Here is a 70,673-nt window from a genome sequence, read left to right as displayed (position 1 = left end):
ATGCATATTTAAGACTCAATTATATTTCATTTATATTCAATGTTCTGTAATTTTGGTTTCAATCTAATAAGAAATCGAAACTCTTAAGTACTCCGTACAATATAAGGAACTTTTGATTGAATGTATTTTGTTTCAGATGTTATATTCTACTTCAAATGCATGTTAATTTTGTTTCCTTATGTTTGTACTATAGTTTTTTCTAATGTATAATATGGAGTATAAGTTATTATTTCTTTAAAAATAAAGTACAAAGTAATTGTTCTTTGGTTTGTGATTTATGTTTTGGAATGATTATATTTGAGTATACTTTGCGGCTATTAGCAAAGCAAATGGTTCATTTTTGTTTTTTGCTTTTTTGATGAAAAGGGGAATGGTTCATCTAAAAAATAAATTCAAGAAAATACAAATTACTTACATTATAGTTAAAAATATATATATATATATATATATATATATATATATATATATATATATATATATATATATATATATATATATATATATATATATATATATATATAAAACCCAAAAAATTTGGTTCACTATATATTACGGAGTAAAAAAAAAAACCCAAACAAACTAGTTTAATGTTTTATTTTTACTCAAAATAGTCATTTTGGTGAATAAATAGTAGCTAGTTTGGGAAATAGAATTCAAAAGTAGCCATTTTGGTAAATAAAATTGTAAAAGTAGTCAATTTGGTAAAAGGTCCCCTTTTTTCTTGGTTAAAGGGTACATGAAGAAATTAGTACGTTGTGGAGTATTTACAATCTGCGAGGCAAGATCTTATGTAAACCCATCCAATAATCTTTGATTTTCCCCGACCTAATCATGACATCGATTCTCATGCCGGGACTGAATCTGATACGAGCATAAGAATCTCCTTTAAAAACATATGCTTGATGAGAAACGTGAGAAGCAAAAGAAGCATCAATTCCATGTTCACATATGTGACCTCTGTCAAGCAATTGTTCAACTTGACAACAAGCTTAAGTTAACATTGTGGGTTTTTTGAGAGGTCAAGCACCACTTGACAGCAAGCACAAGTCAACCATGTATGTGCTCTTAGGACGAATGATTTTTTAAAAGAAAAGGTGGCAAAGAAGAAAAAAAAAAGTGAGATACTCCCTCTGTTTCTAAATGTCTTTCCTATTTTCCTTGGCACATTTTCCAATGTACATGTTACGTCGTTAATATCTCTAATTGTGTGTTATTAAAAATTATATAATTTTCATATTGTTAAAATACGTATTGAGACGAATCAAACAAGACCCCACATGACTATGTATTGTTTTAGATATTGGAAATAATTCAAAAGATTCTCTTCCATTGTAAATAGTGTCAACATTCTAAATGGGAAAAACATTAAGGTGATGTTTGGTTGCACTTAGGAAGTTATATTTCCCTTATATTTTCATTTCTCATGTGTTTTAACTTCCTAGGAATTAAGTGTTATAGTTTGGTTGAGCATAGGAAGTAAGCAACTTCCTCCATTCTGGGGGGAATTAGAACTTCCTAGAAAGTTTCACTTCCCATGCTCATGTCAACCAAACAATTACTTTGCTCTTCACTTCCTAGGAAATGAGACTTCCCATGCATAAGAATGTCAACCAAACTAGTCCTAAGAAACGGAGGAGTAGAACTTACCCTATTCCTCGACGTTTGGTCAAACTTACGGCGTAGACCAACCCCTTACCGGGCACTTGCCATTACAAAAACTTCGCTTGAAAAAATTGTCACAAAGGATCATTTAAAATAAAAATTAAAAATTATCTTATAAAATTGCATTTTTGCGAAAAAATACCTTATAAAAAATGTTGTGATTAACTAACTTATAAAAAAAATTATGTTGTAAGATAATACTTCCTCCGTATTTTAAAATGAGATACACTTTGACCGGCACGTAGTTTTAGGAGAATGAGTTGAAATTTATTAAAATAAGATGAAAATGAGGCAATGGGTAAATTATACTCCCTCCGTCTCTTTTTGTTTTTTACATTTGGTATTTTTCACGCGTTTTAACGAATAATTAATTTGCATTGAAATTCCTCAATTTTTTTATTTAAACGAGATAAATTACGTTTATTTATAATGTTTTCACTTTTATCAAGATTCTGATATTGGGAAATGAGAAAAATTTAATGTCCCAATGGAAAAGTGTGAGAAATTAAATGACCCAATGAATTTGATTGGTTAAAATAACAATTGGACACAAATTTTGATAGAATACTAAGTCATTTATGTGATAGTATAAAAGGAAATGTAAAGAACATTTTGAAATACCCAAAAAGGAAAACGTAAAAAACAAAAAGAGACGGAGGGAGTATTATTTATTATAGTAAAAAGATGATGTGAGTAAGTTTGAGGAACACAAGAAACAGAGAAATATTAATATAATTGGAAGTAGGAACCAATACATGTTAAAAAAGGTAAGTGTATATGTTATGAAAATACGGTCATTTATAAGGAAGGTGTATCTCTTTTTAAGATACAGAGAGAATACCTTTTTCTAAAATCTGAAGGTTGACTCAAAATTTTGGGATTGACTTTACCGTATGCATCTTGTGTGCCATTTAATTACCTTTTTCCCGTTAGATACCACGTGAGATAGCTATACTACATCTAGTAAAGTCAATCTCGAAATCTTGAATCAATGTTCATAATCCTACCAAATGTAGTATCTTAAAACATAAAAGTTTTATAAGATAGTTACTTACAACATATTTTTACGAGGTAGTTTTTAATAAAAAATTAATTTTATAAGGTAGTTTTTATTAATTTTATAAGGTAAAGTCAAGGCATGATTGTTAATAGTCTGAATATTTTTACGAGGTAGTTTTTAACAAAAAATTAATTTTATAAGCCACATCCACTATTTCTTCCATTTTAAATATTCGAACCGATAGATTGCAATTTCCCATTTCATCCTAACACACTCATGGATCGTTATTTTCAAGGCATGATTGTTAATAGTCTGTATATGTTGTTTTTTGTATTACAAAAGCATGTTCTTTTTCTTCCTTTCGTATGTTCATTTTAAAGGATTATTGTTAGCTAGTGTTCTATTATCTAAATCTTTACTCTGTATGTTCTATTTATTCGCTTTGTATGTTCATTCACTTCATTGTGAATCAATTAGTTGTTATTTTCATTTTTCCAACTTTATCGATGTTCTTTGGGTTACTGAATCGTGTTCTCTTATTAATATATGTATGTTCTTTTCCTTCTGCAATGGCTACTCAACCACTAAAGGAAATTCAAGGTTTTCTTTTTATTTATTTTGTTTTTCTTATTTTTGGCGTAAGATCGATTAGTTAGGGGGGGGAGTGAGTATAGCAGTGTTGTTGCTAATCCTGCGAAATATTAGGCTATTGCGTTAAACATTTTTTTTTTAAAAAAAATACTTGTCTTTAATATCCGTGGAATATAATTTCCCCTAAAGAAACAAAATTGGGCTGCATTTTATTTGAATTAGGTTGTCGTTTGGGGAAGGTGTACGTACGGTGCTCTACATGCACTTGTGTCCACCTTCCACAAAAAAAAAAACTATCATTTGGTTCCTTTAATTTTATTTCATGCTTTTAATTCCTTTAAATTAACATAAATAATTTATATAGTCATTCCGACCGATTTGGCCGGAAGGTTAACTTAGGTAGCAATAACAATCCTGTGAAGTACGGCCCAAATTCTTATATGAGACTGTCCTCACCATCAACTGATGGGTCCCACAAAACGGAATTTTTGACGGAAGTTCAAATTTGGTGGTGATTTCCTTAACGGAGTAAATTTAAGGTGGTTATTTAAAAAAAAACTTATAAGGTGGTTATTTCAAAAGTGTCAACTTTAAAAGGTGGTTTTATCCAAAAAATCCTTGTTTTTTTCCCATTTTATTCTTGGGTTTTTTTACGTAGATTTTCTAGGTTCTTGATTCTTATCCATGGATGCAAATTTTATTTTTAGGGTTACTATAATTGAGAAGGTGATCTGGATTTATATGGGTTTAGAGTTTACCATCAACTCGTTGATCGGAACCATTCTTGAGCAGATTGCGAAGAACTCTACTTGGAAAGATGCGAAAACATTCAAAATCACTGTTCGCGTCAAAGTTAAAAGCGGTGGAGTACGTGATGTGCTTTAGGATGCAGACTAGTGGTGTGATTATAACAATTATGTGTTTTTTTTTACTCCCTCTATTCCTTTTTGATCTTCCTATTTGGTGTTTGTGGTGGAAAATAAGAAAATAGAATCTTGTAATGATTGGGTGTAAGAGTAATGATTGGATGTAAGAGAAAATAATAAATAAATGAAGAAAAGTAATAAAGAAATGAAGGAGAGAGAAGATATGGTAATAAAAAATGATAAAAGTGGGTTGGGTGGGTGGATGGGGAAATGTGAATGAATTAAATAAAGGATGGTGGAGAAATTTATGGTAAAAAGTAATGTCCAAAAATAGAAAGAGGAAGATCAAATAGGAACGACATTTATAGAAATAGGAAGATAAAAAAGGAATGGAGGGAGTACATCTTTAGTATGCATATCTATTTTATCATTGTAGATGTAATATGTCTAACTAGTCTTATATGCACGCTATGCGTGAGAGATTATATAAAAATTAAAAAATGGGTTACGGCAAATAATCACAATAAAGAAAATATGCTAGAAAAATTGTTCAAAAAGTTCATATGAAGAAAACTTAGATATAATCTCCAGTTAAAAGCATTTACATAGTTAAACAAATGTAATACACATATTATATGACGAAAAATCTAAATTGTATTACTAAAGTAAAGAAAATTTACATATAAATAGTGTGTTTCTTAGAGAAATCGGAAAAAATGATTTCGAAAAATAGGTTTTGATAGCGAGTAGAGAAAGAATGTCGTTGAGCTAGTGGATTATTTGGACTGCAGCATAGTTTTTTTTCTTTTTTTCTTTTGTGAATTTAAGTGGAGAGAATTAAGGGGTTATAAATAAAAATGGAGAGGATTAAGGGGTTATGAATAAAAATTGAGAGAAATAAGGGATTTTGTTATCTTTTCCCAAGTTATTAGCAATTTAAATTAATAAACATGCATAAGATCGAAAAAAGGCCGCTCCTTTTTTTTTTTTTTTTTCTCTCTTTTCTCTTTACTCTCTTCCTCTTTCAAAACCCTAATTTTTCTAGGGGCTACCAGCCTACCACCAACCATTAGGTTGATGGCAAGCCCCTATTTTCTTGTTTTTTCTAGCTTTTGATTTCATGTTCGGAATAAAAAAATTCCATTCTCTCCCTACTGGAGAGTCTTTTTACCCATTTATAGGGTTATCTCTACCCATTTATTGGGTTCTATCTCTCTCCTTGTGAGAGCTTGGGGCTATGATTTTAATTTCGTAGGAAAAATTGATTTATTGATGAAGATTTGCGCGGCGTTACAGCAGATGTCAGTCCTACGTCTACAATCAATTGAATCGAATTTAATTCAATCTCAAAGCTACAACATATCGAAAGACCACTCGTAGAAGGCTGTATCAAACAGCGATGTGAAAGAGGGTATTCATCATTGTCAGATCTCATCTACAACGATCGTGGTTTTGCCGGATTAGAATTTTGTTTGATCCAAATTATTTTGTATTTGGTAATTTTGATTTCTATTGTAGATGTCGTATGACCTTTTATTAATGAACTAATTTTACCTTTCAATTTTTTTAATAAACATGCATTATGAAGGAGAAAATTACGGGGTAATTGATTGATTTTTTGATTTTTTTATTATTATTATTTTTGTGTCATTGCGGTGGGTTAGTTTGCTGTGATTAAGTATTTGGTAAAAAAAAATCGTTTTTTAATTCCTGGACCTAATTTTGGTGCTTTAATTAGTTGTAATTAAGTACTTGGTAAAAAAAATTCCTTTTTTAATTTTGACTGTTTGCCAGTTGTTACTTGTTGTTTTGTTAGTGTAGTATTTTGTGGTTGGGCATACGTAATCTTTACTATGATTAAGTTATTTTTTTTGTAGTTTTCCTTATTTATTTACGACTTTTTCCCTTTATGACATTATTTATTGTGGCTATTGACTGATTTTTTTTTCCTTTTTATTGTATCTAATATTTATTGTTAATATAATTTATGGTTAGTAGGACATGTTAGTCTTTTCGATAAGGGAACCCCAAAACTTTATTTACTAAAATAATATCAGGATTCCCTCATAGAATAAAGATTATTAACGATATTGTTCTTACTCGTCACAAAAAACAATTTTTTTGCCAGCAATAAATTAAAAAATGAAAAAGGAAAGAAAAACACAAAATGAGTTTTCTCTGTCCTCTCAAACTTCAACTCACACCTGCTCTTCATCTCCTTCCTCCGGAATTGTTATTCCTCCTCCTCTTAAAAGTTAAAACCCTAACTACTCTCCTCCAACAAAACCACCAGCTGCTTGTTAATCACCACCACTAGTCGGCTGCGCCACCTTCCATCGTGGGTTGTAATTTGGGGACTTCCGAGTTCCGACCACCTCTCCTCTTCCGTTGCTATTCTTGGTGTTGACGACAGTGTATAGCTTCTTTTCCTCGTCCATTTTCTCCATTTTACCATTTTATTGTTTGATTTTTGTTTTTTTTTTGAAATTTCTGTTGATTTCATTTTTATTTCTGTAATTTTATAGATCCAAAAAGTGTTTAAATGCATTCCTTTGCCTGCTATGATGTTTCAATTGTTGAATTTGGTTGTTCAATAAATTATGTTGGGTTTTTTGTTGCGTTTCTTTTGGTGGTGTTTTCTGTGTAGTTACAGTAATAGTCTATACTCTATACCCACTTCATAATTTTACATGAAAATCATATTACTTGTGCCCATTTGTTTATACAGGAGCTTATTTGAACATATATAAACTTACTAGAACTTATTGTAGTTGTGAGTTGAACTTGGGTACCCCAAGCTGTAACTTATCGGAACTTATTGGAACTAGCCGAAGTTTACTTAGCTGGAGTTGAAGTTTTTTCTTTAGCTGGGCTTTTGCACTTGATAGAGGCAAGAAATAGTGTCAATGGTGCATATTGGTTGTAGAATGATTTCGCCAACTACGCACACCACGTTTTGTAAATAGCAATGAATTACTGGAAGTAGCAATGAAGCACTTTCTTCGGTCTTCAAAATTGCAACACTTCCCTTTTCTTGCAAGTTGCAAAAGATTTGCAATACTTAGTATTACCTTATTTGGCTAATGTGTTTTTTCTATCTATCTTCTCAGTTCTCATCTGGTCCCTTGTCATATCACTCTTCCCCCCGTATTACATTTTTGTAGAATCGGGGATTTTAACTTGGATTACCTCCATTGAAGCATAAAAATGTCCAGGCAGCATTGCCATTACGGCATTACATATAGCCATGTGATTTATATTTACTCAAGTTAGTTAGGGATTACAGTCATGTATCTCTATTTCTTTCAGAGAATATTATAGTTATGTTGAGTATATCTGTAGATTATGCTCCTTAATTTTGGTGCACCTTTATCGGTATTTGTCCCACAAACTCATTCCCTTACAGAGTTAGTTGCTACATAACTTTTTTTGGCAGTGGTTAAATGCAGTCCCATCTCCTATGATTATAATCTGCTGTCAGTTATAGTCTTGAGAGAAGACTATCCTAATTTCTGTTCACTTTTCTTCATAAAAAAATAAAAATAAATAATCTGCTGTCAGTAGATGTTGGCGACGATATAAATTTGTGTTATAAATAATACACTTACTCTCTATTGGTGCCAGGTTTTTAGATATCACAAACTAAGATATGCTTCACTAGAATCACTACTGACATAATGTGAAATAGATAATAATGTCTTTACCTTCACCTGTGATTGACTCTTGTCCTTTACAGAGAAACTTAAATACCTGACGTGTGAGGTTGTTGGGACTTGGGAACACGTATTGCTTGACCATGGTGGAAAGTCAAGGAAGATCTTTTCACTCAATGTGTACGGTAGAGCAAAACATTTTCGTAATGATACTAGGTGAACTGGCTATTAATTTGGACGGACTAAAATGAAAAGAGTGACATGTGTTTGAAGAGAAAAGGTTTTCTACCTTGACAGGATGAAATCATTTCTCAGGCTATGAAGCTATCTGTGGTCAACTGGTCATATAGTAGCCTGATTTTCCTTGCATGGCTTGCGGTTAACACAGTGTTTTGACCTTTATTTTATCTTGGCTGTTTGGAAGATATAATTTTGCTCAGATTAGCATCTTTAGTGCTGTATCGGGGGCGGGTATGTTGGTTTTAAGCATTCCCAGAGTTGATTTAGAAGTAGAGATTCCTAAAATGAAAATAAATGTGGGAGTATATATTCACTTTGTAATGCTAATTTGAAAGGCGCTAAATTATAATTTCTATGGTTCCACCTCTGCATTTTTCAATTGTTGTACATTTATGAAATTCACCTATTTGATTTTGAACTTGTTGCTATTGTTTGGTATATACAGCATTTCAAAGGTATGCTGAATGAGGCTTATTCAATCAATTTTACTTACTCTTCACGGACAAAAGCTTCTAAACTAAGTTGACATAGTAAGTTCTGCAAATGGAATGGCCCAGTGGCCCTGCAACCAGTCCCTGCGTTCCTGCTGCAAGGAAAAAGAGAAGTAACTTCCATCGAAGACCTCATCCTGATCCAAAGACGATTGCCAGTTTCCTTAATGTTTTCACTGTCCCTAGCTCACCTGCAGAGTATGAAGCTATTAGCTTACATTGCTCAAATGTCAACTTAAGGATTGGGACTAGTTCTGAAAGCTACTGTTCTCCTAGTGATCACAACAGGTCTGATATAAACAAGCTGAAAAAAGTGAAACTAAAGCTTGGTGGTATCACCCATACAATTCACACAAAACCCACAACAGAGATTGCATTTGATTCTCGTGATGTCTCTGGTGCTCATCTAAAACAGGTATCTCAGTGCCTTGTGTGAAGTTTTTTTTAGATTACGGCTGAGACTTTCTAACCATATTGTTATACACGACTCTGCTTGTTGATAACCTTTTGGATCTGATTAGTTTTTATTTTTTATTTTTTGTAAAAGAAACAGGGAGATCTGATTACTATCCTAGCTCACTAAGTTGGATTTGGTGCTTTGCTTCTTTTTGCAGCCCTGACCATCCTCTTAGTTGTGTTATTATATTTTTCTGGGCTGTCACTTGGTTAGGTCAAATATATTAGGTCTCGATATTTGTCGAATAACTCTCTTTTAACTAACCTTTGTCATTAATGTCATTAAGATGTTTTTGATACATTTTTATAAATGTTTCTAGTAGTTAGGTTTAAATGTCATTAAGAGGTTTTTGATACATTTTTATAAATGTTTCTCTTTGTCTTTAGATATCAGTAACCAAGTGATTTCACAATTCACACACCAGGTGTTTTGTTATAAATGTGTGAGTTTTTCACTGACTTTGGTTTGCAGGACTTCCCCGAGAACAGTGTTCTTGATGTAAAAGAGAACTTTTCAAGGAGGCACGTGGATCATAAGAGCAAGCGAGCTACCAAGAAATTTGATTTGGATGAGGGATTCGATGATGACGATGATGAGGAAATTCGTTACCTAAAGAAACTCAGAGCTTCTAAGGCTTCTTCTGGCTATGTAGACAGGCAAGAGGAGAATGGCAAGAAAAGTAAAGGGATTGTCACTCTTATGGGTCTTGATTATAGTGATACAAAAGATGGTAAAAGGAAGTCAAGAATTAAAGAGGATAATGATTTCGAAATGGAGTTGACATCCGACGATGAACTCAAAAGCAAGAGGAAAAGGCTTACAGGAGATTTAGTTGATCCTACCGGCCGAGAGTTGACCATAAAAACACGTAAACGAGCGCTTGAGTGCCCTGAATCTGGCGGCCTGGTGGAGTACCCAAATGGTTTACCCAGTGCCCCATCCAAAAGTAATCATAATATCTCTATCTTCATCCCTTTAGTAATAATATCTTTTGAGATTTTTCACAAATAAAACATCAAACAGTGTTTAAGGCTCCACTTGTGGTTAGATTTACACAGCCTTACATTGATATTGCTAATGGTCTCTCTGACAAAATCTTGACTAAAATACAATTACCAGATAATTAAGTGTGGCACTTAATATGTCTCATCATGTTTTATCTATGGTCTGAGCAATTTTGACCTGCTAGTTGATCATGCCAGAGCAACAGCTGTCTGAAGTGGAGCAACAAGTGAGGAAGGCTGAGGTTGCACAAAGACGGCGTGTCCAGGCTGAGAAGGCAGCTAAAGAAGCTGAGGTTCACTATTTGCTCTTTTAGGCCTTTAACTGTTCTTTTTTTTACCTTTCTTCCTTATACACATTATATTTGACATGTCATAGGCTGAAGCAATCAGAAGAATTCTTGGGCAAGACTCTAATCGGAAGAAGGGAGAGAAGCTGAAGAAGCAACAGGATGAACTGGCTCAGGTTATCTAAGTTTTATATTCATGCTGTCTGTTTACACTTGTGTAGGATCATGTTATAAAAAGTCTATCTATACAGGAGAGGCTTGGTAAGGTTTCAGAACTTGGACCAAACACAATTAGATGGATCATGGGTCCACATGGTACAGTGGTTACTTTCTCTGAAGATATGGGGCTACCAAAGATACTGGATCCCCTGCCTTGCAGGTATGAGCCTATGCAGCTCTTTCTTTGGCAAACTCCCTTTTTATATTGTGGTTCAGAAAATCTGATTTCGCGATATTTTTCCTTTGCCTTGTTGGGAAATCTAATGTTAATAACTAACCTGAAATTTTGCAGATATCCTCCACCGCGTGAGAAATGTGTAGGACCAAATTGTACTAATGAATACAAGTATCGGGATTCAAAGTCGAAACTCCCTCTGTGCAGCTTGCATTGCTACAAAGCAGTGAGAGGGAATGTGGACCTTCTGCCTGCTTGCTGATCTTAACACTGTTAGCGCCCTTTTTGTCCAGGATGACCTCATTTTACTGTAAATGATGTTCATAGTAATCTGACCTCGGTAGTCTTCCCGGAAGCAACAACTTCGGAAATTAATTATGTATCTAGAATTCTAGATTAGCTTAGATTAGAACTTGTGGCAAGATGGTGTAGGAGCTAGAAATCAGGAAGATGATTTTTGGCCAGTGTAACCTGAAATTCTATTGCATTGTAACCAGTTAACTGCCTGCTGTATCAAGTGACTTTAGCTTTGTGTAAGTTGTCTATTAGCTGAAATGAAATGAGAATGTGTATTTCAGACTAACTTGAGTACGTAATTACATAGTGTTTTCGCTTATACGGAGTACTACTTATGGCTTTGCCTCACCGGGTAAAGACGTAAAATCTAATCTGCTATCCTACATTCCTACGGAGTACTATACCCGAATACGCAACTATTTATATTAAAAGGTGCTTTTAAGAGAGTTTATGTGCATGTAACGTTGTGCTTATGAGGCCTTCACTCCATTCCTACGGAGTACTATACCCGAATACGTAATACGTAACTATTTATATTAAAAGGTGCTTTTAAGAGAGTTTATGTGCATGTAACGTTGTGCTTATGAGTCCTTCACTCCTAATATTCAAAATAAATAAATAAATCTGAATATACATAAAAAAAAATGTTAAATATGGGCGTAAGGTTTGAACCTCCGACTTTCAGTTTAAAAATAAAATATTTACCACTTTCTTTGCAAAAACAAAATAAAGTAAATGTGATTGTTATTAACACAGTAACCCTGGGCAGCGGGATTTTGCCCGGTTCAAAAACTATTTAAATGAAAATGAAAAGAATTAGAAATTTTGTCCAAAGTCAAAATTGAAAGAAAAAGTCAATAACGCTTTCCTCGGCTCAGTCCCTCTGTTCTAACTCTTCTAAGTCGTCGTAAACAATGTCATAATTAGAATGAGAAATCACCATGCAAGTACATGCTTAAGACTTTGCTGCAAAAGAATTGGTATTCAATCTTCCTCTTTATCAACTTTATCTTCCGAAATAATCTTTAAAACCCATTTCATTTCTTCTCGGAAACTCCAAATTGCTCGGCGAAAATATGTCCATATTTTACAATTGCCAAACTTTTCAGAGAAACCCGTTTTTTACTATAAGCAAATTCATGGCCATCTTCTTGTTTCTGGTCTTGGGTATGACGTATTTCTGGGAAATATTCTCATGCATTGGTACTCCAAACTTGGTTGTATTCAGTATGTCCGAAATCTGTTTGATAAAATGCCTAAAAGAAACTTGATTTCTTGGTCAACTATGGTTACTGCGTATGCGCAGCATGGTTTTTCTGAAGAGGGTTTAAGGGTCTTCTCAGAATGTAGGAGGAGTTGTGTTGAGAATCCTAATGAGTATGTATTGGCGAGCGTAATACGTGCTTGTGTGCAGTTGGGTGGTTTTGCACAAGGTGCCCAAGTGCATGGTTTTGTTATTAGGAGTGGTTTGAGTGACAATGTGTATGTGGGTACTTCTTTGACGGAATTTTATGTGAAATTAGGCCACATTGTTGATGCTAGGATGGTTTTTGATGAGCTGAAAGAGAAAAGTTTGTTTACTTGGACTGTAATGATGACAGGATATGTTAGGAGTGGAAGAAGTGATGTTTCATTGATGTTGTTCTATCAGTTAATGAGGGATTCCAATGTTGTCCCTGATAGATATGTTCTTTCTAGCGTACTGAATGCGTGCTCAATGCTTCAGTATCTTGGGGGGGGGAAGCAGATTCATGCTTATGTATTCAAAAAAGGAATGGAATTGGATGTTTCTGTAATGAATGTGTTGGTAGATTTTTATGTGAAATGTGGTAGTGTGATAAGTGGTAGGAAACTATTTCACCAGATTAATGCAAAAGATGTCATTTCATGGACCACGATGATTGCTGGATATATGCAGAATTCATTTCATGACGAAGCCCTACTATTGTTTCAGGAAATGAACAGATTTGGTAGAAAGCTTGATGAGTTTGTGTGCTCAAGTATTCTAAATTCATGTGGTTCACTTGAAGCTCTTTTCCCAGGACAACAGGTTCATGCTTATATTATTAAAGTAAATCTCGAGTCTGATGAATATGTGAGAAATGGATTGATTGATATGTATTCCAAGTGTAGTTCTCTTGTTGATGCAAGAAGGGCTTTTGATTCAGTGAATCAGAACAATGTGGTATCTTATAATGCAATGATTGAGGGATACTCAAATTTGGGAAAGATCTCTGAAGCATTATATTTGTTTCATGAGATGAGGATTAATCTGTTAAATCCCAATCTCTTAACATTCGTTAGCATTCTTGGGGTAGCAGCATCACTTTGTTTTTTGGAATTGAGCAAGCAAATTCATGGCCTTATCATCAAGTTAGGTGTGTCAATCAACTTGTTTGCTAGCAGTGCCTTGATAGATGTCTATTGTAAATGCAATTTTCTCGAGGAGGCAAGACTGGTGTTCAATGAGATCAATGAGAAGGATGTGGTGGTGTGGAATGCTTTGCTCTTTGGCTATACTCAACAGATGGAAAATGAAGAGGCTCTTAACCTTTACAGTCATTTACAAGTGTCAGGAAATAAAGCTAACGAGTTCACTTTTGTTGCAATGCTCACTGCAGCAAGTAATCTTGCAAGTCTCCGCCATGGACAACAGTTTCATAATCAGCTGATAAAATCAGCCTTTGACACTGATGCTTTTGTCACAAACTCCCTGTTAGATATGTATGCTAAGTGTGGATGCTTACAAGATGCTAACAAGTTGTTTAACACCACAAAATGGAGAGATGTTGCCTGTTGGAATTCTATGATTTCCACTTATGCAAATCATGGAGTAGCTGAAAAAGCTGTTTTCTTGTATGAGAAGATGCTCCAAGATGGTTTGCAGCCAAACTATGTGACTTTTATAGGGCTCCTCTCAGCATGCAGCCATGCAGGGCTGATAAAATCCGGGCTTAAACATTTTGACACGATGCTCAACTACGGAATTGAGCCAGGGATGGAGCATTATGCTTGCATGGTTTCTCTCTTTGGACGAGCTGGTAGACTGAATGATGCAAAAGAATTTATTGAGAAAATGCCGGTTAAACCTGCTGCTATAGTATGGAGAAGTTTGCTCAGTTCCTGTCGAGCCACTGGGGATTATGAATTGGGTGCTTATGCAGCAGAGATGGCTATATCCTCTGACCCAAGAGATAGTGGATCATACATTTTGCTTTCAAATATCTATGCCTCAAAAGGTATGTGGACTGAGGTGAAGAAGACTCGGGAAAGAATGGAATCAAATCTAGTAGTTAAAGAGACAGGCTGCAGTTGGATTGAAATAAATGATAAAGTGAATACCTTTGTGTCAAGAAACTTATCACACTGCAGAGCTGATGTAATCTTCTCAGTCTTGGATATTTTGATCAAAGAGATGAAAGGAGTAAGTCATGAAGCTGAAACTGCTCCAACTCTAATAGATGGTTGATGAAGAAACTGAATGGTGATTGTGCTATTAGCAGAATTCAGATGAATCTTAAGGTTATCCACTCATCTGATACTCAATATTTGCCAATTGCTCGGGTGCGCAAATTCTTCAATTTTGTAGTGCAATTATTAGCGATAGATCTTTAGAATACTGGAACTCCTGATTCAAAGTCCAATTTTAATACAAGTAACTAAATTCTTAGTGCTAAAATTATTTTCCAGGTGGTGACCTTGTCTTTGGCTAATGACATTGCTCTAATGAATACTATTCAGATGGGTTGAGCTGTTGAGGGATCTATTATTTGAACGGCATCCTGTAAGAAAGCTGGAAAGAAGTAGCAGTCAAGATTGCTGTCACACACGCATGCCACCCGTTAGAGATTGGATTAGCGAAAGGACAATGGAGCGCAGAACATACAGAAAACAGCAGGGTTTGGATGGATGTTGTCTTTGGCGGAGAGAGAGTTTTCAACATATGATATCCTGTGAGGATTCTATTCTATGTATGTGTTGCTATCGTACTTTCTTTATCCTGGTCCATTTAGGTTGGTTTAACTGCTTCATTTCTGAAAGAGGGAAGGAGGAAGGGACTAGTGAGGCTATTGCTTCAATGACAGTTTTTTTTTTTTTTTTTTTTTTTTTGCCAGTCTTCAGGGACATTGCAGAGAACAGGGTGATTGATGCTAAACACAGTTTTTCATGACAAGAATCATGAATCAAGAATAGGGTTTTAAAGACAAACGACCATGTTATGTAGGGGAAATTCTAGATTCTACTGCTGGCTACAGCGACAACAATGCAGCAGAAAAAGAATTTACGGATCTTCTGGACAATCATTGCCACCGCTCTACTTAAGACTGCAAGACGTCTGGATTGGATATTGAGTAGTAACTGTGTAGTTGAGCTGAATCAATTAACGAGCTGAAGGGACTTAAGGAAAACACTTCAACTAGAATTCTTCAGAAGGTCATATGTATTTGAGTTGGAGATGATCGTGACAAGTGACAAGTTGACAACCAGGATCTTGAATGTGAGGAATCTGGTTGAGCTCTACTTTCCCAAGAGGCTCTCTTCTTGACCCTTACAACAGCAAACATCCTCGAGTAAGGCTCCGGGCTGTGAAATTCACAGGAACTTCTTAAATTGAGCTATGCAGTAAAAGAATCACTTAACCGCAGACTGAAGTTATCATTTGATGGTTGTTTCAGAATTCCAACTTTCTGACATGGATGTGTGGAGTAACAAGTAACAATTGTCGATTTGACCTGTTGACTGTTGATGATATTCGATTATCTGCCTTACACTTTGGCTGTCATGCTTGATCTTTGCACCCTTGGTCTATGTATTGATTAGTTACCCCAAGAAAATACTTGGAAGATCCCTAACCCTCTCAATATATACTAATCAAATGGATCCCTCCATTTGGACATAATCTCAATTTAACTTTCATCTTTCTCATACAATTATTGTTTTACCCGTTTCAATCACAAATTCACAATTAAATTTGGATCTCAAGAAGGTTTCAAAGCAAACTTGATACACATAACAATGATAGCCATGCGTGGATATCAACTAGTTTAGTTGGTAAAATCTTAACTCTTAAGCGAATGCATACCCAAGACTTGTGAACAAATCTGTCTAAATCACTTTATCGCCTTGTCCTTTGTGGCTCTCTTTACTAAAAACAAAAAAGCAATGTTAGCCATGCGCACTCTCTCCTCTTCAGAGGACTCCTGCACTTTAAAACTCGAAATTTTATTGAAATTCTTGTCCTTTGAAAATTCTGTTGTGAGACTCTCAGACCATAGAGAGTTCTATAGACAAAATACAGAATATATCCACAAGTTTGAGCATACGAATGTTGTTTACATCAGTTACATGTATAATCCACCGTGAGTCTACCAAAATATATCAGCGAGGTCCATAGACAATGTTTACCAAGCTTCTGACTTACTCGTATGTAAGACAATACTAATATTCCAGGGAAGGAATAACCCCAATCATCACACTACATATGTTTTACTAGTAATGCTATTATAATCAAACAGCTTGATTAAGACCTACGCAATATATTACACCATATACTTGAATATTTTCTCACAAATACAAGACATGTTTTGTTTGTCCTGCCCTATAAATATCTACCATATCTACGATTCGCTCAAAAAAATAGCGTCATAACCACTGGATTTCATGAGCTTCTTCAGTAAAAGAAAAACTATGGCAACAGTCAATCCCACAGCTGCCCATGTGAGCAAGCGATCATCAGTTGACCTTTGTGCAGGCCTGTGTTGAAGCTGTTGGTTAGAAACTCCAGCTCTAACTTGTCTAGGAATAGCTTCCCTTTGTTCCACAGCATCAGCGTTCTCAACAGCCGCTTGAGGTTCCTCAGTAATTCTCTCACCTCCTTCGTTTTCAGGTTCTACAGAATCAGCTGATCTTCCAGCATTTTCACTTCCCTCAGCTTCTTCAGCCTCCTTTTCACTTTGGTGTTCTTCAGAAGTCTGCTTTAGGCTTTCAGGAACTGGTGGAGCCTTACTAAGCACGTATTCATGAATCTGTAAAGTCGATAAGTTTTGAGATTAAGTAGGCAGTTGTACGTAACTTGATAAAGAGGAAGACAGGTTACTCAAGAGTGAAGAAGACTGACCTCATCAATCACCTTTTGACGTTCAGGAGTTCCGAATTTTGGTGATGCTTCACGAGATCTAATAGCTAGGTCACGCCTTTCTTCCTTCTTGTAGTCTAAAGATCCTAAAGCACCATTAGGGGCTGTCGGCATGAAAGCAATGAGGGCCACCAATGCAGTACGAACTGCCACCACCATTGAATGAATCATTAATGTTGGTAATGGAAAAAAGTAAATAGGATTTAATAAAAACATAGGCCAACGAATAAAATTGATTATACTCATTTTCAGGTTCAGTGACCGAAAGAAAAACTCCTAAGCAGGATATCTAAAGACTACTACATCAGATCTCCTAGTGACACATGCGTACATCTCATTTTTTTCTGCTAATTATTTCAAAATGTAACTTCAGAAGTCCAAACTCCAATGCTCCCAGGTAAAAAACCCAACTCTTTAATGTATACCCATACGTTCATTCCCTTAAGGAATTCTGATCAAGAATTTGCAATATCAAACACTGCCCCCAGAACCCTAGGCTTAACAGTTCACACTGTGCGTTGTATTATTTGTATAACATCAATCTCAGAACCGATTTTACAGCATTCAAGAATCATGCAACAAAGACACAAAGAAAGGCACGCTTAAAGTTTTCATGCAATGATGCCAACAAATACAACTTGTACAGATATTATTTGGATTTTGAATCAAGTCCAAGGAACAAGAAAAGTCCAACTTACCACTCCAAGATGGTTGCCAGTGCTCTGGATGATGGTTTGATATGCTCAAACATATTTTTGTCTGTGTCTCAAAACGACCATTGGGCTGCAAACAGGTTTAAAAGTAACAATACTTTCAAATTGGTCTGACAAGGAATAATAGACAGAGTTTTCAGTAAAAGTGATTACCGTCAACAACATGAAAGAAGGAGGCTTAAAAGGATATTCTGCTGGCAGCTGAATCCTTCCATGATATATACCACCCTCAAATTCAGTATCTTGGGGTCCCCGAATTGCAAATTGCCATTCAAATATGTTCTCCTGAAATGTAAACGGCAGAAAACTCAATCATCAACAAAAACAATGCTTCAAAACCACCTCCAATTGAATGAAGTCGAACTCAACGAGATAAGCATTTCTATTTCGCCTCTACAGGCTTTAACTCTGTACTCCCCATCTAAAGTCGAGATAAGTAATACATTTATGGTAATTGAGCAACACTATACTATAGTACACATACACTAACTCTTTATTTCTACGGCGAAATTGCAAAAGAAAGTTGCTGAAATTCTACATATTGTGCACATTTTGGTAACAAAATCAAAATAATCCGCATATACGAAGTTTAAAACGCAATTCCAGAAATTCTAGAAAATGCATCCATATTATTTCAGCACAAAACAAAAAATACGCCATCATGCCAATCTATAACCGCCATATTTTCATTATTCAAGCAAAAGTTATGTACCAAATGAACATATCCAACTAGAAATTGCAAATAAAGGAGAAAACGGCAGTAGAAACCCTATAGAACACAATCGAGATCAAATTCAAGCTCAACAGATCCATGATCAGATTACATAACACATCATTAACCATACAACTTCGAAAAATTTCAGTAATTGCAGAAAATTCAGTAGAGAAAAAACAGCTCAAGAAGAACATCAAAACAAAATCGCAAACAATAACAAATAATATAAAAAAAATAGCACCTTAATCAACATAGCTAGAAATCAATCTATGAAATCAAATTGGAATAAAATAACAAAAAAGGTACAAGAAATACGAAAACAAAAAGAGGAGAGAGAAAGAGAAAGAGATACCTCGAGAGGAACACTCATGAAATCGTCGGAAGGATTGGTCTGCATCTCTTTGACTTCCATAAGGATCCGCTTCACCGCCGGATTCTTTAGGTTATACTTGTCGGTAGCCGCCATGATTGGAGATTTCCCGAAGAATATTCCGACGAGATCGCCGGTAGTGGTGCTGATATTCTTTTTATGTGGGTGGTATGTAAGAATGACGATTGATGAGAGAGAGAGGGGAAAAAGAGGAATATCTGGAAATTGAAATTTTAGAGTGGGAGACGAACACGGTTTTCGTTTGGTGATGACTAGACACGTCATGAACGCTGGGTGTGCTGATGTGTCGTACTGATATTGGGTATTATCTTGTGGGTCTTACTTCCCTTGCCTTTTTTTTATTTTTATTTTTATTTTTTATTTTTTTTGACATAGGCTCAAACTTACATAAAGTAAAAAAGTCTTACAAATTACTCCATCCATTCCTTTTTGATCTTCCTGTTTCTATTTTTGGACATGACTTTTTACCATAAATTTCCCCATCATTCTTTATTTAATTCATTCACATTTCCCCATTTACCCACCCAACCCCACTTTTATGATTTTTTATTACTTTAAATAAAATATCTTCTCTCTCCTTCATTTCTTTATTACTTTCATTCATTTATTTATTACTTCCTCTTACACCCAATCATTATTCTTACACCCATGATTTTTTATTACTTTAAATAAAATATCTTCTCTCTCCTTCATTTCTTTATTACTTTCATTCATTTATTTATTATTTTCTCTTACACCCAATCATTATTCTTACACCCAATCATTACAAGATTCCATTTTCTTATTTTCCACCTCAAACTCCAAATAGGAAGATCATTTAGGAATGGAGGGAGTACATTACACACCAAAGTCTTTATAGACCATTACAAAAATTAAACTAAAAACCGAATTAATAGATAACGCAAGGGCTCTGCGCTCTTCTTGTTTTAGCCCGTAATTGTTGAAAACACCTTGCTCATGCCACTTACATGACGTTATCTTGCCAAGGCACAATGCAACTATGTTTCTTTTATAGTAGATGGTACTAATGTTAGGTCTTTTAGCACTAGAAGTCTACCAGAAGGACCTGCAAAACATGGGGAACAAGGACAGGAAAGAAAGATAACCAATGTGATAGGCAGAGGCGTAGATAGGGGGGGCGGGTGGGGGCGGCCGCCCCCCCAACAATTTTAAAAATTCCTAATATATAATAAGAAATACTAAAATATATCACTAAATACTACTTGTCTCAATGGTTATTTCTACTTTAATAAGGCATTTATACTCCTTGATCTAGGGTTCAAATCCTTATACCATAAAATGAGGAGCATCGTTCAAAAAGAAAAAATCTTACTTCCCCTTGCCGATGTGTAAAGATTTCTTAATTTTTATGAAAAAGATTAGGTAAATTTGCCAAAAACAATATTTTAAAATCTATTTTTTGCGAGAAACAACCTTTTAAATTTTTTTGCGAAAACAGACCTTAAAGTAAAATTAATTTGCGAGAGACAACCTATCTGTATTTTCAAGCATTGACCATACATTTCCGGCATTGACTTCCCCGATTTTACTACTCTCACCCATATTTCTTCCAATTGTTCCCCTTAAAACAAATCCATCAAAAATTCCCACACAAAAAAAAAAAAAAAAATCTCCCTTAATTTCCTGAGGTATGTGTAATTTCTGGATTCCATATGTAAACGCATCAGAAAAAAAAAATCTGAAATTTAAATTGGAAAAGAAAGCAGTGACATCTCTTCCTATTTCAACCCAAGTCCACCATCTTTTTTTACATATTTAATCACCCAAATTTTGGTAATCTTAACCATTTCAATCATCAAATTATTGAGTTTCAATCAAACCCACCTCTCAATTCTTCAATAGGTCCAATTTGTAGTGTTTTGGATCCAATTTTAGTGAAGAATGAGCCCAATTTTGGGTCAATTCCATCACCTTCATCTTCGATCAGCATCAACAGCTAAAAACCTCCTTTTGTCAACTCCCCATAAGAGGCCTTTGACGAACCCAACTCAAACCCTTGTTAAGTCCCCTATTTTACCTTCATCTCTTAGCAATTACCCTTTTTCTTCAACACCCACATCGGATATCAAGTATTTTATGTTGAATTCACGGTGTGCATCATTGTTATTGGTAATTTCAACAACGTAATTGGCTGCGTTTAGGTTAATATTTCGTTGTCGCCACCTTCGTCACCTTTGGGTTCACCTGTGCCTGCTGATTATGCTTGCATTACCCTTTATCGTTTTACTTCTCGGTGCTGATTTCAGTGAATTAATTGGTCAAACAAATTTGGGTGAAAAATCCTAACTTTCCTACATTAAAATTACACAAAATTAATGAACAATAGTTACCAAATTGTAGTTGTAGAGAGTCGGCAATCATTGAATTGAGAAGCATCTACCTTGGAAGCAGCAAGTCCATCCAAAATGATTCAACATGAATAGAGAGGAAAAAAATTGGTGGGGGAAGAAGAACAGAGAGAGAATGAATTTTGGTTTTTTTTTTTTTTTTTTGAATTTTGGCTCCAATTTGGTTTTAAGTGGGAAAATGGTGTAGATAGTAAAATCGGGGAAGTCAATGCCGAAAATGTATGGTCAATGCCTGAAAACACAAATAGGTTGTCTCTCTCAAATTAATTTTACTTTAAGTTCTGTTTTCGCAAAATAATTTTTAAAAGGTTGTTTCTCGCAAAAAATGTGTTTTAAAAGATTGTTTTTGGCAAAATTGCCAAAAGATTATGCATAATTTATGTCGTTATTACTAATGTTTCTACGTATGATACTTTTTTGGGTGCGAATTAACGAGAAGGGTAATACGAAGCACTCTGTATTGGAGGAACTATAAATGCATAACTGATATGTATGAGTATATACAAAACACAGCTAGCCACTCGTGTTCGATCCCTCGCAACAGCAATTGGGAGGGGATTGGAACATATCCACCCAAAACTCGCCCCGAATTCGGATTAGCTCTAAGGATGAACAGGGTGCTAACATCAAAAAAACATAACACAACAAAAGAGAAAAAAGATTAAAAATAAATAAATTACAGTCAATCTTTTTTTGAAAAATACGGAGTAATATTTTTATGTTAACTTCAAAAAAAAATGGGACAATGGTATTTTTTTTTTAAAGAAATGATTTTTTTTTTACATAACTTTTAAATGCAGATAATATTTTCTAAATGCAGAAATGAAAATTACAAAACTTCCCTAATTAATTATATACTTCCTCCGTTCATTTTTACTCGCAACGTTTATCATTTTCACACATGCCAATGCCCAACTTTGATTTTAATATTTTTAATTCTCTTTAAGTAAAAATTATAAAAATTGATATTTTGAAAATACACATTGAGACGAATCTAACAATAACCCACAATACCCTTCCAAACTCGATTGTGAATTAACATACCTTTAACATTAACATTATTTCCCAATCATGCGGATATCACTAAGTACGAAAAAACAATGAACTGTGTTGCCCTTAAATACAAAATAAATCAATTTATGATCTATACCCATAATCCAAAATAATCGTTCATATAGAAATAATACTTTATAAAAGTAATCGTATGTACTTATCTAATAAACATTATTGTCTATTCTAACAATAAAATAAAATATTCTAAAATAACTTATTAAATATACCCGCTAGAAACATTTTTAGCCACACAACTTCCATTTATCGATTCTGGGATAATACAGAGCATCACATCCTTGTATTGTACCATCGTGAAAGTTAAACCAAGCTCCCAAACTCTAACTGGCACTCATTCGATCATCAAAGAAACTGGTAAATAATTGTTGCAAGGAAACTATAATATTCACAAGGTAAAAATTACAACATGATATTATAAAAAGTAGCATATACATGCCGAAACAAAGCGTACACAAGATCTTATAAATGCAACTCCAATAAGTTTTTCTGGAGTTGTGAAGCCTTCCGGTACACATAGTGGCAAATATGTCATAGTACCAATTTGTATCGGATCAAGAGTAACTAATGGAACATTATACGCAGTTGCAATTACGGGGCCCATATAGTCCATGTGCATCTAATAATCATGCGGACAAGGAATCTCGTAATAGTTAAGCCCACGTAATATTGCTAATGCCCTTCTTGACTTTGATTCCATACAACCATCCAAAATTCCAAACGACTCTCTATGAACAAATATTAATCCATACACACTCTTCTCCACTGGTCCTCTGACCCATAAATTTGATGTGCCACTGATCTATAACCACAATTATCGTCTGCACCTACATTTTTATATTCATAAATAAATGGTACCACATGAACTGGAATCTCAACAGATATAAGATCTTCCCTCGTAGGATTTTTAGTGGAACTGGATTTTCTTTTATTACTCGACGAAGGTTGTTGAGTACCACGATTAGAAACCTTTTTCTGTAAAGGCTCCCAGTATGACAAGTCTCTTTTTGTGGAACTTCTACTTGGTGGACGACCCTTAGGTCATATACAAGCTCTTCCAATGGAACTGATTCAGGGTGTATTATCTTCTGCAATTGAAATATATATTGTTTCTTGGCTTCTGGGGCTTGATTCTTCATTTTTTCAAAACAAGATTTTAATATTTCATTATCATCATCCTGATAATGACTACAAGCTAGGGCCAAGAGGTGTATTAGAAGTCTTAAAACCTTCCATATGAAGTGTCCTCCAAAATATATGTACATCATTTAAATCAATACTCTTTCCTTCTCCATCAAATAACCTCATCTCATGTTCGCATGGGAGTGAAGGAAATAATGCCCTTGGTCCAAGTATGCATTTAATGTTAAGTCTAATAAATGCGGTTCAGTATTAATTAACAAGTTAATAATTCAGCGAGATCAAGTGAACTGAATGCCTAGGTAGAGGCCGCTTCAGTTCAAGTGGAATTAATGATATTCATCCACAGCTTATATACTCTTGACTGAACCCGTAGGGTCACACAAATAGTACGTAAACGGATCAAGTATTTAATGGCATTAAATACTCCATCTGTGGATATTCGGAATCGACGGATCTTGGTTTCAGTGGGAGCTGAGATCGTCAAAGGCAAGAAATGAATACTCCGGAAACAATGATATTGCCGGAAATGGAAATATGGATCGTATCGGAAATATAAATATTATCCAAGTCGTAGATGTTGCCGGAAACGGAAACATGGTACGTATCGGAAAATATTATCGGAAATGGAAATATTGCCGGAATCGGAAATATTGCCGGAAACGGAAATAATGTCAGAATCAGAAATATTATTGGAATCGGAAAATAATTCCGGAAACGTAAATATTAAATATTTGTTCGAAACGGAAATTAATTCCGTAATCGGAAATATTAAATATTGTTCGTATCGGAAATGAATTCCGGAATCGGGAATTTAATCGGAAGCGTATCGTGCGAATTAGCATCGGACGAGACTTGCTAGACGAAGTCCCAGTACGAAGCCAGGCCCTCACCCAGCAAGCCACACACTTCAACACACACGCCAAAGCCTCGTCAGGCCCAGCGCAAGGCCAGGCCCAGCAAGGCATGGCGCGCGCGGAACAAGTGGCCTGCGACGGACATGGGCTGCGAGCAAGAGCAGCTCGCGTGGGCCGCAAGGCTTGCGCGGGCTGTGCTCGTGCTCGTGCTCGTGTGCGGTTGTGTGCAATACGAATCCTAAAGCTATTAGAATTCGTCCTATGATTAAATCCTAATCCTAGTAGATAGAATTTATTTAATAGAGTCCTAACAGGATTCTAATTAAACTAAATTGGTACTCTAATAGGATTCTAAGTCCTTTTCCATAATCCTATAAATATGTGCCTAGGGTCACAAATTTATATACAAGTTTCAAGTATTCAAAACTAGGATTTTTAAGCAGAAAAATCAGTCATATTACTTGCCCTATTAGCCGAAATTTTATAAAACCTTAAGGGCGATTCTAATTGGTCAATCTTAAGGCGGATCCGGACGTGTTGTGGACTATCTACGGAGGGACGACATTTGGAGTCCTAAAGACTTGTTCTTGTTCGGTTCGGGCGCAGCTAGGGAGGGCACGCTACAAAGTGTATGCATCTAAATTATGCTATATGATTATGTGCAATTAATATGTATCCTGGCATCTAGGTTTTTCCGCATGATTTATGTTTTTCATATGTATCAAACCTAACAGGGAGACCATGTGAAGTTCGCAAATAACATCCCCAAGTTCCTAGGTCAGTTCCTACTTCATGTCGATCATATTCCGCATTAATTTTTCTTATTGCCAATGTGAAACTTTACCTCTCAACTGACTCATAAGATGTAGAACCGTAATATGAAGATCAATGTTCTTAGACCTAACAAAGCTGGCTTCAATTTCATTTTCTTGAAGTTCTAACAAGGAATGCAGCCTTTTCTAAATTGTATATATCCAAGCTCCATGTAGATGTCTTCAAAAATCTCTTCAAAGCATTATGAGAACTTTCAACCCTATTATCAAATGTAAAGAAATTAATCATAAAACCAAAGAAAATATTACATAATATAATTATTATAACTATAAAATAATACCAATAATAATACCTAATAGTGGTATATTTCCCTAAGTGAGATATCTTTTTCGTATAAGCTTGCACAAATTTCTTTGAGTGAATCAACCATAGAGGGGAGAGAGGGCAGCCATGGATGTTAATTTTCCATGTAGGAGAGAGAAAAGAAGGGGTAGAAAGTAGGAAAAAGAAAAAGGGAAAAGAAAAAAAATTAATTACAAAAATTACAAATCAGTCAGGGTTAATCAGAGGTTAATTTGGTTAGTTAGGGGTTAATTTGGTTGATTAGGTGTTATTGACTAACGGCGTCAACGTCCGTTAGTCATTAAGGGTATTTGGTGTATTTATAAACCTCAATGGTATTTTATGCATTTAAAAAAAAATTGAGAATATTTTGTGCATTTTGTTAAACCTCAAGGACATTTCATAGAAAACCGTTTAAATAATTAACATCTGATCGAGTTCTGGTATGTGCTCATTAGTCCAATATAATATACTCCCTCCGTAATTTATTAGGAGTCACACTTGAATGGGCACGAGTATTAAGGAAGAATAGTAGAATGAAATAAAATAATAAAGCAAGCGGGTTTGGGGTAAGTAAAACAAGATAGCGGGGACCATTAACTTCGGTGGCCAGGTTGGGTTTCTGAAATGAATTGTTTAATTTGGTGGTGGGTTATAGGGTAAATTATATATATATATATATATATATATATATATATATATATATATATATATATATATATATATATATATATATATATATATATATATATATATATATATATATATATATATTATTTAATTAGATGGTGGGGTATAGAAAAGTTACTAAAAATAGAAGTGTGATTCCTAATCAATTACAGGCGAAAATGTTAAGTGTGACTCCTAATAAATCATGGAGGGAGTAATGAATATATCCCGTTTCCAAAAATGTTCTTTCAATTTTTTCGAAAAGAGTCGCAACTGTAGAAGAAATACGTTATTATTTTAAAGCAATTAAGGTTTTGTTATGTTCGACTTATTTTGACTTATTTCAGACAAAATAAGTTTAGATAATATAAGTTCATAAAAAAAAAATACTTCCTCCGTCCCGAAATACTTGAACCGATTTGACCGGCACAAAGTTTAAATAATGTAATTGATTATTGACTATATTTAATTAGATGGTAGTTGATAATGGGCCATTTTTTTATATAGATAGGGGATATGTGTCAACTTTTTAAAGGGGGTAGGGGGTAGGGGGAGAGTGCATGGGACCACAAATGACATGTGAAAGGGTAGTTATAGTATTAATAAAAGTTTACCATTTAGAGAAGCGGTGCAAGTAATTTGAGACATCTTTATAAGGAAAGCGGTCCAAGTATTCCGGGACGGAGGGAGTAAGTTTTTTTCCGACATTTTTACACACAAATAATTTATTTCAGACAATATATGTTTTTTTCTAGATAAAATAAGTCCAGATAAGTTCGGATAAGTTCAGTTAAGTTCAGATAATATAAGTTCAGACAAAATAAATCGAATAAAACGGAGCCTAAGGGTGTACTTCGTATATAGATATGAAATAAGAAGTAACTATTCTAATAGGTAGCAATCATGTACTCGTTTCGTCCCTTTTTATTCTTTACGTTGGATATCATGCATGCGATTTAACGACAAAACATAGTCACTCAGATCTCCCGAACGTGAACGTCATTAGTTGACAAGTTAATATCGATTTAATTGGTTCTCCCTTTTCTCTCTTCCTCTTTCAAAACCCTAATTTTCTAGGGGCTACCACCAACCATTAGGTTGATGGTAATCCCCTTTATTCTTGTTTTTTCTTGCTTTTCCTAACTTTTGATTTCATGTTCGGAATAAAAACTCCATTCTCTCCCTATTGGAGAGTTTTTTTTACCAATTTATTTGGTTATCTGTACCCATTTATTGGGTTTTATCTCTCTCCTTGTGAGAGTTTGGGGTCATGTTTTTAATTTCGCAGGAAAAGTTGATTTATTGATGAAGATTTGTGCAGGGTTACAACGGATGTCATTCTTACGTCTACAATTAATTGAATCGAAATTAATTCAATACCAAAGCTACAACAGATCGAAAGACCCCCTCGTTGAGGTTGTATCAAACAACGATGTGAAAGAGGGTCGGGTATTCATCATTGTCAGATCTCATCTACATGCGATCGTGGTTTTGCTGGATTAGAATTTTGTTTGATCCAAATTATTTTGTATTTGTCAGTTTTGATTTCTATTGTAGATGTCGTATGATCATTTTATCAATGAACTAATCATTACCTTAAAAATAATAATTAACCCTAAGAAATTGGCGTCATTAAGTGTAATTTTGCTTAGAAATTTTTTTTTTGCTTTTTACCATCTTTAGAAAAACACAATTTGTCTTTTTACCACCCTAGTTAATTTTTTTTTTTTTTTTTTGGCAACGTAAAAATATTTGTTTTTTTTTCCCACTAAGTAATTTTTTTGTTACTCTACATTTCTACAACTACACAAATTGAAACATTTTTGTGACTGAAAATGTTACTTGGGGTATATTTTTCTTTAAAGGTGGTAAAAGCAAAATATGTTTTTTCACAGTTGGTAAGGTACAATAAATATTAATTAAGTTGGTAAAAAAAAATGTAATTTTAAAATGTGGTAATTAAGGGATTGGTGACATCATTAAGAATAATTGATTTATTAAGTACAATTAGTTAGTAGGGGTGAGCACAATAGGGTACCCTGTCAAAATTTCAGCAACCGGAACCGGAACCTATTGCAACAAGTTCCTGAAAATGAGAATCGGAACCGGAACCGGTTCCAACAGGTTCCTGAAAATGAGAACCGGAACCGGAATCTGTTGGAACAGGTTCCGATTCAGGGTACCCTGTCATTTAAAAATTTATATAAACTATTGTTAATTTATTGAAAGAAAAACTAATTTATGGTTTGGGATTTGATTGTTTTATAGTTTGGGCTTAACTGTAATTCTATATTTATATTTTCTTAAAAATTAGCTTGAATTTTTTTATATATAGTTTGAGCATATGAAGTATTTTATATGGTTTGGTCCCTTATCTTGGGTATTTCATATTAGAATTGGTGTCTATAGGGTACCCAACAGGGTACCCGTTCCGAAAAATTGAGAACTAGAACTGGAACCTGTTGCAACAGGTTCCCAATTTTGTTATCCGGAATCGGAACCGCAAGTTCCTAACAGGTTCTGGTTCCGGAACCGCAGGTTTATAACAGGTTCCGGTTCCGATTTAGGGTACCTTAACTTTTTTCTCACCCCTACTAGTTAGTGTCAGGGGCGATGCCCCGGATAGTAGAAATATGGATCAATTAGATTATTAGCTTGTTTTGAGTCTAACTTAATTTGTTACATTACAATATATCTTGCTTTGAATATGCTTTAATAAATTTTATCATTTAAGGATTAGTAACTCGTAAAAGTAATCATTGATTAGTGATGTGAGACTATTAAGAAAGGAATTAGATCATTTTTTTTATTTATATTGACTTAATATAATTTTGAAAGTATAAGAAACAACAAAATGAGTTGTGGCATAGTGGTTAAAATTAATGGCTACTAAATGAAAAGTCACAAGTCCGAAACCTTTAACTTACATTTTTTCATGATCAATAAATTACATGAGATGACATGTCAAAATTGATGATGCGTCATATCATGTTAATTATATAGGAAGCGAGTTGACATTTATTGCCTTAGAGTTTTAATAATAGTATAGATATTGACATAGGGTATTTGGTAAATTTTTAAGACATGAAATACTTGGTGAATTCATTTGAAAACTCAGGAATATTTAAATTTTAATTTATTAAAAGCATTTACTTCGTATAAAGTGTTGAAAGATTACTTGTGTTCTGGTGTTGAAACGATGGGCTTCGTATGAAGGCCCTTTTTGTTGGTGTGGAAGATCTAGCTTGCTTGAATGAGTTGTGTCCAAATTTACTTGCACAATTGACAAAGTCACTAGTCTCGAGGGTGTTTCCGAGGAAAGCCCCTTCGATGCCTTAGTAAGAATGATGTTCGGACCTAGAGTGAGGTCTCTAGAGAGTAGTCTTAAAACGATAAATTGGACGTACCTTGAGCTGTGAGTCTTGGCGGCTTATTTATAGTGTTTGTGTAGTAATGCCTCCATAGGTCATTTATTATTGTTGGGCCTTGGGCCTTGTTGATGGCTGAACAACCTTGTAAGGGTAGATGGATGGATTCAATCGCTAACTGCTGTACCTGGGTACAGCCAGCTCTGGCTGTACCCCCAAAAACGACGCGCTCATATTATTTGTTCATTCTTGTCGACTGTTTGTTCTTTTTTTATTGTACTGTTTGTTCATTCTTATTGTACTGTTTGTTCTTTCTTGTTGTACTGTTTGTTCTTTCATGTTGTTTTTTAAATTCATCAACAAATTTTCATAATTGTTGTATTTTTTGTTCTTTCTTCTGGAATTTTATGTTCTTTTTTATATTGTTTGTTCTTTCTTGTTTATTTGTTTGTTTATAATAATCATATGGTTAATGTTCATAATTAAACTCTTCATTAATCTTTTATTCTTTCTTTTTGTATTGTTTGTTCTTTCTTGTTGTACTGTTTGTTCTTTCTTGTTGTTTTTTAAATTCATTCATCAAACTTATTGTTGTATTGTTTGTTCTTTCATGTTGGCTTTAAAGTTCATCATAAAATTGTTCATAATTGTTGTATTGTTTGTTCTTTTTTCTGGAATTTTATGTTCTTTTTTATATTGTTTGTTCTTTTTTGTTGAATTATTTGTTATTTCTTGTTTATTTGTTTGTTCATAATAATTATCTGCTTTATTGTTTGTTCTTTCTTGTTGTATTGTTTGTTCTTTCATGTTGGCTTTAAAATTCATCATAAAATTGTTTATAATTGTTGTATTGTTTGTTCTTTTTTCTGGAATTTTATGTTCTTTTTTATATTGTTTGTTCTTTTTTGTTGAATTATTTGTTCTTTCTTGTTTATTTGTTTGTTCACAATAAATATATGGTTAATGTTCATAATGAAATTGTTCACTTCATTGGTCTTTTATGTTTTTACAAGCGCCTATATTGTTTATTTCCAAATAAATAAATAAATGTTCATTTCCAAAATAGTAAATGTTCATTCCAAATAAATAAATAAATGATCATTTCCGAAATAGTAAATGTTCATTTTGTAGTTTATTTTCAAATAAATAAATAAATGTTCATTCCCAAAATAGTAAATGTTCATTCCAAATAAATAAATAAATGTTCATTTCCAAAATAGTAAATGTTCATTTTTGTACCAATATACTAATGTTCATTTTAAACAACACAAAACGACATCGTTTTGGATGGGGGTACAACCAGCTTTGGCTGTACCGGGTATAGGCAAAAATTTGCGGGATTGATGTTGTTGTTTTAGAGCCATTGGGCTTTTGGACTGTTGGTCCAATTGATATCCAATTAGAAGCCCAAACAACTTGCACACAAACAAGAAAAACAGATTTTTAAAGATATTCGCCCATCGAATATAAATCAACATACTCCACGTTGTAAAAAAAAAAAATTGTTAAATTTTGTTCGACGATATTCGCAAGATAGTGGAAGGATTAGAAACGATTAATTATAAAAGGAATAAACTGTCTATAAATACGACTTAGTAAAACTTCTCTGGCAACCGTGCAGTGCTTAGTAGTATTCGGTAAGTGAAGAAATTAAGAAGTTCCTTATTGCAATTTCTGGCTTGTCAGTTGTCAAGGTATTTCCTTTTTATTCATCCCTCAATCCTCATGTTTACTTCCTTCTCCTTTACCCTCTTCTCTTCTTGAGTTGTCAAGGTAATTAGTTGAGCAGACTAGTGAGGTGGGATGATACTCGTGGTAGTTCGGAATTAATTTGTTTGAACTCCTTTCCCCAAAGTATTACAACTTGAGTAGAACTTGGTTTGGAATAAAATATCGTGCCTAACTTTTCCTCAAAAAAAGTTGAGCAGGCTAGTGAGCGATGATTTCAACTCAGGTTCCACAAGACCAAACTGTTCTGGACGAGTTGGTGAAGCAAGCGCAAAGCGATGCCAGTGCAAGGATGGCAGAGATCAACCTGAGTCAAGGGCGAGTAACTCTCCTTGGAAGCTTAAGGAATGCCACTGGAGGATCCATGAACTTCCATGATGATAAAATATGGTCTGGTGAAATCTTCCAAAGATACCAGGATGTTGTGGCTAATGGCGGGAATGCTGCGTTTAGTCTATTAGCCAATATTCAGAATGGCATCAAGTCAGCTGTGGTTTATAGTGGTAGAAACGTTAACACTGGTGGACAACACCAATGTGGATGGCTCGTCGCTTGGTCCAACCCTCAAGATAGACATGCCAAGAAGGTATCAAACTTCTAAATTTATATTCTTATGACTAATTAGTCTTAAAGATCACACCGAGAGAGTTGTTGCATTGAAGAGAGGATACCTAGCTTGTGCCAACTAAACAAGTTAATAAGTTATTCCTCACAACTTTACAAGGGAAGTAACTAATTCCCATGGGTTAATTTCTGTGTGAACCAAACAAATACTAAATGTAGCCTATGTAGGAAGTAAGGAACTAGAACTTCTTAGGAAGTTTCACTTTCCTTTCCTATGCTCATATCAACTAACTTACTCTTTACTTCTTAATAAATGAAACTTCTCATGTACGGAGTATTAGAATGTCAACCAGACTAAGTCAAATAGGGTACGATTATAGGTAAAAAAAACCAACGAGGTTATTAACTCAAATTATATATGGAGATTTGCGATAATCAGGCCCGTCTAGGACCTCTAGTACAAGGCTATAAATATTTGGGGCTCAAATAAATGATATTCGATGGTAGAAGACACTTAATTGTCTCTGGATGGATCTGTAGTACAACTTCTTCTAATTACTCCGCAGATCATAGCAGGGGCGGACCCAGGAATTATAAAATGGGGGTCTCAAATTTTTTTACAACTTCATTGCACAAAAAAATTTCAAAGTTACCTATACATTTAAAAAACCACGTTCATAAGATACAAGTAATGAAAATATTATTCAAAAAAAAAATTACAATTATTTGCGACAATCTTACATTCCTTAAAACCGCTTCATAATATCATCACTAACTTGATAAAAACATCGCGCTCTATAAAATTCGAGTATTCTATCAAATACGAAGTAAGATCAATACAAACTATCTTACACATGAAATTACCACAAAGTCACAAAGGAAAAATTAACCATAAACTAGAAATCTTACCCTTAATAAATTACAAATTAAATCAAATATACAAATTACAAAAATTCAACCATTCAAGTACTCTATAACTCAAACACTAAAATCAATTCATTTCTAGATTTCTATCAATTGATAAAGTCATCAAGATAATCGAGTCAATCCAAATACTAATCAAATACTCAATAAACCGAATAGTCAAACACGAATCAACTAATAAATTAAATTCTAGATTTCTGCCAACTAATCAAATACGCAATAACCCAAAACACGAATCAACCAAACAACTTAATTCAAACACTAAAATCACGTCTATGATTAATTTACTAAATAACCCACAATTTAATTTATAAAAACTAATTAAGATTGAACAATTGTTTAATTGGAATAAAAATTAAAAATAAGAGTTAATAGGACAATCCCATAAAAAATTGAGAATATAAAATGAACACAAAGCTTCGGGGACCGCGAGCCGGAGAGAAGGACCGGCGACACCTGTAGGCGTGCGAAGATCGGGCGGCGGGCTATTGTAGAGCATGAGGATATTAGGATTTAGGAGAGGGGAGGTGAAAAGCCGTTGGTTACTTGGTTTTGTAGAAATAGGAAAGTTAAATTTGGGATTATGACGAGAGATTGGAATTTGGGATTTCGATGATTTTTTTTTTAATTAATAAAATTAATTGTAATTGTTAGAAATTGAAATCAGGTTTCACGTGATTTTTGGAAAGTGTGATTGGTTTTCTCTTTTTCACCTTCCAACAATCTATTTATTAGTCTGTTGTCCTATTCTTTATTGCTTTTAATATGGGGACCACAAATATAATTTTTTAAAATCAAAATTGCATAAACTTTCTGATTTTTTGCTAAAAATAATGGGGTCCCTATGGACCCTATGAGGTCACCATAGGTCCGCCTCTAGATCATAGGATCGAGTCCCGATATAAAAAGTAAATATACAAAAGAAAAATAGGGGCTCTAAATTTTCGGAGACAACCCTGGTGATATATAGTAGTATTGCATAAGTGGGTCTTTCATTAATTAATTTGTGTATTTTGGTGAGAGATTAATTGATTAATGATAATTGTATGTAATGGTGGTTAATTGTTTCAGGTTTACGTGGATTGTGGGCCGATTGCGAAATACACGAACATAAATTGGGGAAGCATTGAAACTGAGCTGAATAAATCTAGTGCTAACTCCAGCCACAGTGACCCGTCCACCGGGACCGTTGTTCAAGCTCGCATTTTCCCCATGGAGGATCCGGTGCATTCAGGAAGCGACGGAATTATCATTGCGGAGTTTAAATAAATTCATCAACGGTTAATTTAAACAATTTAACCTTCATGCAGTTTGATAATAAAATAATAAATGAATAATGAAGTTAATTAATCATAGTGGATCATTTAGTAAGTAGTAACAACATGTTTGTTGCTATGATGCCCCTTGCCTATGTATGCTATTTTGTTCGTCTATGTAATTCTAATGAAAATTAATTTTCTTTCACTAAGATGCCATTGAAATAATCTCATCATTTTCACAACTATTCAGTAGTTGTTTAGCCTTTATTATATACTACGGGGTACAACTCTACGAGTATATTTTTTTTTTAAATAAAATTAATTCATTAATAAAAAGTCATACGACATCTACAAAAGAAAGCTGAATCTATCAAATACATAACAAATCGAATCAAATAAAACTCATTTTCTGCAAAACTACGATTATCGCGCATCGAACATCTTGTATACCCTCTAACACATCGTTGTTTGATACAACCTTCAACGAGGGGGTCTTTTGATCTGTTGTAATTTTGATATTGAATTAAATTAGATTCAATTGATTGTAGATGTAGAACTGACATCTGCTGCGACACCGCACAAATCTTCATCGCTGAATCAATTTTCCCTGCAAAATTAAATAATATTCTCCCTCGTACACCAGAAATTTAGGATCCTCTAACCTAAGAAAATTCTCCCTAAAAGGAGAAGAAAATTTCTACGAGTATACAAGATCAAACTGTGTTTGTGATAAAAAATTTGTGATAAATTTTTTGTGATAAATTTCTACGAGTATATTATTTGTGATAAATTTTTTAAGTCAAATATGTTTACTAATGTGACTAAAGATGTAACAATGGCTACGGAGTATTATTTAATTTGCTTGTAGAAACAATCACGATTCAACTAAACTTTATATATTTTAGTCATTACTTATTCTAGAGTGATATACTAGGCGACTAGCCCTTTTTTAACACTTACCATAGTTAAATTATGATTTGTTCTATTGACTTGAAATGACGTATCTTAGTCTAAAGTTAATAATTACTCCATTGATATAGAGAGTAAAACATTTTTACAAAAGAGTTTTGCAATGGGTTTGAGGTTGTATTGGGTTTATTCTAAGGGAGTCGAGGGAGTTTAATACGGAGTAGTAGGAGTAACACTTACCCTACCAATTATCAAACACTAGAACATATTCTTACTCCATTCCTAATAGGTGAACTATATACCCTCAAGTGATAGAGTATAGCATTTGTTTGTTTGCATTTTTCATCAACATAATAAAAATTTCGATTACGAGTATCGTTTACGCATCATTAAATAGGGTTGAAAGGTTTAGTTGGATATTACGCCATTCAAGAGAGGGAGAGCGGAGTCTGAACATTCTACTGATTTCTCCGTCCCATATTTATAGTCTTATTTGACTATATATATATATATATATATATATATATATATGAAATAAAGTGCATGGAAAATGAAATGTACTACATACATTGGTAAATTGTTAATTGGTTTTCATGGAAAAGTGCAATAAAGTACATACGTTCTTGGAATTTCTTTACGCTTTAAGTTTAAGTCTGTTCCTGAAAGTTCTTTACACTTATGTTTTCTTCTATTTTTGGAATACAATGTTTACAATTATACCCTGTATTCTGATTTTTTTATTCATCCACTTGCAACATTTATTGGCCTAATTGCATAATTATACCCTTTATTCTACACTTAAACAAGAGGTCACATTCACCCACTTGCAAATAACTACCCAAGCCACTTGCTCACCCTCTCATTTTCCTTAATTCGCGTGAAAATAGTAACCGTAAAGAACATATATGAACAGAGGTAGTATATGAGAAAGTGGAATGTAGTACATATTTTTATTTTGTTGTGTTTTCAATACATTTTTAATTAATGTAGTACATGAAAAAGTGGATAATTGAATTCCCAGAAATATAAACACGACTATCCTTCTGAAACATCCAATTAGAAAAAAAAAGGCCACTACATAGTACAAATGGAGCATCTTATGATATTTCAGCGCGTCTCCTGTGTGACTAGCCACACCATCAACTTGATGGTGTGACGCGCACGCTTAACTCCCTCAGACCCTGGTGTTACTTGACTTTCTATGTTGGTGTTACTTGACTTTTTATGTTGGTGTTACTTATACATTGTATTCGTTGTTACTTTTCTTATTTTATTGCAGTTTCTTGAATTTCATGTTAGAGACTACTAGTATAGACTGATGTTACTTGACTTTCTATGATGTTGTTACTTATATATTATATTCGCTGTTATTTTTCTTATTTTATTGCAATTTCTTCAATTCATGTTAGGTGTTCCTTGTATAGACTAATGTTACTTGACTTTCTATGTTGGTGTTACTTACACATTGTATTCGTTGTTACTTTTCTTGTTTTATTGTAGTTTCTTGAATTTCATGTTAGAGGTTCCTAGCTTGTATTGACGAATGTTACTTGTTTTCTATGCTGATGTTACTTTTAAGTTCCATTGACTAACGTGTTGAGCTTATTTATAAGTGTAAACATGCCACACCATCAAGTTTTTTTTTTTTTGGTGCAAATGAGCCACAAGGGCTGAGATGAGAATCGATATCAGGATCACCTAGAACCGGGATGGAAGCTCTAACCAACTGAGCTATCCATCACTCTCTGCCACACCATCAAGTTGATGGTGAGACTGATCACATATAAGATTTTAGGATGATATTTTGTATGACTATTTTTAAGTGACCCATAAATTATATACAGATCACATATGCAATATTGCAATAGTGACACATAAATGGTACTCCCTCCGTCCTTTAATACTTGCGCCGCTTTATTTTTTGGATCGTCCCTTAATACTTGCACCGCTTCTATAAATGGAAATCTTTCCAATATTATATTATTTCTGACACTTACCTACTACCCCACCTACACCCCTATTCCCTACAAAAAATCATTTAAAAATCAACATCCCTCATTCACCACTCCCCACCCCTTACACATTTCCCACTAACTATATTAAAAAAAATAACACACTATCAACAAACACCCATTAAATTAATAAGTCAATTCAAATGGATTAAATTTCATACCGGTCAAATCAGTGCGAGTATTAAGGGACGGAGAGAGTATAGAGATGCGACTGAAATTCCGACTCCAAGAGTGCGGAGGTGATAGACCTTGTAGTGACTACTAAAATCACGGCACATAGGTTTCTACACAACCTATGTTAAATGTCTTACTGAAAAACTGAGCTGTAATGTCACATGTTTGTCCCCAACACTTGTCGAATTGCTACTCACGTGCCACCCAACACTACCCAATTAACGCAAAAAGTAGACTCCCCATCCCCCATCATCAACTCCATCATCATCCCAATTTCCCACTTCATCTTCTTCCTCACTCCATTTTTCTCATTTTTGCTCTCCTTCAAAATAAAAATAAAAAATGTGTTATGTTGGAAAAGCAACAAAGATTTTCATCTTCATTGTCATTGTTATGGCTGTTATTGGCCTTGTTCTCGGTTTCTCTCTCTTAAAACACGGCGTTCATAAATCTCAAAAATGTTCTGAATCTGATCCCTCTTGTTCTTCTCCAACTACACTTAACCAATTTCCCAACCCGATTTCAAGCCCATTGATTAGCACTAACCCGAACACCAATCCGTACCCGCCTCCTAATCCAAATCCTACCTCAAACCCACCTCCGACCCCGTATCCTCCTCCGAGTCCTGAGTCTAATCCAGTAATGCCGCCGCCGCCGCCATCTCCATCGCTTTCGCCACCTATACCTCCGCCGTTATCTCCAGTGGTTCTGCCTTCTCCACCACCACCGACTGATTTCCCATTGCCTGTGATTGCTGCTCCTCCGCCTGCGTTTAATCCGCCGAGTCGGGTTGTGGGGTCTACCCCAGGTCCAATGCATGCTTAACTTCAATGGTGGGTTTTGCTTGATTTTTTTGAGTATTTGATTTGGAAGTGATTTGTTGTTAATGTGCTCTACTGTTTTGGGGGCACTTTGATTGAAATTTGGTGAACAATTGAGAACCTGGGATTGTAAATGGGTTGAGAGTTTGTGCTGTATATTATGGTGAAATTGAATTGACATTGTTGTTGTAAGCAATTTTTATTGGGTAGGTGAGTGATTTAGATTTTGCCTATGTATTGGGAAGGCAAGTCAGATTTTGGTGGTGAACCCTGAACAATGTTACAGTGTGAGACTCGGCACTTAGATATCTCGTATTTTTTACCACAAATGAAGTGTTGAGGTGTCCGTACCTTTGTTGGAGTGTCAAGGATGTGACGTTGGTACTTTCCGGTGAAATGATTTGTTTGAGTATGATTGATTCAAATATTCAATGACTAAGGAGGGATGAGGAGTTGATGAGAAAGGGGAAGTTTGAGTGTAGCAGAACACAATGGATCTGAGGAAGAAAAGCATGGCTGCCTAAAAGCTGCAAGATGTCAGAAACTATGTTACCTGGATTCTGAAACTCATATCAGACACTTGACACGAGTACATGTCCAAGTGTTAAACTCGGCTTCTATACGAGAATTAACCATGTTTATGGTCCAACATCAAGTGTCTTAACATTCATGCCGGAGTAACATACCGCATTACCCGCATTACCCGCATAGGCCCAACACTGGCATGTTACTGCCCCTACCAGGCTACCAGTCATTGAGGCAATCTCAAGTTATATAACCATCAACTCTGTATATAGTACACTGATCTTTCAGTGGCACAATCCTTTTTTTTTACTGATGTATCATTAGTTTATCTAATCACCAAAATAGCTGGACAGCCTGAATTGATGAACAAATTCTTTGAAACATTGGCAGAGTTTTGATACAAACTTATCACTCAATCAACACCTCCTTCAATCTTGGCTTATACAATTGGAGAATACTAAACATTTTATCCAATTTCTGGATTTTGTTTCGGAATTTTGCTCTTCTAATTTTGTCAGTAGTAATATAAGGGGAGACCTGATTGTTAGAATATTACTCCGTACTTCTCTGTCTTGCATCCAGTAATTTGAAGATTCAGCATCAATTGTTCTTGTTATTTACTCCCGTTGGTTAACTTTACTTTTAATATGTGATTCGTACTATCAAGTACAGAGAATGAAATCGCGATGGCCTGATGGACCTTTGTACACATGCCTTATCCAGATATCCTGCTGTTAGACCCAAATTGCCAATGAAATGTAATGCCTGGTTCTTGTAAAAGACGGTCTGATAAGTTCTTATTCGTGTATGTTTGATTCTTATAAAGACGGGCTAATAAGTTCTTATTCGAAAAACATCATTGTCTTGGAGTCCAGTGAACTAGTGAAGTGACTGTGACTCTGCCTTTTATAAGGATCAGCAACCAGTTGACACTGCCAGAGTGAATCTACAAGTCACTTGCTTTCGTTTTTCTTTCTGGAAGTTTGCCTGGACGCAAGGACCATTTCGGTCAGAAGGAATATTACCTTTATCTACAACACAACACCACCTTTAAATTAAGGACATTTACCTTGATCATGTTTGTTTGTTTGTTTGTTTGCTTAATTTTATCCTCATGACTGTTAGGTTGAACTTGGCATGAAATCCGGGGAATCACCACATAATCAACATATGCAAACGTTGTTTGGACATTAGAGTGTCTATTATACACTCGAGCATAACTATACCTAAGAAGCACTTGTTACACGTCCAAGTGTCCAACTATTGTAGAACGGTTTAATTCGGACAGCCCACGTGTGGGCCCGACCATGGCCAGCTGTACTTGGTTTAGAGCCAGAAGCTCAAATTTGTAATTGTTTGAATTAAGATGGTCCATCCAGTGGCAGTAATTACTCATCAGCATTAAAACCATCTACCAACCTATTTGTAGTTAACAGCAAAAACACTTTTTCAACACCAATTAGCATCAATTGCTAGGCTGTAATGACTGTAAAACCACTAGCTTTTTTACCTTTAATGAAAAAAATGATGAGTCCATTTCACCCACAGACAACAGGCACTATTTTAGTAACAATTCACCATGCAGTTTCACCCATAACAACTATTGCCTTGTGCACCAGTCTTCAGAGTCATCTCTCTATTCTTTTTATGTAACGTGCGGTACCCTTAAGTAGTAAAATAGTAAAACCTAATTAGTGTTGTTATTAATGAAGTTAAATTAATAAGCATCTCAATATTAAGAATTCTCGGATGTACTAGCAGTGAATCAAAGATGCCCAACAAAGCGAAGCTTTTTCTTTTGGCCTAGTTGCCAACACAATAAAATGCACATCTCATATGTCATTTTCAATTATTATTAATCTTGTAGCATCTTAGGATATGTGCAGACGTGCATCATATAAAAGGTAGCAACATATAAGAGGAGTTCAGCCCGAGACATTATTAAATAAGTTTGTAAATTCTTCTAAAAGACTGTATTACTATTAGTAAATTAACTGTCAGATCACATGTCATGTCACTCACCTCTTACTCAACAAAAAACTTATTATTAAACATGGTCTTACACTTAAATATGTGTATCAATTGTACGTTGGTTCAGTGGTGATTGAAACTAAAGTTGGTAGGGAGAACCCGTGTTCGAATATGCGTCATACGGTTTTACCGAGATTAGCCGATGCTAATACAATTCTAACAATAAAAGGTTATACGTTTGGGCGAGAAACAAATACAATTATGTTTTGACACATTTGTTTTTGTGAATCTTAGGATCAACAACATTTTTCAAGTAAGCTTTAAAGTTGTACCGAATCAAAACTCTATCCTTAAGAGTGTGGTCGTACAAATTAGCTTATGATATCCCCCATTTTATTCAATAATAATCTCCAAGTCAGGTTGAATCTAGTCTGTGGTTTACTTGAATAGTTTCTAGTCAAGTTAACTTCACCCGATTCGTGAGCTTGTTAGTTGTTAGTTGTTAGGTAGAATCCGAATGACGGAATGAGTAATGACGGATTCCCCAACAATGACCAGGTATTGGCAATTTGACAGTAGCGCAAGTCTTAAACCGCTTCTGCCAAAAAGTCAAACAGCAAAAACTAAAACGGGAGGGAGAGAGATTGAAGATGACAACCATAGAAACTTGGATAAACAACCATGAATCAGTTTACAAAGCAGCAACTCGTCACTCTTTTATAATCTCCATCCGTCATGGTTCCGTCGATCTCTCCTCTTTCAAACGCTGGCTGGTTTGTCCTTTTCATCTTTTACCAATTGAACTTGTTTAATTTTATGGTGTATTATATACCCGCAAACATAACGACGTAGACGAGATTCAATCTCATGTTTTAGGTATTACCCCGAGACTTTAACTGCCTAAGCAAATTGAATAATTTAATGTTTTGTATGTTTTATATCTGCTGATCAATTTGGAACAGTGGGATTAAAATTTTCAAAACTAATACTGGGTTGATTAGTAGTTGATATTGTGTACGAATTGAATGATCTGGGTTCGAATTGGTTTCAATATTCATATTGTTGGAATCAGAATATGTTTGATGTAACAAATGTGGCCGTTTGTTTAGGAACAAGAGACTAATTTGTTACTCCCTCCGTGTTCTTTTTGTTAATAAGTGCATTGTTTTGGGTGATGCACTTATTTAAAAACAGTTGATTATGGAAAGTTTGTTAAAAGATGGAGGAATATTCCGTAAATCCTAACAGCAGATACGGTATAAGAAACCCTTCTGAAACACTGTCAGGAAATTGACAGTTGATTTTTGATGCAGGAAATACTATGGCAACAGTTTAATCCAGTAATCTGTGTCTTTCCTCGGTCAATTATGAGATTTCTAATTTCATTGAGAACTTTTATTAGTAGTTGTTAGAGCAACTTTGAGGATGAAACATAGTTTCTTTGTACTTACCAATCATGGTTGTTTTGAAATTTTCTAAGTGCAATTCAGGGGATTTTACCTAAAATGAAGTTGTTTTTCGGTAGAGCTTATTTGAACTTAGAGAGCCTATGGACTTATTGCCCTTTATCCAAACTCTTACATTCCTTGAACTTTTGCAAGGCGAAGAGAACAATGCCCCAACATACTAGCATAGCCTCCAAAAGATGCTCACCACATAGTGTGCCTCCTTAACATACTGCTGTCTGCACTAGCTAGGTTGTATTTCTGTGATAATGCATATGGTATTAATCGGAAGTATTCATTATCTTCTCTGCTTCAAATACAGGGTCAGGACTACTTATTTGTCAGGAAATTTGTTCCTTTTGTCGGTAGTGTGCTGGTGAAAGCTTGTAAGGAATCAGATGATGAATCAGATATGGAGGTTATTTTATCTGGTTTGGCTTCTCTGAATGATGAAATTTCCTGGTTTAAGAAAGAAGCTGCAAAATGGGATGTTCAGCTCAGTGCCATCGCCCCTCTGCAGACAAACCAGAACTACTGCAGGTAACATATACTACGTTTGTTAAACTGTTAAAAAAATACTCGTAACACAAAGGATTATCCAGAGAAAATGATGAATGTGTAGAAAGATAACATGGTTAGATGATCTTTATTAAGACTCAATCGTGAACACATTCTATGATTATTTGTCAGTTGTTAGGTCCAAGTATTCATAGCAAAACCTTACTGTAATCATGAATAGCAGAATGAAATTATTTTTCAGCATTACACCTTATGTTTATTGTCGTATGCTTACCAATGTGCTCAACATTTAGGTTCTTAGAAAGCCTGATGCAACCAGATGTCAGTTACGCCGTTGCAATCACAGCCTTCTGGGCAATTGAGGCTGTTTACCAAATGAGCTTTGCCCACTGCCTCGAAGATGATGCCAAAACTCCTTCAGAACTCAGAGAAGCGTGTGAGAGATGGGGGAATGAAGGGTTTGGTAAGTATTGTGACTCCCTGAAGAAGATTGCTAACCGATGTCTATCAAAGGGATCAAATGATGTGCAAGTCAAAGCCGAGGCCATGCTTTTGCAAGTTCTTGAACTAGAAGTCGAGTTCTGGAGTATGAGTGATGGACAGATCAATTAGAAACAGAAAGTACTGTGTTTTGGTTGTGATTTCTTGTATGTTTTAAAGTTTTGCTCTATCAATCTTATGCTTTTCAGATTTACTGGATTAAAAACTGGGTTTCCAAGCATTTTGTAAATGTTTGGAACAAGGCAGAAATCGCAACGATACAAGTAAAACTGTAAAATTACCACTTAATAGTTAATACTAATATATCAGGGTCAAATTATCATTTCTTGTACATGTGCTACTTCATAAGACAATTCAGCTTACAAAAGTAGAAGAGAAGCATGCCATTCAGGTTTTCTGTACAGTTTCTGATGCAGAAGCGCAAAAATACAGCGCGATTAAATAGTTTCTGGACACATTTTTGGATGAACACTATTTACATATTGAGTAGACTGCTTCTGCCCTTGAATTTTGATATGCTACAAAAATACATATCCAGCTACCACCCATGGTAAGGATGAAACTTTCTGGTCAGTAATCTAACAATATTACTCCATCCCTTTTCTGCAACTTCTGCTGAGATTCGTCCGAAGTGTTTGTGTTTGTTATCTGCGCTTTTCTAGACAGTTCATTCTCAAGCCTGTTGCGGAAATAGTCCAAGCCTTCGAGATCAAACCAGTCTTTTCGCATCTGCAATATGACGAACAAAATTGCCTCAAAAGGTAACAGGAGACACGCGTAGTTGAAAATGAAATAAATTGACATTCAAGTACATACGAAATATGGGTAATCAGAGTTGATAAAGTTTTCAGGAGCAGACTGCATAAATAAGTTGATGAAGTAGAGAACGTAGCTTCCACATTCTTCATCGTCCCTCTGTTGAGGCACCTGAAAATGGCATCATCCATGTGTAAAGCAGGTTAACGGTGTTCATGAATAATAGATACACCGTCATTTACTCCAACCAGAGAGAGCAGACTTTTAGGATCAAAAGCCTAACTAAGCTAGACTGTTACAATGGGGTTGCATAATTTCATGTGCACATTACGCAAAAGTTAACAAATGTGTCAAAAATAAAGCATAGAGTTAAGTAATATAATAGACAGACCAACTTTGAACATCGGCAACACCTCACCAGACTCAAAAATAAGTACTCATGTCCAGTGTTCGACAAAGCTAATGCCAGTATAATTCTTGGCAGCGGAAACACCACATTCAGTGTGGCCTTCTAGTTTTAAGCTCAAGCATGATATTTAAAAGTGTAATTAAGCAAGTCAGTGGGTGAATTCCTTTTCTTCAGTAATGAGGCAATTTGACTTTATCATTATTCAATACCAATGCACTCTTCCATTTTCAACAAATTGAAAGATTTACTAACAAAAATTAAGCTTCACATGTAATTAACTGTGACATGGACCAAAGTGAAAAAACTGCAGAGTTACCGCTAAAAAAGCTTGTAAATTTCCTCAAGAATTTTGGAGCTTCTAGCAAAACATCAACTAACTCATGTAAGAAAATGACTTGTAACCCTCTTCATTTTTCTGATTCCCCCTTTTTTTAGGGGGGGGGGGGGGGGGGGGGGGGGGGGGGGTGGGGGGGGGGGGGGGTAGAAGGGTTGTGGAGTAGAAGATCACCTTAGGGATCAACAGAGGAATTCGGGAAATCGCTTTCCTGTCTTCTTTTCTGCCCTCGGTCTTATAGATGTCCTGGACAAACCTGAACCAAAGACAACCAAGCAAGAGATATAAATAACTCGGCAAGCAAACCCCCAGTAGAGTATTTAAGGTCAAATATTATTGATGTCAAGATTAACATTGACATTGGTTTTCACCTTATCAAAAAAATAACATTGAGGTTTCGTTATATTCGACTTATTTTGTCTAAACTTATATTATCTGAACTTATATTATCTGAACTTATGAACTTCGTTTTATCTGAACTGAAATAAACTTGTGCGTGTGAAAATGTATAAAAATAACTATTTTTTTTAAACTATCTTAACCAAATTTATCTGAACTTAACTGAACTTATTTTGTTTGAAATGGTCAAAATAAGATGAACAGAACAAAGGCTGGCATTGGTTTCTTAAAAAAAAAATACTACGTTGCAGTCTAAACTCTAAAAGATATTTATTTAATCAAAACTTCAACACAGTGGAATGTTTCACAAGATATTACGAAAAACATCTGCTACAATAGAACGCAGAATCCTAGAAAGTGCTGAATTTTAAATTACAAACACATATTTCAATGCAGTGGCAAGTAGCAAACTGATTCAAAGTTCAAACCATGAGATACCTACATATATTTTTCATTTACTGAATAAACAGGGCAAACAAGAAAGCAGAGAAAATTCGGAAGTTAAATGCAGAAAAAACAGAAACAAAAGTGAATGGTCGTACTTTCTAATATCAGGTTCTAGCCTCTGTGGTTCCGCATTCGCAAGTGAGTCAAGCAGCAACATGCATGGGGCTCTAGTTTCCGAGTCTGAACTATCACCAAAGTGGACAAAGATCAAGAGGCTCCAATGACTCCTAATGGATTAAAATTAACCTTTCAGATTCGAGATACAAAGGGGAAAAAAAATCAAATAGTACATGGTAAAAAAAGCAGCAAACTTAACAGTTACCAGCAACAAACAGGAACAAACACGTAATTCTTGGAGAATATGCTCTTTTTCTTGATCCAAGTCAGAACTTTAGGCTTAGTTGATGATTTTCGGTATAACGAAAACCACAGACTATCTAGACATACAAATGACATCCTCTTCTCTTCTGAAAAGCTCTTCCAAACCACCCTGAAAGTTGTAGGATAAGAAGCTAAACCAACCAAAAGTAACTGAAAAGTTATTACAGAAGGATAATATCGAGAAGTTGAGCTTACTCCATGTACTGCTCAAATGTTTGAGTGTCTAGCTTCTTTCTTATCCCGGGGATAACATGACGGCTAGCCACCACCCGCTTGGAAGATTTAGAACGCTTACGTTGGGGAAAAGTTCCAAAAAAACAAGGTGAGGTGTGCCTAAACCTCTTCTTTATCTCCTTAATATCTGTTAAAGTTAACGTTTTCTCACCCCGACACTGAGCAGCAACTATGTGTAGCCAGCAGGACCGATGCTTAGATATGCTCTCCTCTAGAAGTTCTACCAAGAAGAAAAAATGTCTATAGTAAGAGTTATGTAAGCATAACTTTTGAAGGAACTATAGCACAGGAAACTAATATCAACTCAAGTCTCAACCAATCTTCTTAGATAAAAGTATTGACTTAATTGTTTGCAAACCATTGATAAAAGTATTGACTTAATTGAACGAAAAATGCACATTGCTAATACTAGTACTAGAGAAAGGCTTCTGTAATCACAGTATCATCTGCTAATGCAACCGGAAATGTTACTTCTTTAAACTGAGAAATTAAACTTAGCCTCCTAACAAGTAACAGCTCCCTAATCCAACAATAAGTCCACAAAATTGTTACTTAAATTGCAGGAAAAATAAAAAAAACTTTTATAACCAAACAATCCAAGAACAGTTTCTCTACTACATCTAAGCTTAGATCTTGAGCACATCACTGTTGTGTAAAAACTCGATACTTCGGAAAACTAAGACCTTTCGCCCGAACAGTGAAATCAAAGGACTGAGAAAAAACAGAAAAGTGTAATTCCCAGAAACTAAAGTTTTGAAGTGTGTCCATCTGTATAACCATAGAACAGGTGATTGTGCTAAGCCTCAAAACCTCCAATATACTAATTGCGGAAAAACAACCGAACCAGGAAACTAATCCCTCTATGAAAGTATCAACAACATTGTTTTAAGATACCAAGAACAAGAATTTCACTGGAAACCAGATATCAATTCTAGTTAAATAACAAGAACACATCTTTTCTCAACCATTTTCTTCAATTTTTCTTTCTAAATTACTGGGATTAATCAGCATCAAGAAAGTTCTGTCCTTTTATTTGTTTTGGTGCAAACCCACAACAGATCTATCTCTGCACACTAGAAAGAATTCAATCCCAGTTCCATTAATCTAATTTTCAAGAATTTTGAAGTTCTGCAGCACCAATTTCATTAATGCAAGAAGTTCGTGTAAATTTTTTGTAATGTAATTCACAGCTTTACAGCAATTCAATCCAAACCCAGTAAAGAAGCACAATAAATAAAGCTCCAAATTGAATGCCCATTAAACAAATCGTTGACCATAAAGAATACATTAGTCTAAAATATAGTAGTACATGATTGAATTTCGAGCTTGAAAAAATGGTGAATTGAGAGAGAGAGATGTACTAGCAATGGTGATGTCGAACTCAGGGGAGTGAGGAGGCTTTCTGACTTTCCCCATCGAAATTCACAAAGGGGGCTTCTTCTGCTCGATCTGCACAATTTAGAAGCCACTTCCGTTTTCCTTCTTTTATGCACCAATTTTTGTAACAAAGAAAAGCACATGAATCAAAGAAGAGTGTACTTGTACTTGTACTTGTACTTGTACATCTCACAAAATTAGAAGAAAGACAATTTCGAAAACCGTTTAGATTTTAAATAAGGTCGTTCGGTTTTTGCAGATTATTGTGTTCTCCCCTTATTTCGATAGAAAATTAAGAGAGAGTTGAATATTAAGTTGATTCTATTTTTACCTTGTTTTGATAGAAAAATAAGAGAGAATAGGATATTCAATTGATTCGGGGTTAATATTAATCTCACCTTTGTGAAAGTGGGACATTTGGTTATTGGGGCTCCCGTCTTGTTTCAATGGGAAAATAAAATAGAGTCGGACATTGGATTGATTACGATTGCTTTGGATGTCAATTTTTTCTGAAAATAGATAAGAGAGATTATGATGAAAAGGGGACTAAAAAGTGTAACAATTAACAACCAAGAATCTAATGTCAATTTTAAATATCCTAAAATAGGAGCGTGATACAACAATACTGGTAGTGGTCATCTTGACCGTTACCCAATTCGTTGACTGTATATTTATTACTCCGTAACGTTGAAAAAATAATTTTGGGATTTGACTTGTATATTTAGTAGGATAGTGTTTTATCAAAATTCGATAAGAAATTCATTCAATAACGTTGATTGTTGTATGCTCCGTATTCCATAGGATAATGGGCAGTCGTGTCTAACATCGGGGTAACATACTATAATTTCCCTCGTTATTCAGACTACGGAGGCAAATCGGGTAGCAGATTTCAATGGATAATGACTACCATAGTCCATACTCCATAGAAAATTAAGAGTTAGGTTGGTCTTTCGTTTGAGACTTTAGGTTCATTTGAGGGTGGTGTCAAAAGTTCGATATAGAGACCATATATATAGCATAAAGAGGAATTTTTTTATAAAGGAATGGACAGTGAAATAAGCAAGATACTAAGCATAGAACTCTAAATGAAAAGGCATAACATTTTTAAAATTCGAACAATACATCACAAACCGGCTACACGCAGCCTCCCTGATAGAAAAGGGTAATGTCACACCATCAAGTTCAAAAATATCAGGCCGAAAGTACAATAGCATCAAGATTTAGCCTCCTGCATGCTCATTGATGGCATAATCACGTTGTCTGCAGACGATGCACAAGAAATCGAGATCAATTCTGACCTTAGCTCTTCTGTTTTGTCCTCGTTCTTCACCTTAGCACCATTCAAGCTGTTGCAATACTCATAAAATGACTTTGAACTAACACGATTTTCAGGTTCAGACTGGGATATCGCGATCAGCAATTCCCTGAATAGCTCCAACGAAACCTCTTTTACCGGGGAAATTATAGCCATAAACTGTCGGTGAATCCTCCTGAGGAAAGAAAGGTTAAAAAGAGTTTAAATATTACACATAAGACTGCAATTCACGAATCTGCAATTACCTATAGACCAAAACGAATTACCAAACGGGACTGATACAGGATTACTGAAAATCCAATATATTGGTTCATAAGAACATTGGAGTAAACTACAGCCTACTGTTAAATCAACCACATACTGACTACTGCTTCAAATGTAAAGAAATCCCTCAACAGTCAACAGCTAATATAACAGCAGTACAAAAAATATTCACAAATCCGCAAGTATCTAAAGACCATAACAAATCCAAATCACCAAACGGGCACAGATACAGAATTACTGAATATCCAATGTGAAGTATATATTTCCATTTCCCTTCCCTTTGTCTAAAGGAGAAGACTAAACCAGGCTCAAAAGTCACAACCTCTATTCAATCCTCTATTCCTCTAGCTTACTCTAAATGTGGCTTAAGCCCAAAATTTTGCAATTCACCACTACAAAAAAGACCTTCATTCCTGGATATTCAACCATCACATATGTTACTTTATCTTACCTTCCAATTACAATGTTTTTCCGTCACCAGTTTCCCTTGATAAAGTTGCAATCTTATCTAATACAAACTTGTGCATGCTTTGTTTCAGACTTTAGGCAAAGCCTAACCTAAGATACTCTTCGACTGCTGTCTACTGAGAGTTATGGCCTATAGTTGCACACATTTCACCTCCAGGAATCCTGCCTAGATTGAAAAATAGACAGGATCCACAACGGGTGGTTTGTTGTTGCAGTGGCATACAGGCATATTCTATGCATATCTGCAATTCTACACCGATGAATTTGTTTACTAAAGACTGATCCACTAACTCTCCATAATCCAAGCTAAGAATCCTTGATTGATAACAGTACTAAGTTCCAATATTTATGTCAGCTATATTTCCAGCTTTAACAGGCACACAACCGAAACTTATGAATTAAATTATCATCCAAAGGAAGGGGCTACTGCCGCTAAAGTGTTGTTCCTAGGTTTTGGTTGATGACACACACATTGCAAACTTCCTAATTGCTGTTGCTAATTAATGTTGACAGGTAAGTGATTGAGTTCCTACGAGGAATAGAAACTAGGAATAGCTACTGGAGTTCCTGAGTTGGAAGCAGTAAAAGCTAGAACATCAAAGCCAATAAAGTCAAGCAACAACTTCTACAAACGAGTGATTTTCAAATATGCAACGAAAGATGAAGTTCCTAGTCCTGAGTTCCTCTATGAGTATAAGAGGAACTCGCCACTGTTCCAGAGCGGGAACAACTGAAGCTTCTGAGTTGTAAGCTCCAGAAAAGGGAAGACATAAATGTCTAGGTAGTTTCTGTACTTAGATTTTATGTAAAATATTAATGTGCTAAATGGTACTCCCTCCGTCCCATATTAGTCGTTACACTTACATTTGCACAAAGTTTTAAGTGATAAGTGGTTGTTTGGTTATCAATTGTTATTTTATTAAAAAAGTAGATGTGATAGGAGTTAGTGGAGTATTTTTTAAGTGAATGAGAGAGGGTGTGGGGACAAAAGAAATTTTAGTGGGAAGAAAGAGACAATATAATAATTGTTGGGCCATTCCTAATTTAGAAGTGTAACAACTAATCTCACACGGACAAAAAAGGAAAGTGTAACAACTAATCTGGGACGGAGGGAGTATATAAGGAACTCAAGGAACTTAGATTTATTTAATGTATTTATCAAATATCTGGTAACAAAGTTTAAGGAAATTATTTTCAATAAAAATCAGATTTTTCCTAAAATCTTATTTCCTAAGTAAAAGTAGTTTTAATATCCCTAAAATTTCTCCTAATATTTTGATAAATTTACAAACTGATTTTGTGTAAATCTCAAGTGGTTGATTTGGTCTAAACCACGTTCACTGATTGAGGAAGTTGCGTGGGAAGTGGTCTTCCCTTGTTCCTTAAGTCAAGGGACGTGGAGACCAAAGTGACTGTTAGTTGGTAGTTGAGTTTCTGAAGGGAACAAACCCTAGGGATAAACTCTATAAAAGGCCAAACGTTTTTTTGGTAAAACACACAAATATTCTTAGAGTTTTTGGTATCAATTTTGAAGTAGTAAGGATAGAGTTCAAAGTCTGACAAAGAGAAGAAAAGTGAATTGTAATCTGAGTTGATTACTGTGAGGAACACGAGTTAGAGAGGAACTCGAGTTAGTGGATTATTGTAATCGAGGCATTACTTTAATAGAAAAGGTTTCTCTTCTTGATTAGTGTCAAGAAGTTTTTCATAAGTTCAAAGTTCGAATTACAATTCACCCCCTCTTGTGTGTGTTCCTACTGGAATTATCATAAAGGTTGTACTTGCAGACATTATCAAGTATAAAAACAGCTTCTCAATACACTAATGCACCAGCATTCCACCCACAGCGGCGGGGTAGATTTCACTTACCTTACCTACAATACCTAGGGAAATAATCATCTTAATTGGCTAATACGAGAAGTGTATTAACAAATTCTTCGCAAGGTAATTAATCTCCTCAAATAAGAGAGATAAAAAGTTCTAAATTAGTAAAATCATGGTACTATAATAATACTCTTTCACAATTGCCAACACACAATTTTGACCTGTATTACATACAATCGACTTTCGCATTTGCCAATACACAAATTTGACTATTAATGTCATACAGTTTAACTAATATAGCCTATTGTCAAAAAAAACTAATATAGGATGCCGATTCGATTCCACCGTCAAACATCAAGTTTACACAAACATCAATGATCAATCCAACAGTCGTATCAATGTAGAATCAAACTTTCTATAAATACAGAAATAAGGGTAGATGCAAACAAAGACCCTTCAACGGAAAATGGGTAAAACCAATCAAATTTTGCAAAAATAAATAAAGGGTAAATTCATCTAGAAACTGGGTGGATGAAATCTGAATAATGTTGAGATAAATTTGGATCCATGGAACATTTTGGTGATTTAGAATTAGTCAAAACTGAAATTAAAGAGAGAGAAAGAGCTTACCTGAAATTAAAGAGATGTTAGTCGAAGAGAGAGAAAATTGAGATGCTTGTTTGTAGGATAAGCAGCTAATCTCAGTAGAACAGCCCTTATTTATCTGAACTTTGAAGACGTACTGAGGAGTGAGGATAGAGTCGGATAGAGATGACTAGATGAGGTCCACTGATTGGAAAGCCGACCCGAAATAAACAGGTTAGGGTCAAAAGATCTAACCCGTTTAATTATTTCGATAGACACGAACTCTGAGATGTTAGTCGAAGAGAGAGAAAATTAAGATCGAGTCCAAAACTAATTAACACGAGTTACCCGTTTATATAAATGGGTTGAAAGTTAACCAGTTAACCGAAAACCCGATACACATAACTTATACGGAGTAAGTAAAGTTCAATATCTTGAAAGCACATATAAGTAATACTCCCTCCGTCCCGGAATACTTGACCTGTTTTCCTTATCGGGTCGTCCTTTAATACTTGACATGTTTCTAAAAATGGAAATATTCTAACAATATTATATTATTTCTCACTCCACCCCTATTAACCCACCTACCCCTACTCCATACAAAAAATAATTAAAAATTCAACCCCTACTCTCCCCCAACTCCACCTCTTAACCCACCTCCCACTAACTACATTAAAATAATATTCCACTATCAACTACTACCTATTAAATTAAATAAGTCAATTCAAGTCCAACTCTGTGCCGGTCAAATCGAGTCGAATATTCCGGGACGGAGGGACCGAGGGAGTACGAAGTATAACAATATAAGTACATGATTTGGTATTATGCCGTCCTTTCTCGCCTAAGTGCCTAACTAGCTAATTTGGTGTAACAATATTTTTGTTTATACGCCTAACTAGCCAATTTGGTGATACAATTATTTTTACTTTTCCGCCTTTTGCTTCGTCTTTTAGACTTTTCTACTCTAGTACTTTATGCCTAACAAAATGTACCAATGATATCTTGGTCTAGTGATTAAGATTTATGATTTATGTACTTAAGTCTGTGTATTCTAGTACTATACTAGTATAGTACCCGTGCGATGCACGATTTATGATCTAAATATTATTTTTTCATGAAATCTGAACTATAGTTATATACAATTGTCTTATGAATAGTTCTTATAGATATTATTCTAATTAAAATCTAAATCTACCACACTTGAAGCAAATTTGTTGGAGAACCTCCTATTCCACACAAAGATTATTTTGACCCTGTTCATCACCATGTCAACATATATAAAGTTATTTTCATAAATCTTTACTCTGATAATAATAACATATAATACTCGATATACCATCTACCAATTACCCGATTATATATCATCTACCAATTACCCGATCAATTAACATATGTCCACACTATCTACTTTATTCAGGTAGAGATGACTCTGAAGTGGGGTGCGTGCAGGAGATGGTCCCTCCACTTTCATACCCGCCTAACAATGTCATCTCCGTCTCCGCTACCCACGATAGTATATGGTCCCTCCACTTCCATACCCGCCTAATAATGTCATCTCCGTCTCCGCTACCCACGATAGTATATGGTACGCATCCCCATCCCAACCCCAATCACCACCTCGCTGGATACAAAATAAAATTTATCCCACCTTCACCCCCCAAATATATACACCCGCCTCAAACTCACCTCTAGATCCAACAAAATTTACTATTGTGGATGAATTTTGACGTAGTGTGTTATTTAAGTAATTTTGTATCAAATATGATCAATGATTCATCTTAAGAAATAAATAAGATCAATGATTTATCTCAAACTCACCCTAGACCCAACAAATTTATTTTATTTGGTAGGAGAGTTTTGAATTTTAAAACACTGTTCTTTTCTATAATTTAATCTGATTGTCTGATTCAAGCGATTGAGTGTAATAAGCAGAATATATAATATACATGTTAGTAGTGAAAAGATGTAGATATATTCATAATCAATTAGATGAAAGATAAGCTAGGAAGACGTTTCCAATCTAAGGCTCTGTTTTGTTCAACTTATTTTCATTTATTTTTAAAAATAATTTCACATAAGTTCAATCAAGTTCAGATAATCACAGATGAGTTAAATTCTGGAAAAATAAAGGTTGATTTACGTATCAAAATATTAATTTTGTACAAATTTTATACATAAGTGATATTGCATTCGTTGGATTAACCTATTATATATTCTACGGCTAAAAAAAATATTATTAACAAATAACTTAACAAAGCGCGCCTTAATACATTTAAGTAATTGTTTATCACTTATGATAAATAATTCATCTTAAACACCACATTTTTTATTGCATACTAACCCTTATACTTTTGAGCATATATTGATTGACATTAATTTTTTTTAAATAATTCTTAAACTACTCCCTCCATCCCAATTTAAAGTGTTCATTTATCATGACAAATAATTTTAGTATAAGTTTTGAAGTGTGGTTATCAATTATTATTTTATTGAGAAATTAAAGTAAATAGAATGCAAGATAGTGATTTTTTTAATTGATGAGAGAGAGTGTGAGACCCTGGTTTTAGCAGTGGGAAAAAAGAAGTAATAATATAATTGCATGTGGGCCCTTTCCTAAGTACTAATGTCCCAAAAGTAAATTGGGGTTCATGACTATAATTCATATATGACTATAAACCATAGTCCACCAGTTGTAGAATTTGATTTTGGTCATATTGTTCATAGTATTTGAGGAAGCACATACCAATTTTACACACTACCTCCGTTTCTAAATGTTCTTTACGCTTTCCGTTTTAGTTCGTTCCTGAAAGGTTTTTACACTCTACTTTATTCCATTTTTAGCATATAAATTTTACATTCATTATTTCATTTGGCGCACTACAACATACAACTTTGAATATTGTGTATTATGTGAGTCTATCATAACTTACCCACTCACAATACTTTAATATGAATTTTCATCCACTCACATAGTCACATTGTTGGACAATTAATAGCCACTCATTTTCCCATTTGTTACCCCGCCATCACATGTTCACCAAAGTTCCTTAATTATCGTGCAAATAGTGAACTTAAAGATATTTTAGGAACGAAGGTAGTACTCGATCAGATATATTTCATTTTATACATTTTCTTAAAAGAATTCTTGTAACGATAAGTATAATTTAGTAATAGTCATATTTTAATTTCAACATATTATTATTTGTGAAGCTGCATATTTAAATATGTTCAAAATGCTATCCGTTTTTCTTGTAATATTAAAATATTTTTTTAATTACCATACTCATATGTTACTTTTGAAAATGATTTATTTTTAAAGAATATATAAAAAAATATATTTTTGAATTTAGAAATATCAAAAGATATTTTTCATGAAGTATTTTTACGATTACTATAACAAAAATTAAACTAATGAAAATAAATATATTTTTATAATTAAAAATAATTATTTTAATTAAAGGAGAGGTAAATTATGGAGTGACGTTTATCATCATCACATTAATTTTCTCTCTTTTAATATAGTATATAGATAGTTATCTTACTCATCGTTGGCATGCAACTTTAATATTCTAATTGTAAATGTTATTTTTCAACTTATATGCCAATAAAGACATTAAAAAAATCTGTATCTTTTATGACAACCTAATAACGACGGGTAAAAATCCCGTAGCAAAAGGGCTTTTGCGACGGGGATAACAACCCAACAAAGACGGGAACAACCGTCGCAAATGTCTTTTACGACGGGCTAACGACGGGATTTTCCATTAACGACGACTCTCTTTTATTACGGGTTTGCGACGGAAAATCCCGTCGTTAACCAACAATTATTTGTCTTTAGCGACGGGATTTCCTGTCGTTAATAGTACAATTTCTTGTAGTGTGGAATAACTATATTAATTGAGTAAAAGTCATCCCTTCATTTATACGTACCTATTAATTGAATAATTATTTTGTTTAAATTTTAACATATCTTAGTCCACAATATTATGTTTTGAACACTCGATCACCTTAAATAGTATGAAAGTATCCTCACAATCATATTAGTTTATAAGACTATATATACTATATTATTTTCTGGTTTTTACATAATACTGCAATGAAGCGCAATTAGTTTATAAGTGACAAAAACGTATCGATAATACAGTTTTCCTTATATATCTCCCATAATTTATTCTCCGGCTAATTATCTTCCTTATTATTTCATTCTAAAGTAGAAACAGGTCTATGATTTATGTACCATATATTTTATACAGTATGAGACCTTTTTAACAAAAATAAACCAAAGAAAATAATATAGTTTTATAATTAAAATAATTATTTTAATTAAAAGAGAGGCAAATCAGAGAGTGACATTTGTCAGCTCCACATTGATTTCCTCTCTTTTAGTATAATATATAGATGCCTAACAAAATGTACCAATGATACAGTTTTGAAACTTAAGTTTGTTTTGGAACTTCGGTTATTTCAGACCTTAATTTTTACTTTATATTATCAGTGTTTATATTGTATTTAAGTTCAACTGAACTTCACCATTTGAGTGCAGTGTGTTCCTAATTTATGATAAGACTAGTCTTATACGCACGTGATGCGTGTGAAATGAAAAACAGGTTTGTGTTATTACATTTAAAACTGAAATACAACATGTAAAAAATATAATATAAATGCAATGCGTGCGAATATAATAAACATATCAGCGCGTCTCCTGTGAGACCAGTCACACCATCAACTTGATGGTGTGACGAGCGCGAAACCAATAGCGTACCTCCCTTAAAACTATATAAAAAAAAAAGTAACTGATCTAAACTATAGAAGTAACATACTTAAATTAAAAAAAGTACCTCCTCTAAAATTATATATATAAAAAAGTAACATGTCTAAACTATAGAAGTAACATACCTAAACTAAAAATGTACCTCCCCTAAAACTATTCCGTATAAAAAAAAGTAACATGTCTAAACTATAGAAGTAACATACCTAAACTAAAAAAGTACCTCATCTAAAATTATATAAAAAAAAGTAACATGTCTAAACTATAGAAGTAACATACCTAAACTAGAAAAAATACCTCTTCTAAAATTATTAAAAAAAAAAAGTAACATGTCTAAACTATAGAAGTAACATGTCTAAACTAAGAAGGTGTCTCCCCTAAAACTACTCCGTATAAAAAAAGTAACATGTATAAACTATAGAAGTAACATACCTAAACTAAAAAAAGTACTTCCTCTAAAATTATATATAAAAAAAAGTAACATGTCTAAACTATAGAAGTAACATACCTAAATTAAGAAGATATCTCACCTAAAACTACTCCGTATAAAAAAAAGTAACATGTATAAACTATAGAAGTAACATACCTAAACTAAAAAAGTACCTCCTCTAACATTACAAAAAAAAAGTAACATGTTTAAACTATAGAAGTAACATACCTAAATTCGCAAGTGTGAACTGGTCTCACCATCAATTGATGGTGAGGACAGTCTCATATAAGAATTTGGGTAAACCTATAAGTTAGATAGAGCCAAACGCATATAAACAAATTGATTAAAATGGTAAGAATATATTTATGGGGCTAGATTGATTAATTTGCTTATTTAGACTTTTCCTATTGAGTAGGTTGTCATTATATTCTCCATTCTATAAATGTGAAAGGTATTTTAGTAATACAAATGGGACACCAAAAATGGATTTACTAAAATAATCTCACCTCTTTACTTATATAATGCAGATTGGTTATTGGATCTTTTAGTTTTGTTCAGGCCCTTTAGTGTGATCCATACTCACAAGTAAATTAACAAAATATCCCTCATAAGGAAAATTACCAAAAAAAAAAAACCCAAACGAAAACCCTTTAATGGGCTCAGATCAGAATCTCAATGCCCAATTCTCAGCATCCGAAAGGCCTAATATTTCATACTCCTACAATTGCTCATATTTTCTAACAACATTTTCATGCATTAAAGTATAACCCTCCAAATCATTAGATTTACTCGGGAAAACCGGGGCCAATTTACGTTTCCTTTTTGTAGGAAAAATACAAGAGTCAAATACAATAAGTATAACCCTATTGAACGGTTCGCCTTGTAGACGAAGCTTCCTCTTATTTACTCTTTGCATTTTCTTTGCACAAATAAGTTTAGTCTGATTCCGGAAAACTATTTTGAATCTGATTTTATGATAAAAGAATTATATATGAGAGGTCGTAACAATTATCAAATTTTCATATAAAATAAGATATAAATCATCATCGGGGACGTAAAAGATAAAAAGATTGTATTTATCAGCGCCCGTACAAGATATATTCCATAATACACTTATACACGGTGTTAACATCGATCATAATTTGATGAAATATCCCTTTATTTGATTTCAATTAAAAAGAAATTAAAAGTCTGAAATGTTTTCGAATTCGAAAAAATAAACACAATTTCCACCCTAGTTGACAATTATTTGACCTAGTTTTCACCATACTAGAGGGGTGAAAATCTAAAAACAATACTCCGTATATAGCAACTATTATAAATACTATAATCTCGAACCCTAGACAATTATACCTAGCATAGTTGTAGAAGCAAAAATCACAAATGAGTGAAAAATCGACATCGTTGGAGAGAAAGGGACGACGAATGAAGAAGACGAAGACGAGCAAGGAGACTTCTTTTTACCGCCATGATCGTCATGTGACTTATGGTGGTGCTTCTTGTGTTTATGATGGTGCTTCTTATGGTCATCGTCGTCATCGTCGGCTAAAATTGTGGTAGCTATCAAGAGCGTGGCTAGTGTGAACACTATAATGAACTTCTTATTGCTTATTCTCATCATTTTTGGAGGGAGGTTATTAATTTTGAGGTGTAAAAGAATGAATAATAGGGTTAATTTTTTAAGGACGAGTTTTGGAACGTATGAATAAGTTTGATGTTCTTTTATACTAGAACAAACTAAGGGTACAATAATTAAGGCAAAGAAAAATTGTACTATTATCTTGAATTCTTGATTGTAAAAAAAAGGCAAATTAAAATACTGTATTGAATTTTATGGTTTATTAATTTATGTCATTATTTAGGCATGCAATTGAATATATGGTAATTAATATGGCGGGTTGCCTTTTTTAATACACTACTCCGTAGAATTTAAAGACCGAAGATCTGACCAAAATCGGCCAGTGTCTAAATTTTATTTTCTGTCCGGTTTATAAAAGGCATGCAAAAAATATATTTTTTGATGTAAATAAAGGAAAAGAAAATTATTGAATTTATGGTATATGCATGCCATCCTTTAGGCATGCAATCGAATAATATTACTCCTACGATGGCATTACTTTTTTTAATTAAATTTTGAGCATACAAAATCTTTTGACTTAAGTAAAGAAAGATAGAATAAAGTGATGAGATTAGGAAATTTGATGAAGAAAAGTAAGAAGATGTATGTCATTATATCGACCAAGAATAGGGGTGAACACGAAGTGAACTGCATGTATTTCGTGAACAGTTTAGAATCGATTCGGTTATATTTGGTTCGTTACTTCGTTATAGTACTCAAGAGTCAAGACTAAAAAATATAGTTCGAGTAATTAACGAGTATAAACTGAAACTTTATAGTATTGAAAGCTCACGTGCCTTACCAATTATTTTCCAAAAGATCTATCTAATTGTAGAATATTGAGGATAACGCAGTTATCCTATATGATAGAATATCGAATATAATACTATATTATGTTATACGTGGGCATACGCCTATATTTATAATACAAACTAGATCTCCTATATTCGATATTCTATCATATAATACTGCGTTATCCTCAATATAGAATCTATCGACTTTCACGAGCAAAAATAATTCCCTTAATGAGGCTATGTTTTATTCCCCTTATTTCCACTTAGTTCAGGAAAAATAAGTTCAGATAAAGTTTAGGGAAAATAAGGATTGACCAAGTACAATTTATAACTAAAATAACTTTTGATAAGTTCAGAAAATATAAGTGAAAATTAGGCGAATAGCACGCACCCTTACATTCATCTAAAACTCCTTACCTATATAGCATGTATTATCAATTAATTAATTATTTATTTATTTTCCCTTAAAAAAATTTATCAATTATATCACTTACTTTTTTAATTTAATATTTTTACATATATTCTTACTTTTAAATCTTGAAATCAAGATTTTTTAATTTCATTAATTATATACTACGTATAGTTGTAGAAGCAAAAGTAGATTTTTAATTTCTTGTAGCATTAATCAAATTTTACATATATCCTTTCGTAAGACTTTATTGCCTATTTCATATGGGCGGCATATTCTTCTCTCTCTTGTCCCTCCCTTTCTCTCTCCCTTTATCGCTCTAGTCGCTCTTCTTCTCTTTCTTCTCTCTCCCTTTGCCTCAAAAGTCGATCTTCATCCATAGCCTTTACACTACAAGAAATTGTACTATTAACGATAGGAAATCCCGTCGCGAAAGGCCAATAATCGTTGATTAACGACGGAATTTCCTGTCGCGAACCCGTCATAAAAGGGGGCCGTCGTAAATAGGAATCCCGTCGTAAATCCGTCGTAAGCCCGTCGTAAAAGACATTTGCGACGGTTATTCCCGTCCTTGTTTGGTTGTTAGCCCGTCGCAAAAGGCTTTTGCGACAGGATTTTTGACCCGTCGTAAATAGGTTGTCGTTAAAGATACATATTCTTGTAGTGTTAGCATCTGGGCTTTTGATGTTTCAAGCTCAATGAATTTTTAAGTCAAATGTTGTTGAGTCTCTTCCAAACGTGTTGAGAGTTGAGAATAAATAGATGGGGTGTATGAGCTAGAAGAACTACCACCCCTTCTAGAAAATGGTGCAAAGTATAGAGTTGCTCCACTCCCCAGGTCGGGAACCTTTCCCTTCTTTCTCCCACCTACTGTCTCAAAGTAAATTTGATTGGGATCTTTATCAATACCTTTTTCACGGCATTCAACAACATTTTTTTCGTAGGTTTCCTACAAGAATTGAAATAATATCACCCATGCATAACAAATATATTAAACCAACTTGCATAACAAATAAGGAACTTTTGTTAAGGGACAAATAAATTGAACTCTTAGGTTTCTAAGGCATTTTCGCTCCCATTTTTGAATTATAGGACCTAGTGGCTGATTTTAAACTTAATACATGTTTTATAAGCTTATTTTTAACTTTCTAAGACACATGCAAATGTATTTATTCACATTTAAGGCTTATTTGGTCGTTATGGGTCATATTTTGCCTAAAATGGCATTTCTCGCCCAACATTGAGCTAAGGAACCTAACTTATCATTTTAAACGGTTTACATGTTTTATGTGGCACATTCAAGGTTTCTAAGACTCATTCTAATATATTTATGCACGTTTAAGTCTTATTTGGTCGATATAGGTCATATTTAGGCTAAACTAAGGCATTTTCGCTCCCGTTTTTGAATTATAGGACCTAATGGCTAATTTTAAACTTATTACATGTTTTATAAGCCTAGTGTTAACTTTCTAAGACACGTTAAAATCTATTTATTCACATGTAAATCTTATTTGGTCGTTATAGGTCATATTTTGCCTAAAATTACATTTTCTCGCCCAACTTTGATCTAAAGAACCTAACTTATCATTTTAAACGGTTTAATTTACATGTTTTATTTGGCACATTCAAGGTTTTTAAGACTCATTCTAATCTATTTATGCACATTTAAGGCTCATTAGGTCGTTATAGGTCATATATAGGCTAAACTAAGGCATTTTCGTTCCCATTTTTTAACAAAAGTACCTAATGAATGATTTTAAACTTACTACATGTTTTATAAGCTTAGTTTTAACTATCTAAGACACATTCATATGTATTTATTCACATGTAAGGCAACGGAACATGCATGGGATTGAACATGCAACTGAACAAGATCATCAAAACAAGATCAATTGAACAACTGAACAAGATCAACTGAACAACATCATCATAACAATCATGGGATTGAACATGCAACTGAACAAGATCAATTGAACAAGATCAACTGAACAACATCATCAAAACATTCATGGGATTGAACATGCAACTGAACAAGATCAATTGAACAAGATCAACTGAACAACATCATCAAAACATTCATGGGATTGAACATGCAACTGAACAAGATCATCAAAACAAGATCAACTGAACAACATCTTCAAAACATTCATGGGATTGAACATGCAACCGAACGAGATCATCATAACAAGATCAACTGACAAGATCAATTGAACAAAATCAGACAAACAATTCATGGGATTGAACATGCAACTGAACAAGATTATCATAACAAGATCAACATACAAGATCAACTGAACAAAATCAGACAAACATTCATGGGATTGAACATGCAACTGAACAAGATCATCAAAACCAGATAAACTGAACAAAATCAGACATGCATTCCAACAAATTCATGGGATCCTCTTCTTCCAAAACTCATAAATTTCAACTAATTCACAAATTCATGGGATCAATGAAATGCAAACAAATTCATAAATTCAAACAAATCCACAAATTCAAACTATTACACAGGAAAATCATGGGATCAATGACATGCAAATCGAAAAAATCATAATTTCACATGGGGTCGATGACATGCAAATCGAAAAACACATAAATTCACAAGGAAAATCATGGGATCGATGACATCACTAGTAGAAAAAATGTCAATTGCAGCGCGCGTAAAAGGGGCTTTTTGCAGCGTTTTTTAGCCCTGCAATTGTGATGGTTGCAAATAGTGGACTTTTATTCGCAGCGAACAAAAGCGCTGCAAAAACCAATTAATTGCAGCGCATGGTGTTTCACGCGCGCTGTAATTAGCGTCTATTGACAACTTTGGTCTACCAGCACGCGCTGCAATTAGCGTCTATTTACAACTTTGGTCTACCAGCACGCGCTGCAATTAACGTCTATTTGCAACTTTAGTCTACCAGCACGCGCTGCAAATAGCGCGTTTATTTTACAAAAAAAATAAATTCCTGCAGTAATACATTGGTACTACTACTCGGTACTAGCCTCCATAATTATGGTCTAACATCCATAAATAATATCCATAAATACATAAATAAGTAATACAGATGTACCTTCTCAAACCCTGCAAATAAAAGGAATCTATATCTATACCAAGAGATGGCGATTGTATCAAAATGTCATTTGTTTTCCCGGACAACATTTGACCCACCGCCATTCAGGTCAATCAACCTAACTAAGAGACTAGAGAGGCATGTTTCTCAACTTCTAATCCAGAATATTGCATGCGAGGATGGTCTATACAAGTCCAAACAGCTAGCATGTTAATCTGCCACCACTAAACACCCCTAAAAGATGATTAAACTTTGTATCGATTAATCTCAGCAAGAATTCAGCAGTAGCAATATTCCCGTCGATTCTCCAGGTTGATTAATAAGATCTCCAGTCACACAGATGGGTCTTGGATGCCTAGAGAACTGTGGTAAAGTGAGAAAAAGTTTCATTCGTACACTTAAACTTCTTTTAGAAGTACAAGCTCCCAAATTGCCTATGATTATGAAACCTAATAATAATAGTCATCCTTTGACAATCTAAATGATACAGACAAGCAGCTAGCGAATATACAAATAAGGAGAGAGGAACTAACTGTCAGTGGGCTCAGTAGACAGCAAATTTACCACATGCGTTACTGTAGCATCCAGTCCCTCCTGATCATCTGGAGCATCTTCAGATAGCTCTTGTACATCAAAGCCTGATTTAATTCGCATTGCTAATAATTATGTCAGCATTGCAGAACTGCAAAATTTCAGCTCTGGTCCATAACAGCTAATTAGCAGTTTTATTAATTGACATATAGACAGAATTACATAAAGTGAGAGCATGCATATAAGCCTCCATTGTGCACAACTATACAAGGTAAAGACCTTGTTCAACCCACTTCACAAGGTGATATCCAAACAAAATAGCTCCCAAACAAGCAACACCAACATACGGTTCGACTACCAAAACTCCAGAATTCAATCTTTCTGAATGATTCAGGTTAGCACAAAACAGAAAAATAGTGCTTGACTGGATTACAAGCAACAACACATACAGACAGAGAAAAGATGCAGTCTAGATACTTTTACTGAATTCCGTGCCTTGTATATTAGTAGAGAAATTGATTTCATCGGATCCCCAACAACAATGAAATCACCACGAGTCTGGACATACAACTGATAAGAATGTGCCCATGGTGTCCACATTCAGACTGTAACTCGTGAGTTCCATCATCCCGAAGCATCCACTTATAAAGCTGAATTTTCTGATTGATGGCAGCAAGCAGCTTGCCGTTGAAGGCATTAAGTGAGTACACTGCACCTTTAGTTTCTTTCTCAGCAATGAGTTGCAGCTTTCCGTCTTCAACAACAAAAACCAGAATTCTTCCCTACAACATTTACATGATAATATGATAGATTAGATATCCTTATCAGAGAAAAGTGACAAAAAAAAATCTGGATTGCAAAATGTTTATAATCATTTAAGTAATTCAATTTTCACAAGGAAACTCCATAATGCTGTGCATAGATGGAAGGGGTTCGACATTTCATGAATTCCGATTCGAAACCCTTCATTCCTTTCAAGCCATTATACTAAGTAGAAAATTGGAACAGCGTAAATAACTCTAACAGAGCAGCTTTAAATAAGTTGTATTCGCCACCAGAAAAGCCTTTCTTCCACTACAACATGCCAAGATAGTTTCACTACCATACCACTGAATGTTTTTATACTGTTTCCCTTTTTTTGACAGATATCATCAGAAGACAGATGCATGAAATATGAACTCCATGAAAATCTAAAACTCTACCTTGGTTGGCTCATTTTCCTCAGGTAAAACATATGTTGTTCCAACACAGTAGTAAACTTTGATGTCATCTGAGAATGAGCAACTCAGTATGGAGCAACCACATTCATAAGTATTAAGTGCATAAGTAGAAATGATCTCAAAGGTTTGGTCATCCAACAAGCGTACAAAATGCATTTCAGATTCCTCTGCACTAGCTTGGTTGTACTTCAAACTACAAATGGAAAAAGTGCGAGTTTGTTCCTGGTGGCAGATACGCCGAGCATGTTCTCCCAGAGGAATAGATCGAATATGAAGCTTCTGAATATCATCAATGGTTCCTATTTTGAGTTCACCTTCTTTTGCGATCGCAAGGCTGTTGACAGAGAAAACAGAGGATTATTAGCACAAAAGCACCAAAGTTTATATTACAGAACTTTAGATGGTTAGCTCCATTAACATGCACAAGAATAAAAGAGAGCAATAATGCATTAAATGTCTACAGCTTCAAGGAAAACATCATGTTTCACATTTGGAAACTAGCATATTGCAAAAAAGAGTGGCATACATGAATATAGAAGCAACAAGGAATGCAATGAGCATCAACAACGAAAATTACCACCAACACCTCATTCGTCAGTGTTATGAAGTTATTCTAAATGTACAAAGAATTAACAATGCTTAAAAAGAAAATCAATTGTATACTATGTTAAGTATCTTTCTGTTTCAATTGATTTAACTGCAGGAACAAAAAAATCTGTTATTTTACGAAGCATGGTTTGTTCTCCTGGTGAAGAAGATAAGAAAGAAGGCACGCAAAGTTTAAAAAAGAAAGACCATGTAAGTTAATAAACAAAATAATTAAACAAACGAAATAAAAGACAAGAGAAGTTCAATTTTCATTGACTAGATAAAAACACTAAGCATTTGAAGGAGCTGGCTAGCTTTCTTTTCAGAGGGTCAGTAACTAAGATAATGCACTTGGTGTTCACATCTATGTAGTTGACACTAAAGACAGCTGTTGACTGAAAAGGGTAAGCACAGCTCATGATTCATAGCTATATACTGACAAATAACTCTTAAACATCCACCATCAATAGTAAACTAGATAGGTGATCTAAAACCATTGTTTTTAATTTTGAGACAAGAACAGAGAAGATAGGTGATCAATAGTAAACTGCATAGTAAGCTTCGAAGATTTTTTCAGAATGCATTACCATATTGAGTATTTTTTGCTAAAGATTCAGAAAATCTACTTAGAATGTGGGCATAGTGAATCCTTAATATTCCACATTAAGCACGACAATAACTTAAATAATTTCTATTAAAATACCCTTAAACATGAAGACAAAGACTGAAACAACTTGAAAAATGCAGGAAATTAAATATATATATACAGTTAGAGAATGTAGTTGTAAAAAGTTCCGCCACGCAAATAAGCTTTCCATGGGCACGTAATCAAAGACAAAAAAACCTCATTTTCCCTACAGAACAAAAATTCACAAGAGCTTAAAGTTGGATAGTAAGAGTACTTTTGACATCGACCTACCACTATTGCAATTAGATTGAAGACAACAATTAATTTAGATAATCCAATGCCCCTAACTTCTATAAAGCAACCTTATTATGTTATGTCCACCCTTTTAATCAATTGTATACAATCCTCAATTACAACTGACTGAAAAAAGAAAATTAAAAACAAATATTACAAGTACTCTGTGATTCTTTATTCAGATAATGAAACAACCCAATTCTATAATTAAGGCAAAAATTACTTCTCAGCTGCACGGGATTCAAAATTTAAGACGGGCAGAATCATACCTTGAGCCAGAAGGAGAAGGAACAACTTCACCTAATCCGTCTTCCTCCAATGCTAAGATGATAAAATACCGGCCCTTTCTTCCAATTTATCCCGGCCAGTTCCCATACCAGTGCCCCCTTTGAATAACTGAAGAGTTCTGGTACTGTATTTGGTGATCTTTTGGTTCCCTAGACTTAACTGGTACGACACTGTCATCTCCAAAGTTCTTCTCAGGGACACTGAATTCCTGCTGCTGGTTATACGATGGCTCGCAGAACTGATTACCTGCACTTGAATTATATTCAAATAGGTCCAGGTACTCATCAACCTCTCCTCTCCCGTTAAAAACCCATTTATATTTAGGTTGTTTCTGTTCTTACCTGGGTTAAAGTAGCAACCATGAAGCAGCTTCATTCTCATCCGCTTCATGATCAGTGGTCTGATCATCTCCCTTAGGCAGGTCCAGGAATCCGAGTAAATTCCAAAAACTCAAACCAATTTGGCCAAAAAAATTCCAAAAACAAATGAAATCGAGTAAATTCCAAAAACTCAAACCAATTTGGCCAGAAAAATTAACAAAATCGACCTAAATAACATGAAAAAAACAAAAACAAAAAACAAAATTAACCAAAAAATGACCTGAATCGGTCTTCCAGTCAATAAAACCACCCAAAATTACATCAAATCAAACGAAGAACAATCAACCCTAAAATCAATCAAATCACCCAAACATCATAAACCAAACAAACTTCCAAGAACAAATAGAGATTAAGGCTCGAATCCATACCGCAAAGCCAACAACGAAGGTTGAACATCGAGCCGCAGAAGGTCGAATTCTTTCTCTCTCTTCCTCCCTCTTTTCATCTCTCTGTAGACAGCTATTGAAATCTTGATGTAAAATCGAAAGATTACGAGATCTTTGGAGGAAGATTGAAAGGGAGATTCACAATGAAATTTACAAAGAGAGATGAATGCTGGTTAGGCTTTCAGAGATTGGATTTGCGATGGAGTAGATCAAAGATAAAGAGGAAATAATAATCGCCGGTGAGATTTGCGAAGGTGTAAATGAGTTTTGGAGATTTGATAATTAGGGCTGAGATCTGAGAATGGATCAACTCAGAAGGAAAATGTCGGTTGAAGTTATATTGCAGCGAACACTAAAGGGCAGAACTGCAATTAATTGCACTAATTGCATCTTATATTACCCCATACGCGCTGCGATTTTTTTTTTTTAAAAAAATATATTTTTCTTAGCGCGTTGTTCATATAATCGCTGCGAGTAATTCATTTATACCTTGACCCGCGTTGACCAAATCCTTATCGCAGCGAGTATAACTTGTATGAGTTGTAATTGGTGAGTTGCAAATGACGATTTCTCTACTAGTGCATGCAAATCGAAAATATCATAAATTAACATAAAAAATCATGGGATCTCAGACATGAAAATCGAAAACATCATCATTGAACAAAAAAATTCAAAAAAATTCAAAATATCATGACAATACCACCCGATCAACATATTTCAGACATGCAAGTTGAAAAAATCTGAAAAAGAATTAAGTTATTGTTAAATCGCATGAGGGTCGAATAAATCACAAAAAATCACAAAATACATATTAAACCCTAATTTCATTATAAATTAGAAATTTCCACCAAAAATCACAAAATATTCCCAAAAATTTAGAGTAAATCCCAGAAAACAGAGTAAACCCTACTTTACTCAGAAATCTCAAAAACCCCAAAAAAATGGAAATATACCTCATCAGATTCGTCTCCTCCAAAGAATCTCATATTTGCTGGTGTGGGGACTCGATCGTCATATTTCGACTCCACCTCTTCAACAGGCTCCACTTCCTTTTCTCGAACCAAGATTTGAGATAATTTCGAGTACTCGTATTCTCTTTCTGGGCCAACCTCAAATTATTCAAATACTCGCCAGAATACGAGTGCTCGTTGTTGGAACAATTGCATTTCGACCCCCAATCACAGTTTGGGTCAGGAATCTGTTGCCCAGAAGTGCCCATCAAATAACTCGAAAGAGATTTGGAAGAAGAGGATCCCATGAAAAAAATGAAGAAACCCTAAAAAAACTCCGATTTTTTTCCCCAAAATTTTTTCAAAAGAAAATCAAAAACCGACAACGATTTGGGACGAATTAGGGGACAAAGATAGAGGGGATCTGATCGGAATGTGGTTCCGCTTAAAATTTGAGAACAGATTTGAGCGAATAAACCAAAGATCTGAGAGATCTCACCAAAAACAACGAAGAACAGAGGCGGAAATCCTTAGGGTTTCTAGAGAAACAGATAGTTTTTTTTGAGGAGAAAGAGGGAGAGAGAGAGTTAAGAGAGAGAGAGAGGAATCCAGAGAGAATGAGGGAGAGAGAGAGGGGTGAAAGGGACGGTTTATAGGGGGGTAATTAATTAAATAAGGGTGGTTTGGAAAATAAAATAATTAAATAATGTGGGTTGGGAAAATAAATTAATTTAATATTATGGGTTGGGAAATTTAGGTGGGAATATGGGTAGAATCTTTAGGTATTTTGGTAATTAGATAGAAATGTGAGGGTATTTTGTGAAAAAATATATAGCCAAAAATAGAATAGATTCTAAATGGGTAGAACAAAAAGAAACGCTTAAAATGAAAACGGATACAACAAATAGGATCGGAGGGAGTAGAATTTTAACTCGAAAATAAAAGTTTTCTTTCTCCTCATCTATATCCTCTCTTTCCGTAGGGATAGTGTTAGTGTATCGCTATTCGACGTCCTAATCCGTTAAAAACGCCCGCGTATTTGACTTGAAAGGACAGTTGTGCCCTTACAAAAACTACCCATCACCCTCCCCTTCACCACACCCCTCCCCGTGACCACTACCACCACGCAGCTGGTTGAACTCACCACCACCCCCTTCCCGACACCACCACCATCCTCTTCCCCACCTTTGCACCACCATCGTCTTCCTCGCGCACCTCCTCTCCTCCTTAATTTCTGCACTTCCTACACAAGCATTACCAGTCCCGTTCTCCAAGGTCGACGACGCTCCTCCATCGTCGTGGTCGTCTACCATTTGGGCACCATCGTCGCCGGAGATTCGAATTTTTTTATTTTTTTATTGTATGCTAAAGTGCCGCCCAGAATTGGCGGGTGGCAACCATGGTGGCTCGCCCAGAAATGGCGAAACCTACCATGGCTCAGCCGCATATCTGGGGTGGGTGAGCCATGGTGGGTGCCGCTTTTTTTGGGCGAGCCACCATGGCTGCTGCCTTCTAATTCTTGGCGGCAGTTCACTTAATTTATTTTTTTAAAATTGTATTTATTTTTTTCTGGGTTTAGCAGTTATACAAAAAAAAATCTTAAAAATTAAAATTTCATTATTGTTAAATTTTATAAATTCTGAAAATATTTTGAGAATTAAATAAATTTGTTAAATTTTTTCTTTGTAAAAATATGAATATTAAAAAAATTTATTTGTTAAAATTAAATTACGAAATATAATTAATTGTTCAAAATAAATTTTTAAAATAAATAATTGTTAAAATACATTTTTATTTTATTAAATTTCTGAATTTCAGAAGGAATGGGCGTTAAAAAAAAGATTTTTTAAAAAAAATTACACAGTACCGCCCAGATTTGGTGGTTGTGTCCATGGTTAAGCCGGCCAGAATTAGCGGCGGCGACCATGGCTCAGCCGCGCAAGATCTGTGGCTGGGTCATGGTCGCCGCCGCCAAATCTGGGCGGGTCAACCATGGACCGGCCGCCAAATCTGGGCGGCACCGTGTTTTCCAAAAAATGTAAATTTTTTTGAAAACTTACCGGTTGAAGCAGCGACGCCGCGGTGGATGGGACGGAAGCAGCAACGCAAGCGGTGGATGGGGCGGTAGCAGCGATGCAGGCGGTGGCTCCCTCTTCGTCGGCATCTTCCTCTTCGTTGTTCCTCTCTTGTCTTCGCGAAGCAGCGACGCAAGCGGTGGAGGTGGGACGGAAGCAACGACGGAGGTGGGACGGAAGCAGCGACGCAAGCGGTGGAGGTGGTGCAGCGCGGAGGTGGTGCATCGCGGAAGTGGTGCAGCGCGGAGGTGGTTGCAGTGCCAAGGGGGGAGGGTTATGGGCGGCTGATAGGTGGAGGAGGGTTATGGGTGTTTGGGTCAGTTAAGGTGAAGGGAAGGGAAAGAGGTAATTTTAAGAGTAATTTCGCACTTTCATTCAAAATACGCGGGCGCGCGTTTTTAGCGGATGAGGACGTCGAATAAAAACCCCCTAGTGTTATCATAAAAAATTTAGATTGAATTTCACCTACATCAATGTACTCCTTACACTAGTTACATACTCCGTATGAATTATCGTGTGACTAGGTCTCATGTAAGTATTATATACTTCGTATATAAATCGTACTACCCAATCTTAACACTTCTAAAGTCACGAAGTTGTGTTACTATTTCCGCAATAGT

General features: G+C 34.7%; 7 protein-coding genes and 1 long non-coding RNA gene across 18 annotated transcripts; 5 read left to right on the top strand and 3 right to left on the bottom strand.

Moving 5' to 3' along the window:
* Positions 1–6,271: 6,271 nt before the first annotated feature.
* LOC110793083 (uncharacterized) lies at positions 6,272–11,228 on the top strand. Its single transcript, XM_021997923.2, has 7 exons — positions 6,272–6,533; positions 8,458–8,918; positions 9,432–9,906; positions 10,163–10,257; positions 10,341–10,427; positions 10,503–10,630; positions 10,763–11,228. The coding sequence occupies exons 2-7, from the start codon at positions 8,556–8,558 to the stop codon at positions 10,905–10,907; spliced, it is 1,293 nt and encodes a 430-aa protein (XP_021853615.1). The 5' UTR covers positions 6,272–6,533; positions 8,458–8,555; the 3' UTR covers positions 10,908–11,228.
* Positions 11,229–11,775: 547 nt separating this feature from the next.
* On the top strand, positions 11,776–15,873 carry LOC110793082 (pentatricopeptide repeat-containing protein At4g39530). 5 transcript variants are annotated; one of them, XM_021997922.2, is made up of 3 exons: positions 11,776–14,464; positions 14,684–14,895; positions 15,058–15,873. In XM_021997922.2, the coding sequence occupies exon 1, from the start codon at positions 11,871–11,873 to the stop codon at positions 14,409–14,411; it is 2,541 nt and encodes an 846-aa protein (XP_021853614.2). In that variant the 5' UTR covers positions 11,776–11,870; the 3' UTR covers positions 14,412–14,464; positions 14,684–14,895; positions 15,058–15,873. The 5 variants fall into 5 exon arrangements, with proteins under 5 accessions (XP_021853614.2, XP_021853609.2, XP_021853611.2 ...); XM_021997917.2 differs by having other exon boundaries at positions 14,684–14,913; XM_021997919.2 differs by having other exon boundaries at positions 14,633–14,913.
* Positions 15,874–16,343: 470 nt separating this feature from the next.
* LOC110793081 (ubiquitin-conjugating enzyme E2 32) lies at positions 16,344–19,117 on the bottom strand. Its single transcript, XM_021997916.2, has 5 exons — positions 18,859–19,117; positions 17,945–18,076; positions 17,777–17,861; positions 17,061–17,224; positions 16,344–16,968 (listed from the first exon to the last, which is right to left on the bottom strand). Exons 1-5 carry the CDS (start codon positions 18,970–18,972, stop codon positions 16,561–16,563), a joined length of 903 nt encoding a protein of 300 aa, XP_021853608.1. The 5' UTR covers positions 18,973–19,117; the 3' UTR covers positions 16,344–16,560.
* An 11,920-nt stretch (positions 19,118–31,037) lies between these two features.
* Positions 31,038–34,184, top strand: LOC110793068 (jasmonate-induced protein homolog). 3 transcript variants are annotated; one of them, XM_056838725.1, is made up of 3 exons: positions 31,038–31,178; positions 31,405–31,798; positions 33,772–34,184. In XM_056838725.1, exons 2-3 carry the CDS (start codon positions 31,424–31,426, stop codon positions 33,967–33,969), a joined length of 573 nt encoding a protein of 190 aa, XP_056694703.1. In that variant the 5' UTR covers positions 31,038–31,178; positions 31,405–31,423; the 3' UTR covers positions 33,970–34,184. The 3 variants fall into 3 exon arrangements, with proteins under 3 accessions (XP_056694703.1, XP_056694704.1, XP_056694702.1); XM_056838726.1 differs by having other exon boundaries at positions 31,044–31,178; positions 31,413–31,798; XM_056838724.1 differs by having other exon boundaries at positions 31,090–31,798.
* A 3,212-nt stretch (positions 34,185–37,396) lies between these two features.
* LOC110793073 (proline-rich extensin-like protein EPR1) lies at positions 37,397–37,879 on the top strand. Its single transcript, XM_021997909.2, has one exon. The coding sequence runs from the start codon at positions 37,397–37,399 to the stop codon at positions 37,877–37,879; it is 483 nt and encodes a 160-aa protein (XP_021853601.2).
* Positions 37,880–40,706: 2,827 nt separating this feature from the next.
* LOC110793080 (bifunctional TENA-E protein) lies at positions 40,707–43,161 on the top strand. Its single transcript, XM_021997915.2, has 3 exons — positions 40,707–41,144; positions 42,139–42,356; positions 42,629–43,161. Exons 1-3 carry the CDS (start codon positions 41,022–41,024, stop codon positions 42,945–42,947), a joined length of 660 nt encoding a protein of 219 aa, XP_021853607.2. The 5' UTR covers positions 40,707–41,021; the 3' UTR covers positions 42,948–43,161.
* Positions 43,114–47,408, bottom strand: LOC110793078 (ubiquitin-like-specific protease 1D). The gene is made up of 7 exons (XM_021997914.2): positions 47,158–47,408; positions 45,758–46,016; positions 45,504–45,671; positions 45,277–45,408; positions 44,510–44,591; positions 43,653–43,763; positions 43,114–43,565 (listed from the first exon to the last, which is right to left on the bottom strand). Exons 1-7 carry the CDS (start codon positions 47,210–47,212, stop codon positions 43,407–43,409), a joined length of 966 nt encoding a protein of 321 aa, XP_021853606.1. The 5' UTR covers positions 47,213–47,408; the 3' UTR covers positions 43,114–43,406.
* A 15,178-nt stretch (positions 47,409–62,586) lies between these two features.
* LOC110793076 (uncharacterized) lies at positions 62,587–67,367 on the bottom strand. 5 transcript variants are annotated; one of them, XR_008929949.1, is made up of 5 exons: positions 66,604–67,367; positions 66,244–66,513; positions 64,447–64,798; positions 63,247–64,026; positions 62,587–63,068 (listed from the first exon to the last, which is right to left on the bottom strand). It is a non-coding gene; the product is annotated as an uncharacterized lncRNA (long non-coding RNA). The 5 variants fall into 5 exon arrangements; XR_008929947.1 differs by having other exon boundaries at positions 62,587–63,076; positions 66,244–66,508; positions 66,604–67,366; XR_008929948.1 differs by having other exon boundaries at positions 62,588–63,068; positions 63,278–64,026; positions 66,244–66,508; positions 66,604–67,365.
* Between the last annotated feature and the right edge of the window lie 3,306 nt (positions 67,368–70,673).

Source organism: Spinacia oleracea, chromosome 3 (genome assembly GCF_020520425.1).
Source record: "Spinacia oleracea cultivar Varoflay chromosome 3, BTI_SOV_V1, whole genome shotgun sequence".
In the NCBI taxonomy this organism is placed as follows: Eukaryota; Viridiplantae; Streptophyta; class Magnoliopsida; order Caryophyllales; family Amaranthaceae; genus Spinacia; species Spinacia oleracea.
The sequence above is the reverse complement of the archived record's forward strand: the minus strand, read 5'-3'. Positions and strand labels throughout refer to the sequence as shown.

What these genes read in the sequence shown, in the direction of transcription:
- LOC110793083 (XM_021997923.2), top strand. Translation starts at nt 8,556, where the DNA reads ATGGAATGGCCCAGTGGCCCTGCAACCAGTCCCTGCGTTCCTGCTGCA. An exon ending in AGGCAGCTAAAGAAGCTGAG is followed by an intron (nt 10,258 to 10,340) that starts GTTCACTATTTG and finishes GACATGTCATAG; the next exon opens with GCTGAAGCAATCAGAAGAAT. An exon ending in AACAGGATGAACTGGCTCAG is followed by an intron (nt 10,428 to 10,502) that starts GTTATCTAAGTT and finishes CTATCTATACAG; the next exon opens with GAGAGGCTTGGTAAGGTTTC.
- LOC110793082 (XM_021997922.2), top strand. Translation starts at nt 11,871, where the DNA reads ATGAGAAATCACCATGCAAGTACATGCTTAAGACTTTGCTGCAAAAGA.
- LOC110793081 (XM_021997916.2), bottom strand. Translation starts at nt 18,972, where the DNA reads ATGGCGGCTACCGACAAGTATAACCTAAAGAATCCGGCGGTGAAGCGG. An exon ending in CTTCTTTCATGTTGTTGACG is followed by an intron (nt 17,862 to 17,944) that starts GTAATCACTTTT and finishes ACCTGTTTGCAG; the next exon opens with CCCAATGGTCGTTTTGAGAC. An exon ending in CTGGCAACCATCTTGGAGTG is followed by an intron (nt 17,225 to 17,776) that starts GTAAGTTGGACT and finishes TGGTGGTGGCAG; the next exon opens with TTCGTACTGCATTGGTGGCC.
- LOC110793068 (XM_056838725.1), top strand. Translation starts at nt 31,424, where the DNA reads ATGATTTCAACTCAGGTTCCACAAGACCAAACTGTTCTGGACGAGTTG. An exon ending in AAGATAGACATGCCAAGAAG is followed by an intron (nt 31,799 to 33,771) that starts GTATCAAACTTC and finishes TAATTGTTTCAG; the next exon opens with GTTTACGTGGATTGTGGGCC.
- LOC110793073 (XM_021997909.2), top strand. Translation starts at nt 37,397, where the DNA reads ATGTGTTATGTTGGAAAAGCAACAAAGATTTTCATCTTCATTGTCATT.
- LOC110793080 (XM_021997915.2), top strand. Translation starts at nt 41,022, where the DNA reads ATGACAACCATAGAAACTTGGATAAACAACCATGAATCAGTTTACAAA. An exon ending in CCTCTTTCAAACGCTGGCTG is followed by an intron (nt 41,145 to 42,138) that starts GTTTGTCCTTTT and finishes CTTCAAATACAG; the next exon opens with GGTCAGGACTACTTATTTGT. An exon ending in ACAAACCAGAACTACTGCAG is followed by an intron (nt 42,357 to 42,628) that starts GTAACATATACT and finishes CTCAACATTTAG; the next exon opens with GTTCTTAGAAAGCCTGATGC.
- LOC110793078 (XM_021997914.2), bottom strand. Translation starts at nt 47,212, where the DNA reads ATGGGGAAAGTCAGAAAGCCTCCTCACTCCCCTGAGTTCGACATCACC. An exon ending in ACATTTGAGCAGTACATGGA is followed by an intron (nt 45,672 to 45,757) that starts GTAAGCTCAACT and finishes TACAACTTTCAG; the next exon opens with GGTGGTTTGGAAGAGCTTTT. An exon ending in ACTCTGATTACCCATATTTC is followed by an intron (nt 43,566 to 43,652) that starts GTATGTACTTGA and finishes GTCATATTGCAG; the next exon opens with ATGCGAAAAGACTGGTTTGA.